This window comes from Meleagris gallopavo, chromosome 7 (genome assembly GCF_000146605.3).
Source record: "Meleagris gallopavo isolate NT-WF06-2002-E0010 breed Aviagen turkey brand Nicholas breeding stock chromosome 7, Turkey_5.1, whole genome shotgun sequence".
NCBI lineage: Eukaryota > Metazoa > Chordata > Aves > Galliformes > Phasianidae > Meleagris > Meleagris gallopavo.
Genome location: NC_015017.2, coordinates 513,950 through 582,799, shown reverse-complemented (window position 1 = coordinate 582,799; position 68,850 = coordinate 513,950). Strand labels below are relative to the sequence as shown.

Below are 68,850 nucleotides of genomic sequence, written 5' to 3'. Positions count from 1 at the left end.
GTGCGAGGACCCGTCCCCAGGCTGTTAATCCAGGTCTTACTCCTCACTCCTCGAAAGTTGCCAGAGCAGCATAGCTCTGGCTGGTGGCAATAAGGGCCATAGTAACAACTGTCGCAGCCGAAGGGTGAGGGATGCAAGCTGCCCTCCACGCATAGCCCTGGTCATGCTCTTAAATTGTGCTCAGGTATTGAGGGAAGAGAGCAATATTCACAGTTCAGTCAACGAGCAATAAGAATGTCTCATGTCTCAGAACACTCTGCAGCAATACCGAAGACCTAAGCCATTGCAGGATATCTCTGTCCCCAGAATTTTCAAGCACATATTCTGTGCTCTCTGGTGCTTATAACTTTGCATGACAACTTGTGTGAAGAGGCTATTTTGATAAGTATTTGTCCCCAGCGCAACTCTGTGGGAAGCTGTGCTACAGGAAAAAGCAATTTTCCTGCATGAGTTGGTAATGTTACTCTTTTTAATTTTCTTAACAGAGAAGAAATGTCCAGACTATACCTGCCCAAGTGAGTACCTGCTCCTCTTGTCATGATACACACAAAGGGGTTGTGGATGCTGTGGTTAGGGAAGTGATAGTTGCTGTGCATAGGGATATAGGGATGGAGATATCCCACAGCAGGGAGGCTCCTGAGCTCTGCTGACAGACTAGAGAAAGAGGAAACCTGGAATCTCTCATGTACACCCCAGCGCAAAGCACTTGGGGGACAGGAGCGAGAAAAGGCTGGACAGTTGCTTCTCTAATTCCTTAGGAGACTGTGCCAGATTTAGTCCACCTAGGCTTTAGATGAGACAAATGAGATTGGTTGTGCTGTGGGGGGAGGTCCAAGCACATACAAAAGGTCAGCACTGTGGCAGGATATCAGAGAAAAGTGGTTGGAAAGCGAGGAATTTAAAGAGATCCATTTTGATGTCAGAAGAGTATACAATCTTTAGACTCATGGAAACAGGCCAACCTGGGAAGATGTAGTGATTCCCCAGACAAAATGGGACAGTGTAAGTCAAGGAAAACACCTACTGCAATAAGTAACAGGAGTCATAAACTAAATAAAAGAAAGAATGAAAGGGTAAAAAGACACATGTAGGATAGCACTGGAGTAGGGGAAACGAAAGCAGCAAACCACACAAACAGTGGGGATTTCCTAAGTCTAACAAAGCAGGAAGCATGCGAGATAGCTGGGTAAATTCACCAGCTTCCTATGGAAAGCAGGAGAAAAAAGCAGCATAACGAGCCCCGGGTCTGTCCTCTTGCAGTCACTTTTACCAATCCGGCAGACATCATGCTGTTGGTGGACAGTTCCACCAGCGTGGGGAGCAAGAACTTTGACACCACCAAGAGTTTTGTGAAGCGGCTCGCAGAGCGGTTCCTTGAGGCCAGCAAGCCTGCCGAGGACTCTGTGCGAGTCTCGGTGGTGCAGTACAGCGGCAGAAACCAGCAGAAGGTGGAAGTCCCATTTCAGCGCAACTACACGGTCATCGCCAAAGCTGTTGACAACATGGAGTTCATGAACGAAGCCACAGATGTCAGTGCCGCTCTGCAGTACGTCACGGGGCTGTACCAGCGATCCTCTCGTGCTGGGGCTAAGAAGAAGGTGCTGGTGTTTTCTGATGGCAACTCGCAGGGGATCACTGCGAGGGCCATCGAGAGGACTGTGCAGGAAGTTCAGCAGGCTGGTATTGAGGTCTACGTGCTGGCAGTGGGCAGCCAAGTTAATGAGCCCAACATCCGTGTCCTGGTAACGGGGAAGACCGCAAATTATGACGTTGTCTACGGGGAGCGTCACCTGTTCCGTGTGCCTGACTATACCTCCCTGCTGCGTGGCGTCTTCTACCAAACTGTCTCCAGGAAGATAGCTGTTGACTGAGCACCCACGGGGGTTTCTACCAGGGCCGCTCCGGCTTCTCTCTCACCTAAAAATGAAAAATGACAAGACAAAAAAAAAAATTAACAGTATTCTTGACCAACCTGAGGAACTTGCATCTATACAGAAAGCCATAGTGCGACAGCCTGTCTGTGCACAGTCTCCTTCCTTCTCCACCTTCTTCTCCATCTGCATCTCTGCCCTCCTAGCCTTGAGCCTCCTACCCCTGCCCTGTGACTGCCTCTCACTAACTCCCTGCAGCAGGCAAGCATAAGTGCACCTAGCAGTAATCCTCCTGGACACCAAAAGCAACTTCATCTCTCTGGTTTTTGCCAAGAAAGAACCAGGATGAGGAATGTTGTACCACTAAGGACTTGCTCAGTCCCACAATGTCGATTATATCCTTTTTAGATACAGGGTTTTTTTTCTTCATTTGCCTCTTTCATTCATACGTCAGCTGTGCACTTTCCCAGCTAACAATGGTCCCAACCCAGTGCTGAGCTTCAGCATTTCAGTAAGTTTTGAGAGGGGATCACTGTCATGGCTGGCAAGTTTGGTTCATGTCTCCCATGCTGGTGGGAAGAGATGGACTTATTATCTGAACCACCCGTGCACTAGGCAGAACTGAAAGCATCTGTTGCCTCCTGTGCAGTGCAATGGGCCACTGACTTCCCAGGGCTGGGTTGGAGGTGGGTGCTGGAGCATACCTCAGTGCTGACATTCCCATCCAGAGATGGGGCTGGGCTGGGGGCAAGGAAAGGTGGCCAACAGCCATCGGGGAGGGGGTAATGTGAGAAGAAGCTGCACTCCTTCACTAACCGATTTTGTGGTCCTACAGTGAAACCAGGAACCTCATAAGTAACCTGATGACTTGCCTTATGGTCCACATGCCATGCTGGAAAATCTCTCTGAGCCCAGTTAGAGGATTTTTGTTGGTGGTGGTGGTGGTTTGTTTTTTTTGTTTTTTTGGTTTTTTTTCCAAGTGTCAAGCTGTTTCCCAGTGAGGGAAGACTATCAGACTATCTACGAGTTAGACACCTAGGCCTACAAACTCTACTATATATTGAATTATGACCTATTCCACAGCCCAGCCACGTCAAGAGAAAGGCTGCCATTATCTGCCGGGGCTTTGAATCACACCCTGCAGATATCAAAGGTGCTATCACTACGTGGGTGATGTGGGCCCTTGGTGTTTACACATTTGTTTCCAGGACCACACTGAAGATGTGGTTTGGCTGGGTGAGGTTTTGTTCAGCGCTTCCATTGGTGCTCTTGCTATGAATTCATGCGCTTCTGAGAAAGCAACAGTGATTTCCAAGTATCACCATCATCCCAAACTATTTTGTATCCAGAAGTTACTTTTATTTTATGCCTGTTTTACTAAAAGTTGTTCACTTCAGAAATTCGTCAAATAAATTGTTTTCCACAACCTCGTTGGAAGCTTGTCTCTCTTGAGTGGCTGAAAAGTGAAATATGGAATATTAGGATCTTGGGAGGACTGTGACAGGACTTCTTGCATTAAACTACACAGTGCAAAACAAGATAGATGTCCTGCATTTACTTAATATACGCCTATTACTGAATGCTAGGGATTTGAGAAATCCAGTGATTATTTGAATGTATGAATGAGTGTGTTTTAAATTGGTACAAACAGGCTTCTGCCCGCAATATTTTCCACTGTCTCATAGCACAGCTAGATGCTGTTGTTTCCAGAAGACCAGCCCTCACTGGTGCAGAGAGATGGAGAACATCAGGTGAAGAAGTGAGTCGTGTTTCCTTTCTCCTTCTGTCCAGTGTCTGTCCTCCGTGTGTCACTTCCTGGGCAGATGGGGACTCTGTTCTAGTGGCAGAGCTTGTGGTGGAAGTAGCAAAAAACTCAGACAGCTTTACCAGGCAGTCTGCTCCCTACGCATTTATTTTATAGCCTAAGGCAGCTCTAAAAGATGCCTGTCTTTGGGGTTGGCTGTATATCCTGGGGGCTTGCTGTGACCTTTCACCTTGCATGCATCTAATATCAGTTGATCCCCAGGTGCTGTTCCCCATCTATATCGTGTTTCTGTGAATGTGCTTTTGAGAAGCACCTCCCTGCTCCTTCCATCATCTCATGTTCTCCTCGTAGCTGTAGTCTCTTTTGGCCAAGCAAAAAAGCTATCTCAGCTGAGATGAGAGGGCAGGCTGGCAGTGCTGGGGATACCTCACTCACAGCTGGAAACTGAGGAGCACCTCTGAAGAGGCTCCAGAAGTGGTTTCATTTTGCATGGCGTCCTCCTTCCGAGGGGCGCTTCTAAAAGATGCCCTTCTGTCCTCTCCACAGAACCCTAGGAAAAAACCTTCATGTCTGTGCCTAATAAAGGCCACTATTGTTACAGCCAAGAAGAATTTCTTAAGGACCAGCGTGATTCATTGATGAAAGAGGGGAGCAGGGCACAAACCACAGGATTACCCAACCACCACCAGCACTGAGCTTGCCATGGTGGGGTGGGCAGAGCAGAGGGGTGGGCAGGAACCAGTTCCACTATTCCTGCTGGGCGACAAGGAGCAGGAGTGGAGCTGGAAGCTGGAAAAGATCTTACCCCCCGAGGCTCCCTCTCTGCACTAATGGAAACCACATGCCCTCTGCCTCCAGCCACCCAGACAGGCTGCAGACAATGGAGAAGGGGACAGGGGGGATAAGGGAGACTTTGTGCCGCCTCTGCCCCTTGGAACATGTGAAAGACAGGAATGCAAAAGACACCAAGGAAAACTTGGGGGGAACACACTTTCCTTGGGCTGGTTGACAACAATTTGATCGCTTTCAGCTGAAAAATAAAGGGTGGCAGGAGGGATTTTTCCTGCCTCCATGAGCTTGTTTTCCCTCCTCAACCATGCCCTGGCTTCTCCCCATTTATTTAAAGAGGATAAACATCCCAAACCAGCAAACGCTGGCAGTTTTCATTTCCAAGCCTCAGTTTTGAAGCATTTGTCAACTTTCCCATGGGAAAAAATTGAACATTTGCTGTAAGCTGCCATTTGCCCAGAAGAAGCACCATTTTAAAAAGACTGGATGGAATGGGATGGCTTTCCCAGAAAGCAGGGACCAGCAGCAGCTTCCCAGCAGTACCAACACACAATGTTGATGTGCATTGCCTTGTTTCTCCCCAAGCTTGTGTGCTGTCCAGATGGGATTGCAGGAATCCTTGTCAAGCATTTGAGCCTAAGTTGGCCCCTGTTTGCTAGACCTGTTTTGTCTTCCGTTTCTGTTTCTATTTACTCCCATTCTTTCAGTCTCAATTTTTATGCTTCCATTACAGGGAAGGTCAAAAATGCCTCTGCCTGCAAGCCTGCTCTGCTAAACTTTGATGTTCTCCAGATGTTCAGCAAGGGATTTATGTAACTATGACAGAATTTGGGCCATATTTCTGTGTTTTCCTCGGAGTAAACTCTCCTCATTTGAGACAATGCTGATTCACAGCCCTTCACAGGATGATGATATCTTGAGGAGGGGGACATCACTGAGGCTGTTTTATCAGTCTGTTGAGACTCCTGATACATACCCTAGAAGCAACAAACAAAAATAACAGCAGCTCATCAGACTGGGGCAGCTCCTCTCCTCAGAGGCACTGTCCTGGATGGCACAGGAATGCTGGAGACCACAGGACAATGGTGGTGATGTACCACCAACAGTTTCCCTGGTCCATAGGAAACCTTGACTCACATGGAGCCCCTGTGGACGGAGTGGGCTCAAGTGCTGGGGCTACGACACTGAGGTGAGAGAACAGAGGAGGGATGGAGACTTGGTGGGATCAGAGCCCAAACCATGATGAGAGGAAGGAGTAAGCAGGGAGAGGTTGGAAATGTGTTGCTTCTGGTAATGACTAAAGGACCCTCTTGCTTTACTAAGAGGACTTGAAGTCTGTGCAATTATCTGCACAAGAGCTATACTGCTGTTGCTGACAGTGCTTGTGAAAGATCCTTCTTCTACACGGGCTCAGTTCTTTCCTTGCTTTTGGTGGTTTCCTATCATTTCACAGGCCTGTCAGGGTAACTCGTCCCACAGCTTCAGACCCTGAAGCTCAGACAAATTGCTGTTGATGATGTTGGTACAAGACACCAAGCCGTATCACAAAAAATATTTGGTCTAGGATAATTCTGAATAGTGTATTCAATATTACTTTTTCCTGTGCCTGTGAAGTGTATAGGGAGCAGAGGAGCTGGCCTTTAGCAAAATAAGTGAATGCTCAAATGACTTTTTCTTATCCTGTGGTTTGGGGTTTGTTTTAACTATATTATTCCTAAATGTGTTTTAGCTTAAGTTTTACTTTGTTTTTGTCCAATTGCACGGTTATCTGCCTTTTAAGCTTGTGGGCAAACAGCAGTGGAAAGACTATAACCCATTATGAAATATGGAGTTACATACAAAAGAATTTCTGAGTAAACTCAAGACTGTGCAGGAATATAACCCCGCCACACACACGCTGTCAACACGGCACATCTTCAGGTAAAGGAAATCAGAAGCTGGTGGCTCCCCATAACAATGCATAGGACCCAGGCACAGCTCATGGTACAGCTCTGAGAGACGTGCATATCACAGTTTTATTTATTGCCATCAAGAACTAAGTCATCTGGATTCTAAGTATCTGTAACTGGATGGAATTAGTTGCTTGTTTGCGTTCTGGTTAGGCTGAAAGGCATTAATTAGACAAACAATACATTTTTGAACACACACTTCATAGTGTCTTACACGGTAGCATGCTCTGCCATGGTGTTTCCTCTCAAAATATGACCTCAATGTCTGCCAGGAGAGCTGGGTCCACACTGTATGCTTTCCCTACTTTCTTGCAGAAGGAATACGTTGCCTAATTCCTGCATCCCTGCCAGGAGGTGGGGGGCAAATCTCTCGGGACCTGTGGCAATGAAAAGCTCTGGAAGGCATGTGGAAAAAGGGAAGCTGCAGCCAAGTGGCTCAGCAGTTGCCTCTCCAAGAAGCTAAGAGCGGACTCCAAGGACTGTTGATACACCTCCAAAGAGAGTAATTGTTACTGTTCATTTTCTATTTCATTGTCTTTCCTCTTCATTTAAACACCTTCTTACCCATGTGACTCTTTAGGTGTGAGGAAAATCAGTTCACAAGCTGAAGGCTGGCAAAAGGAGTCATTAAGACAATCAAAACAATTCTGGAGAAACTTGAGCCGCTGTTAGTAGACTTTTCAGTCTGCCTAGTGACAGCTGTTCTTGCTTGCAATTTGGTGTGCAACTGCACGTCTTCATCTACCTGCTAACCCTGATCTGGCAGGGGAAACCAGCCCACATTAGGGGCATTGGTCCTTTAAGGTTCCTTCCAACCCAAGACGTTCTGTGATTCTGTGATTCCATGATTTTACAGAGGTCCTCAGTTCTGCTAAGAGATGCCATGAACCTGAGGTGTCACAGGAACAAGTTTTTAAAATTTTGACTCCAAGCCAGTTCAGCCCCTGGAAATGGAGCATAACACAACCAACCAGTGGCCCATTCTCATTGCAGGGCAGCCAGGACCATATGGAAACTAGAGAGGTGCTCACAGGGGAGGTCTGTGCATGCTGACCTTCATGTCAAGGGGACAGCCAGCGCCATCAGTCTGCCCCTCACATGGGAGCTGCTGAGAGAGACTCCTGGAGACCTAAGAGCCTTCAAACCTTCTGTAAAGCACACTGAGACCACTCACGGTCTTTTCAGTGAAGGCTGAAATACATGGCTTAACTCATCCACATGAAATGTTCACTGGCCTATCATCTCAGCAGAGCATTGCTCCTCATCCCATCCATCACAGGAAACACTGTTCGTCTTTGTCCTTCGTCCCTCTGGAAATGTTGGAGTTTAACATGCAAGCCACTGAATCAAATGCAAAACACAGCTGGGGAATCTCTTCTTGATAGTAATGTATTAAAAGCGAAAAAGAAGGAAATAGCAGAAGCTGGAGGCAATGCAGACACATTCTACCCCTGTTATGTGTCTGGAGAGATTTTTTATGCTCTTCTGGACAAAGACAATTTTTTGTTACAGCTCTTTTCCTGAGTGAGTCCAGAAGTCTTGGAAGACAAACTATTTCTTGAAGTAAGATGAATTAATGCATATTTAGGGTAGAGGAGTCCTTCAAGTTACAGTTCTTCATCTGTAATACAGGCACAGACTGTTCTGCCCTCCAGCCATGTTCTGGAGCCAAGAAACCTGCTTTGGACACTCCTTTGGGTTAGCATCAAAATTGAAATGCAGCTGAGTCTCTTTTTTTGATACAGCAGAAGTCCTGTGCAGACATCTAGCTGCTTTACTTTTTATGGCCCCTCTCTCTGATAGAGCAGGACTTCTGGGTCAATTCTGCATACTCTACTCTGGAATTCACCTGAAATCACGACTCCTGCAAGCCTACAGCTTCTCCATTCTCTGAAACATGACACAAGCACTCACATGAAGGTGCCTCCTTCTGCCAGACACCAGCCCTAGAGACTTCTTCCTGCTCAGCCAAACATGTTTTCTGTCTGTCCCGTTGCTGGGATGCTGTGATAGTCAGATTGGTGAGGTGATGCCAGGAAGAGATGAGAGAGAAAAGAAACAGAATTTTCAGCCCGCAGGAAATTCCAACATATTGACATACATTTTTTGTCTTGGGCTGGCACAAAGAGTCATAGTCCTGAATTAGTCCTATGCAATGAAGTTGTCCCAAAAAAAAATCAAAAACAAAGATTTTACATCAAGTCCTTTCCCTAGCAGCAGATTCTCTAAGAGTGTGAACAACACAAACTTTAACTAGTATAAGATGAAGTGGTGCAGGTGGTGATGACAGTTTGAATGTGAAATGAGCAGAAAATGAAGGTCCCTCATCTTTCCAAACACACCAGAAGCACACAATGAAGAAACCTCCCAATATCCGCAAGAAACCAAAGGAAGTTTTCTAGAAGGGAAAAATAGGAAATTTCTAGGACCATTTTTCCTACACCATCATACCACACAGAGCATCCATTGTAGCAGTCCTAGTAGAGACATGGGCTTACAGGTTTGTCTAAAAGCTTAATAATTTTCAGTTGAATGGCCAAATAACAGCCACAGTTAGATAGCTGGTAAGGAGACTGATGGTGGTAGGGTTTCCTTCCTCTTTGCTGCTGGGGCTGCTTTAGGGCAGTTTCCATGTGTTGCTGAGAGTCTGCATGGCCAAATTCTTTTTTGAGGTTGGCCCACGGGTTAATTACATGCCAGTCTCACCTCTGTGCTGGGAAAGAACAAGGAGCAGATACCTCTGGAAGCTGTGCAATAGCACATGGCAGACAGAGAGGTGATATGGCAGAACCTCACAACATCCTTCTCTCCAAATTGGAAAGATGTGGATTTGACATCTAGAGTGTCTGATGGGTTAGGAACTGGTTGCATGTTTGTAAGAGAATGCTGGTCATTGGCTCAGTGTCTGTTTGGAGATTAGTGATGAGTGGTGTCCCTCAGGGTCAGTGCTGTAACCGTTACTCTTTATTCATAAGTGACACTGACAGTGGGGTTGAATGCACCCTCAGCAAGTTTGCTGCTGACACCAAGCTGTGGGGTGCAGCTTAAAGAGGGTAGATTTAAGAAGAAGTCTTTTACAGTGTGAGTGGTGAGGCACTGGCATGAGTTGCCCAGAGATGTGGTGAATGCCCCATCCCTGGAGACTTTCAAAGCCAGGCTGGATCAAGCTCTGGGCAACCTGATCTAGCTGTGCACATCCCTGTTCATTGCAGGGGAGTTGAACTAGATTGACCTTTAAATGTTCCTACCAACTCTAACCATTCTAGGATTCTATGATTCTATTATTTATTTCTGTTACATCTATTACAAAAAAAAATGAGTCCAGGGTTGCCTGGTTCCATCACGTCCTGGCTGCATCCACAGCCTTGTCAGGGGAAGGACAAAGCCTTTCCAAGCCCCTCTGTAGTGGCTCAGTAACCCAAACTAGACTTCTGTTAAGGAAAGATGAGAGCCTTGAGACATTTGTTTTGCATCGTTGTCTTAGAGACTAGAGTGGGACTGAGGCACAAGTCTTTATACAGGCAGCTTTAAAATAATTAACTGGCCCAAACAAGCCAGAGGAGGCAGTTCCTGGTTTACACATGGATCAGTAGACTGTGCTCAGTTATCCATCGTCAATAGCAAGTTTTTGATAGCATCAAACCATCATCAGCATTTCTATGCTGAAAGTTGAAAATTCAGCTGGCATCTTGGAGAATACAAGGAGTGTTTGCACTCACAGGGGATAAGGCCAGCAGGTCCTTGACAAGAGCAAATAAATAGTGTCTTTCCACAGAACTGAGTTGAAGAGGAAGGATGTTCTGCCAGACCACACAGTTGTGTGCACAGGAATGCGCCTGCATCACACAGATGTGCACAGTGACACAGATGTGCTCCCTATCTTGGGGGTTATCTCAGGGTCATCCCTTCTGCTGCTACTGTTCTTCCTTTGCCTAGGGTTGTTACCTGTTGTTTGCTGGGTTGACAGTCACTGGAAGCTGTCAGTCTTGTTAATTCCTCCTGCCCTATACATGTGGGTAATGGCTCTTTGGTGTTTTTTCAGCTTTCCAGAAAAAAAAGCTTTGCCTGTGATATGGCTCGAGAGTTAAATCCTACTGGGACCTCAAACCCCAGGTGCTGATGTAAACGAGAAAGGGCTTTCTGTGATGGCACATACACATCTGTTGCTGTCAGACTGAACCAAACCTCTCATAGATCAGACCTCGGATGCTCTGTTCTGCACTGTGTGTGGAGGTCAGCCAGCAATTTCAAGATCCATCTTGCAACAGATGTTGCAGGCAAGAGAGGAGCCTTCACCACCCTTTGCCTGTGCTGCTGCTACCCCAGCACTGGGACAACAGAGGGGCAAACAGGGTGGGTATGGAGCACCCCATTTCTTCAAGGATGGCCTTCTGCATGGCACAGAGCTGTTGTAACAGACCCAAAGTTTGCTCCTAAGGTTTCCTCTTGTCTCCCTCTACTTCTGCTACAACAATCAGATCCAGTACCATCCAACTGGCATTTTTCATGGCTTAGGAGAAAGCAAAGGGTGCAATAATAAATATGCCATGTGAGCACCTAGAACACAGTTCCTCACTCCTCCAAAAGCCTGCAGAAACAGCATCTCTGTTAGGTCCTGGCAGCTGTTTGTCTCCTGGCTCAGTTCTAGTCAGCAGTTCAGATCTTCATAAACACGGATATTAACTCAAAGTGCTTGTCTATAGCTTCTGAAATCCCCACAAATCCCTCTCTTTCTCTAAAGAATCCAAGCCCTCAGCAACCTCCAAACACTAACTGCTGCCTCTGTGTCACACATATTTCTGCATAAATAAGAGATTAAGCCCAGAGTGTTTCTGAGGATTTGGGCTTTGTGATAGTATCTCTGGTGATAAAATTATCCCTGCACATAAAATTATGCCTCGTTCAACATGTGTGAGAGCTTAAAACAATTGCATGTGATATTTTCCATGGGATCTGAAGCACTTGAGATTTTTCAAAGGCAACAGCAGCACGTTGCTCTGTTGATTCTCTGGGGCACGCAGGCCTGGATACAGATGAGGCCAACAGCATCAGGCTGCAGCTTTTCTGGGCATGCACTTACCCAGGCACAGCCCTGGTTGCCTCCCATCTGGCTCTCTGCAGCTCCTTTGAAAAGTGTGTCAGAAGGGGTCTGGCACAGGGAAATGAGAGCATGTGGTGGATCACAGCACTGAGACCCAGCACAGCCTGATAGGGCAGGTCCCCAGGTCCTGCCGACAGCATCACACTGCAGAGCCTGTGTGCTTCACCAAACGCTCTGTGCTCAATGTGCAGCTCAACGTGCATCCTACATGTACCTACTTCCCTCTGCTCTACCAATGCTACACAGCCCAAGAACACTAAATATGATTTCACAACAAAATGACCAGCTTCTCCCTTGAGCCATACTGCTGAGAATTAACAGCACTGAGCTGGCTTGTGCTGGTGCTGGTTTCACTGGCCTTGGCCACACAGCAGAAGCCACCACACAAAGCAAGGTGAGAGCATGAAGGGCTCACACAGCTTTTCTGTGCAGCACCCATGGGTCTCACGGGTCCCTTCCCATGGCTACTTGCAGTACAGGGCTGCGTGCAGCAATGGGAGCACTGCTTGGAAGACACAGTGAGCTTGTGAGAGCTGTGTTAGCCTATGGAGAGTCCCTGTGGTTTCCAGTTTCAGTCAGTGTCTCGCGATCCAACCCACGCTGTCCCCTTTGCTATGCAAGCCAGTGGTCTGGCCAGCTCATTTTCAGGCATTCAGGGAACTTGATGCTGTCCAATTCACATTGAGCCGCTCTTCTCTGCACTGTCACGGAGGGATTTGGGATTTCCTGACAATTCAGGTTCCCAAAACATTTCACATCTGCCGGGTCTGGCTCATGAATCATCAAATCATAGAATCATTAAGGTGGAAAAGATTTCTCAGATCACCAAGTCCAACCACCAACCCACCCCACCATTCCCACTGACCACATCCCTCAAGTGCCATATCTCCATGGTTCTTGAGCACACCCAGGGATAATGACTCTCCCACCTCCCTGGGCAGCCTGTGCCAGTGCATCACTCCTCTTTCTGAGAAGAAATTCTTCCTAATATAGAACCTGAGAGCACCTGGTGCAACTTAAGGCCATTACTTCTTGTCCTTGCATGTAGCAGGACATTGCCAAAAATGTACTCTGCTGGTAAATGCTGCACAAGGGAGCAATGAGTCAGTGTTGGCATCGCCACTTCTCTCAAGCTGTGTCACTCAGCTGATGATGGGCTGCTGCCCAGCTGCTCTGGTATCCTCCATTTGGCTGGTACCACTGAAGCAGTGAGGGCACAAATTGTGCTGACTTATCAGCTTTTCTATATCCTTTTTGGTGTAAGGAAAGGAATTCACAGGAGAAGACAATTAAGCATTAGAAACTACAATGCAGCCAAACTTGGCTTTCTTAATAAAGACAGAAATGATCATGTCAGGATCCTCAAAATTCCCAAGGTGCACGGGTTCAGGGAGGCACCGCATAATTCAAACACTTCTCTTTTGAAATCCAATCAGTTTCTGATCATCTTTTGTCTGATCTCCAGGTAATGTCAGGAGATATTACAGCAGCATAGTTAACAAAGATGTTCGTATAGTATTTGTTGTTTGTTACGTCTCTCAGGTTACTAGGTAAAGAAAAGAGATATAAAATTATTATGGGAGCTATTTTGCTGGTGAGGAGTGGCAAAGCAAAGACAAGTTTTCCCAAGACCATGGCTCAGGACGGTAAGAGAAGAAGGAACCAAACCTTTCTCCCTTGCTCCCCATGTGCAAGAGACTCAAGGGAAGACATTGAGAGTGTTTGGAGACCCAATTCAAAGCACTGAGGTGCAACAAAGTCAAGTTACTGTTCAGGAACATTTCTGGCTTACTATCATGTTTTTTTCTTTTACTGGACAGCAGCAAGGGAACACTCTGCTGGTCACCCATACTGCCTGAATGCATCACTGCCAGGCTGGATGCCTTCACTGTCAATGAAAACATGCCTTCATGCCTTCATAAGTCAATTTTCAGGGTATTTATTTATTTATTTCCCTTTAGCTTGAGCTATCCACGGTGAAGTAATCTTCATCTGCACTTATGTATTTGGACCTTTCCGTAACAGGGACAAGGAATAAACATGTATGGAGTAAAATGGTACATTTTCAGACTTTTCAGAGTGACAAAATGGCCGATACAGATCACAGCTCCACAAAAGGTGGATGTTTCAGAAGCTACTTATGATTATAAGCAGATGCTCCCATCCAGCTTTGCTGAAGTGTTATCATGTATTTCTCTGAACAGATTTTCCATGAGCTCAAATAGTTGAATCAAGGCTGCGTGCACCAGTTATTTACACTCAGTTGATTTTGAGGACCTAATTAGAAGCACATGTTCGCTGTGCAGTTGACCCACAAATACATTTTCCTTATTGCTCTTTGACTAGTGATGCTCATGTGTTGCATTAGTGAAAATAGATGTATTATTTCAGACCAAGAAAGGAACAGGAGCACCTCTCCTATAAGAACAGTCTGAGAGAGCTGGGACTGTTCTGCCTGGAGAAGGCTCAGAAGAATCCCATCCATGTGTACAAGTACCTGATGAGAGGGAAGGAATCAGTGCTCAGTGAAAGGACAAAAGGCAATGAGCACAGATTGAAGCACATGAAATTTTACCTGAATGCAAGAAATGGCACTTTTTACTCTGAGGATGATCAAACACTGGTGGAGTGATTGTGTGGTATCTGTATGTGGAGATGTTCAGAACTCAACTGGACATGCTCCTGGACAACATACTTTATGTGACTCTGCTTGAGCAGAAGTGAGAGACTCAACCATGCTGCTGCGATTCTGTTAGTTTTTGTCTATATGAAAGAGCGGCAGCTTACAGGCAGTACAGTACCTTGTGCTGATTCTGCTACTTAGTCATACTGCAGTAACTAACTTGGCAGTTGATCTTCCTTGCAAATGTTTCCATTTATGGCTGGGATTCTTATTTCCCTTTGCCTCCAATCACCACGCAGATGGAAAGCCTCCAAAGGGGAAGGCCATAAGATTTACATCAGAAGAAACCAGTTCTGTCTATTCACTCCATGTGTCTAAGATATCTCTTATGGAAGCACACTACCCAGGATGCTCAAGGACTGAGTAGGGATCACTCTTGCCAGAAGCAGGTGCTGTGCTGTCTAGTGATGGGAGCACAGATGTCATTTGGTTATCAGTATTTTCCTTGCCTGGAGTTCAGAGATGCTGCTGAAGGAGACAGCAGCAGCCATTTGACCTACTGGTCCCCTCCAGCCACCAACCATGGCCATGCCCAGTCTTTCAGCAGTGCTGGTAACCCTTGGGGCTGTGTGCAACAGCACCCAAGAAGGGATCAGGAGGAAGGTCTCAATGCTCCCTGCTGGCCTCTGGGACAAAAGGATCTGCTTACAGAGGGACACAGCATGTGGGATCCAGGTTCCTTCCATGTGCAGCTTTACAATGCATGTGGAAATAGCATTCCTGGCTTAGGAAGAGCTTTAGGGCAGATAAAATGGACTCATGATGTGAGCTGGAGACAGGATATGCCTGCTGCCAGTGTGTTGTTCTGGCTGGGTCTGGGGCCTTGGGGAAGAAGCAATAGCATGCAGCACCCCCATGTCCTCCCACACTTTGTCTTGTTTGCCAATTCCCCAATCCCTGCTCTGTCCCCTGCTCATGTGACAGAGGGCTAGGAACAACTAGCAAAAAAAAACCTGCCATCTTTTCCTCACCCAGAGAACTGATTTGGAAAAATCATGGATTTCCACTTAATGCCAGACTTCAGAGAGGCACTGAAAATCCTGTGCTTTTTGCTCCAGCCTCTGTGGTACTTTCAGAAATGAAGACTGTACCTAATTGAAACCTGGACCGAGCTGCCAGCTGTAGCTAGATGTGAAGGCAAGAAAGGTGCAGGGACCGGAGCATCGGGCTGGCAGCTGCCTCTTCCTGCTCTTCAGCAGATCATGGATAACCCCTCCATGTCTGGAATGTTTCCTAACAAATGTTTGGCTCAGTTCTAGGCATTCTGTACAAAAATGTGATTTCTGGAGAAACCTTTTGAAAACAGAGCATTGATTTTCCAGCCAAATAGCCTAATCTATGCCAGAGTGGATTCGTCTACAATCAGAGCATTTAATTCCTATAACCAGAAGAGCCCTGGTTGTGATCAGCACCTCTGCGGGAAGAACAAACATGTTACTATTGTCTGGACCCACTGATGAACTTCTGTCTGTAGCTCTTGGCTTTCTGGCCACGCTTGAAGAGAAGAAGACGGGAGCCATTTAAAATCATCATGTCAGGATGTAGTATTCTTCACCCCCATGTGCAGGAAGGCGGAGGCTGTGTGCATTATCCCATTCTCAGGAGCTCGTCTTTCTTCTATAGGTAGGGATAAGAACATGAGAGATGCACAGAGCTGGGGAGGTACTCTCCCAGGATGGAAAGGTGATTGGGCAGACTTGTGATGAATCTACTCCAAGCCCTGGAGCTGGGACCATCACCATGTCCAGGGGCACCAGTGCAGGATCTGCAGCAGACTGGAGAGCTGGAGAGACCAATAAACAGCCACAGGAAGAGTGAGCTGCTAACAGGAGTGCCCACAGGGGCTCCTTGTTGGGGGGCCAGCAGCTCATAGGATGAGACAGCGAAACCCTAGACCAGAGACAAGCTTGACATTTGTTGGTAGATAAGAAACATGGCAGAGGCTTTGCCAAAACCAACTGCTCTCTGCTGTCTCCTGCTGCCAGACAGTGGCAGGCCCCAGTCCTCCCCCAGGGAGACTTCTGTTCTCTGCCAGCCAAAGCAGCCACCTCTTGATGGGATCCATGTGTGGTTGATGAGAGGCCTGGAGAACTTAATCATCTCTGGTCTGGGGTTTCTGTAAAGCACTCTCACAGCCTCCAATTATCTGGATTCTCCAGAAGGAATGTGGGAGGCTGATTTCCCCACAGGGTTTCCTGTGATTTCCACAAATCCTTTCTTTCCCATTTCCCATTTCTAGTCCCTATCCACCCTTCATCCTTTCTCTCTGCTCTTGTCCTCGTGCCTCTGTACATGTGGACGAGCTTTATCTTGATCACAGAAGTGCCTTTTAGTTTTACTTATCTTAGAGACATGGTAAGCAGAGAGGGCTTTGATTCACGAGGCAGAGAGATGTGCATATATGAGCAGGCTGCTTGGAAGGATGCTTACATTTGCTTGATCTCACAGACAGTCCAAATGTTAAGCATAGATTATTTACATTGTGATAATGCAGCTAAACTAGACCTAGTTCTGTATAACCAATGTACTCGGGATCTTCATTTCTGGACCCTTCAGGCTACTAGAACAATGCAAAGGAAAACTTCATGAAAAGTGAAAGGCTGGTTTCTGGGTCCAAGAAGATTAGTTTCAAAGAAACAAATGATGAATGATTACTTGCTCATTAGGGTCCTCTCTGTTTTCTCTTTGTAGGTGGAGGCTGTCAGAGTCTGGATGGATGAGGGGCAGAAGGGAGAGGAAGGATTTGTAAGGGAGTGTAAGCCTGCACTTCTACCTCTCTGGTGTTAATTTTGTTTATCATACACTAAGGCTGGAAAATCTCAAGCCTATTTGGACTGAAGCTTAGCATCTGAGTTCCACTGGCAGCCTTAAGGAGAAGTAGTTTAAACGCAAGATAGTGTTTATTGCTAAAGCATGTGATCAAAATTACATTGTTTGATGTTGAAAGTCAAATTCAAATTAATGTTCCAATGAAGGACACAGACAGTTAAACAAGTAAAAGATACATCTCATCCCTGGCATAAATCTTTTAACTTGCAGCCCTGATTTCTTGAGCTGGTTTAAAGTAGTGCCATAAGGGAACTGTGGGATGGGCGCATGCCGCTCTGCTGTACGTGACCTGAGGGGCTGGGCCTGGAAGCCAGGAGCTCTGAGGGCTCCCTGGACTCACATCAAGTACATGGAGAACAGCAGCCGTCAAGAAATGGAATTTCTGCAGCCATGGAGCAGCTGCTGGGCGGCTTCCCCAGAGCTCCCTGTGCTTTGGTTGGAGGCACATCTCCTGACACACTGTGCTAGCAAGGCACAAATTAGCTGCAAAATGTCTTCATTAGTAGCTGTTCCTGCAGCAGCTTTGGCCTGGCATGATTAAGGTCTTGGTGGAAACCCAAGCTCCAGGACTTCGTGTGTTTTCCAGAGATGCACAGTCTTCCATTCTAAGTTCATTTATTCCCATCTGGTTCCAGCTGAGTTCCACTGACTGATGTGTACATCAATCAGCTCCTCTTCCCAACACTTCTCGGCCTTCTTGCTGCTTGTATGCAGAAGCTCCTCTGTTTCTGGAAGGGAAGAACTATGTTTTCCTGTAACCTCTTTAGGACAAAAAGTAGAAGCACACTGTACAGGTAGGGAGTGACTCAAGGGGAGGGTTTTCAGTGGCTGTGCCTCTCTCAGGAAGTACCACCGCAAGCACGATGCTGACCTGCCTTCAGCATCAGGCTGGGCTCATATCCAACTGCTGCAGCACTGCACAGCATGCTGAAGCATCCCAAACAAGGACAGCCACGTTCAGTTCTCTGGGTGATTGTTAGGATTGTTTTCAAGAATCTAAACTTAATCCTTTCTTTTGGTAAGTATCTTCAATTACAAGTTGCAACCTTGAAGGCCAGATTTTCTCTTAGGACCTGACTCAGAGGTCCCTAAAGCCAGTAAAAAAAACCCTCTTATTGGCTTCAAAGCTTTTGCATATTTGCTTTCTAATTCCTTTTTACTGGTCTGTCCCAAGTACTCAGCTCTGTAGAAGTGTTGATACTGGAAACACTCATTTAAGACCTGAGGGCAGCAGAACAGTGTGGTTACAGAGAAACAAAACTGGGATTAAAGACAAGATTAGCATTTCAAATCAATCAGCTCATTGCTGAGCCCTAATGAGTCCTTGCCAGCCCACCAGGCTCCAAAGGGAAGTCATTCAGACCAGGCCCAGCCTGTTGCCAGCCCACAGCTCACCCTGCTGTATCCCCACATCTACAGAAAAAAGCTTTTTTTTTCCCTATCTGAACCCTTCATCCCCCTCTTTTCCCAGGAAAAGGCTGTAATTAATTCCTTTCCTTTCTATTTATCCTATTACTCACTGCAAAACAGTGTCCCCCAGTAAATTTATGGCTCAATATAATGACTAGGCCTTGGGGGAATATTATTCATATGGTCAGCTGAATCTAACAGAGAAAGTCTATATTTTATTTGTAACCTTAGTCAGAGCAGTCATTTCACAGAGAGGCAGTGCCTCCAAGATCCAGAAGTGAAAAAAAGCAAATGTTTAGATAGAGGTTCATCATCAGAAAAAGGAAACCGAGATCTCTTGAGTCTGTACATGGAGCTGAGGACCTCGGGTGGGACGGGATGTGACTAAGTTCAAAAATGTACATTTTTTGAGCCATCACTGGTAAAAAGCTGGGGAGGGGAATGAGTTTTCCTCTATAAACTATGTGTTGGGGTTTTTTTTTTTGTTTGTTTTGTTTTGTTTTTTGTTTTTTTCTCTCTTAATTTCATGGAAACTCCACTGCAACTTTTTCCTTCTTGTTTCTCTGGTTACAAGAAAATAAAACAAATGCAGCTGGGTCATTCTGCTCTTGCAGTATTTCACCACAAAGTTCTAAAGACACAAACTGTGTTTTAACTCTTTTGTTTCCACAGTCCATTAAACTAAAGCTCATGTGAATTCTACAGAAAGATAGCTCAGGGTTACCCAGCAAATACTGCAGATCACAGAGCATTCCTTCTTCCCCGGGGCCCTGCCCTGCCAGGAAGCTGGAATGCAGTTGCCTTACTGTGCAAAGGCTCTTCCAGCAATTCAGCAAGGCTTGGGATTCAACAATCCTAACTGGCTTCATGGAAAAATGTTCTGCAAGAGAGGAAAATAACAGAAAGCGTAGATTGTGAAAGTGGTAAAAGGGAAAGTATTCTGGGAGAAAGGGCTTCAGCTCTGCAAGCTCTACTCACCATCCACCCACTCCTGGTAATTTACGGAATCAAACTCTATAACCCAGAGTTAGGTTATAAAACAGGTATGTTTTTATTCAACATTTGGCGCCAAGCTGGGTGCAAGGGGGATAGCTCTTCCGAACTTGCACACCGTAGGACAAAAGCTTGGTACAGATGTAGGCCGAACTAATACATATTTAGTGTTTTTCCCGGAATTTGTATACATATTCATTACATTTCCGACAACCCATCAGCATATGGTCCCTCCCTCTTGCACGTGCGCCGTGGGCAGTGGGGGTCTTCTTCTGGTGGTCATGAGATGAAGGCTCATTGTCTTCAACCGAAGAAATCCGATCCCGACCTGTTCCTTGTGTGATGCTCTCTTCAAGTTTACAATAGAGTTTCAAGATGTTCTTTTCTTATCTGGCTTCACATCCTGCTTACCTGCATTCCTATATAATAGTTAACCCTTATCTTGTCCTCTCTTTACTCACATTCCTATACAATGGTTCTCATCCTGCTTGCTACATTCTTTTGTCTTGTTACAGCCGGCCCATGTTTACCCTTCATCCCCTAATTCACTGGACTCTTTTGTTCCTGCCACAAGATGTTTCTGTGAGAACAGCAGTCACTGTTCTCACACAACCCCTAAGCTGGTACTGACATGGTTGAGCTCAGTGAGTCTCAACAGAAGGGAAAGTTGAATGGGAATATATCCACAATCCCTTGGTGCCTTCACACAGGGCTAGTCCAAAGTTTCCTGCCTCTTCCATCTGTTGCAGAGCTGCCAGGAGAACCAATAATTCAGAAATGTACAGCTGGAAGCCATGGCTGCTGACTGGAGTCTTCAGGAAGACTGAACTTCGAGGTTTTGTTTGAGTTAGTCCTTTCTTGTGTTAGCGACCCATCACCACATAACTGATTGCCTGATCCACAGTGACAGATGTTTCTGGCCTGCAGGAAGAAGTGATGAGCCATTGGGACGCTCTAGAAAGGCTGACTGTAGAGAGCACGCCTGACATTTGGTTCTGAGGATAAAGTATTAACGAGTTTGTAAGCATGGTCTCCATTTCAAAATGGCCAAGAATACGAAGAAGTCATGCAGCAAGAGCAACTTTGAACAGGAGCTCTGGAGAAACTGCAAATTCTTTGAGCCAGATTTCTTAAACTGATCACAGTAAATTAGATCATCAAATACAAAATAAAAGTTGGAGCAAGGGTCTCTGCACTAGTGAAGTATTAGCAAATAATTCAGGAAGTTAATTAGACAGAGTCAGGAATCCAATGCTACCCAAGGATGACTAGATAGGGGCTTGCAGCCCTGCTAGCAGTCTGGGTCAGTGTTGCCCTGCTACATGAGAGGTACAACAAAAGTTGGACTATATCAATGCCTTCCTGATGGTGTTAAGGGTGTGTCTAATAAGTTTATCTGGAGTTTATGCAGTAGGGGGTGACCTGAAAGATGGGGAATGACCACCTCTCATTCCAGCTGCTCCTCTTCCAACTATCCTGTTGAGACAGTGTAGGGTCTCTGAATCTTATATAAGCTCTGTAATCATAGAATCATCTGGGTTAGAAGGGACCATTAAAGGCTATCTGGTCCAACTCCCCTGCAATTAACAGGGACACCTACAGCTCCACCAGGTGCTCAGAGCCCCGTCCAGCCTGACCTTGGGTGTCTCCAGGGACAGAGGAAAAACACATGGTCATAGATCTGGGTCTGCTCTTGGCAAGACTTCAGTAATGCTGTAGGTTGGGAAAATCCTTGGGACTGTTTAAAATAAAATTCTAAAAACTGCAAACAGTACATCTTTATGTGTTAGCAAGTGAAACTTCATGGGTGCACAAATGCTGTGTATAAAAACAGAGTGTTAAATAAATATAAAACTGCAATAGCATAGATGACTTAAAAGTTAACATCAGAATGTTAAAATAGGAAAAAGTACGCAAAGCCTCAAATTGCACTTATGTGTTCATGAGGACTTTCTAAACATCCTGCAGAAGTTGGCTTAAAGGCTTAAATCCCAGGAAATGCTGATAGAGCATGGTATCAAATGAGCATTTGCTTTTCCTTTGGAATGATCTTCTTCTGTATCTAATTTCACCATAATTCAAGAATATGGGTCACAGTTGGGGGCTGCTGCTCAGGTCTGCACCTTATTTTATGGCTATAGGACTGTGTTGTGCAGGTCACTGCTGCCTTGGCAATGAAGCAGGCACATCAGGGCCCATAAATGCAAAGATGATGTTGTGAAAGGTGTCTGCTACAGACTACCTGATAAAAAAGAAGAGATGGATGAAGTTTTCTTTAGGCACTTGGAAGAATCCTTACTGTCACAGGCCCAGGTATTCAAGACTGAATTTGACCACTTCACTATTTTTACTGAGAGGGCAATAGGCTGTGCATAACAACTGCAAGAGGCTTCTTCTATGGATCAAAGGCAATTTTTGGATGGAGGCTGTTATTGAACCGACATAAGGAAGTGCTCTTTTAGACCTGCTGCTCAAACACGGGGAAGAACTGGTGAAGGCTGGAGACAAACTGGTTGGCAGGAGTTAGACGACTATGGAACTTAAGATTCTTATGGAAGTGGGCAAGGTAAACATCAAAATTACAACCCCCTCAAACCCCAGAAGTGTAGGGCTTGCCTGTTTGGAGTATGGAATGCAAATACATTCAATTAGGAAGCAAGAATTTTCAGAAAAGGACAGCTACAAAAGGGCCTAAATTCCATTGTTTGGTTTGTAGTCAATGCAAACGTTGAGATTAGCAACCACATACTTACAAAGATTTGAAAACCAGCACTCATTTTGCCTTTGTCTTTGGTCTTCTTAACATATTTAGAAAGCAACTCTTGGAGACCAACGTATAATGTCACAAACACATGAGGGGCTGATGGAGCTGCAGATAAAGAAATTATAGCAGATATTTTTTCCAGAGAACCATACCAGTGTTTCATTTGTTAGTGACTTAAAACTAAAAGGTTGTGTTGTATGTGAACAGAACACTGATGCAAAACAATGAGCAGATACACAGTATACACAGTATAGAAAGTTACAACTACACTACAATTCCATTAATTACAATTATATCTACCAAAGGATGCAAATCAAATGATAGCCATGGGTGTCAAATTCTGTGCAGTCACAAAGGAGAGCGGAAAATCAACAATTTTCTTCTTTCTTTCTGCTCTTCATCTTCCCAAATTTCCTGTTTCTCCATTCTAAATGTATTTGAAACTAAATGTGGTTTCAGTACACACAAGTAGTACTTGCAGACACAACAGAGCTTGGAAACAGCAGCAAAGTAAACAGAATAAGTGGCCTAAAAATCCAGCATGTGCTGGTTTACCAGGAGGTGAGTGCTTTGTTTAAACATCTGGTGTGCTGTCTGGTAATTCTGTTCCCAGAAGGTGGACCTCTGCTCTTCACAAAAGATGCTTAAGGGGAAAAGGTATTCTTGAACATCTCCGGGGACCATGACCGCACCAGTCCCTGGTCAGCCTGTGCCACTGTATCACAGTGGGAAGAAACATATTCTAAAATGCAACTAGAACCTCTGCTGGCACAACTTAAGGCATTTACCTCTTCTCCTGTCATTAGTTGCCTTGGCTCTCCCCTTGCTTTCAATATATTTGTAAAAATATTTTTAATTATCTTTAGCAATGGTGGCCAGAGAGAGTTAACTTTGGTTTCTCCATTGCAGGTTACCTAGTCTGCTGGCCACAGCCTGCCTCTGGTCTCTGCTCAGAGTCTGGAGACAGAAGAGCATGGCTCAGCAGATAATGTGCTATGTTCCCCAAAGTCCTTCTTTTGTTGGGATTCTTACCTTATTTTTCATGGGAAGGGAAGGGAAGGGAAGGGAAGGGAAGGGAAGGGAAGGGAACAATTAGTAGAAACAGGCAGTACTCAGAGTTGGATGTCTCTGAGCAAATCTTGGCTATCTGCAAAGGCTATGGCGTGAGTTGCTCTTTTCTGAAATGTTCTTGTTTTATTTGTTCCACTCAGGACATGTTCCTAGGATTGGAAGAGGAGGAGGAAGGGGGAAAGAAAAGAAAGAAAGAACAGTATTTGATGGCATAAATACGTGGGGCAGCAATGCCAGCCACGAAAAGGGGACTCTCATCATGGAAACATGAGCCTTCTTCCAGCTTTTAAAAAATTCCTTCGCCTCCAAGCAAAGCGACCTCGCCCACGCCAGTACCCACCCGCGGAGGGGCGGAGGAGCCGCGGCGGTGTCGGTGGACCCACAGTGACTCTCTGCGGTCCGCTGCGGCTATTACAGGCGAGGCGCTGCCTGAGACGTTCCGAAGGAGGAGGAACATAGCGGGGTGGTTTCCTGACTGCGAGGGAAAAGAGGAGCTGGGCTGCAGGAGACTCGGCTGCTCCCGGTTGCTCCTCCGGGGATGCAGAAGCCTTCGTGATACGGCCGGTCCCGCGGAGCCTCTATCCTGCCTCATCCGAGGCTTTTTGGAGGAGTTTGGATGAACCCTCTTTCCAGGTAGGCAGGATTTTCCTCTCCTTTTACAGCATTCGTATGGCTGTTGATGGTTCTAAAGCCCCAGCCCATGCCTTTGTGGGTTGCGCAGCTATTGCTGCTGCCAGGGACAAGCTGTTAACTTCAGGCACACTGTGTTTAAACTGAAACAATACGTATTTCCATGCTGCGTTAAGCTTTCGGGAGGGTTTGGGCACTTTTCAGTACTCCATTCTAGGTACACATGGCCAGAGGTCCAGAAAATCCCTCAGTGCAGACTGGAGAACCCAATTTTTCCCTTAATTGAGTTCACCAGCTACTGCAAACCGATCGCAGCGACAGCAGCACAGTATTTTGCTACAGCTGTATGATTTGGCTCACCTTTGATTTTCAGAAATTTAGAAATAAGATTCAGATTGCAGACCAGACAAAGCAGTGAGCTGTGCCCCCTAGTTCTGTTGATTTTCATCAGCACCAGTTTGGGAAGTTTGGGAAGATAATGACAGTCCTGAATGAGTTGGATCTTGCAAGCTTGTTGTGCGGTGCTGTGGAGGAGCCTTTGCTGAGCCCCGGGGCTGCTCTACAGCCCAGCTGCCTCTCCATTCTTCCCCAGCATTCTCTTTCATCCCACTGTAAGTGCAGTGGGGGAGCTGACAAATGGCTTGGACCACCTGCAGCAGCATGGAAACCTTCCCATGCAGGTGGTGGGCCAGGCACTAAAATTATGAGACATGTTTGACTAGGCAATATAACAGGGGCTTTTGCTCCAGTTTTTTGTTTGTTTGTTTGTTTGTTTGTTTTTCTTCCAGTTTTATTTTACTTAACAAAGATCTGAATGGAGTAAAATGCTGTGTGCACATGTGGATAATAATGCAGGCACTGCCCGTTGGTCGCAGCCATAACAGAAGATGGGACTATGTCAGTATTAGAGCAGATGCTACTTGTACAGCTCTCCTGTTTCCATGACCATAAAACAGCTCCTTGCAGACTGTTAGCTTAATGGTGGAGCACCTTAGTTTTCATAGATCTGGGAACAATTTGCTCAGCTGCAGTAGGTGTGATTTTGAATGTGAATTAGGAAGAAATATCACAAATGGGATAAGATAGACCTTGGGTCTGCCTGGACAGGCACATGAGATGACCTCTACAGTGCACTAAAGGGTAATCTGATAGTCATTTGTGAGCATGCAGCTAAGCCACAAGTAAGCCAAAAGGCCTTACTCCCATAGCATTATGTTTCTGCTCTCACAGAGAGAGAGCAGAAGTCAAGGAAGAAAAGCATGGCAGAACCAAGTATTCAGGCAGAAGGATTCAGCTCCCAATTTGCACTTTCCATCACTTTTCTAGGCCAGCACCTAGTCTCCATCAAATGCCTTAGGCTGCAGTACACCCTTTCCTTAGTGAAACCTGGTATTTCCCACTGAGCATTTCTCAGCAGGAGGTGAGGCTTTTCGGAAGGCGTCAAATCTTACAAGATTGGCAATAGAACCACAAGAGCTGTTGGCATGCTGAGCAGCATCGCTCACCCAAGTTTTGGAGACCCCTAAGATGGGGGAGAGAGGCTGTGGCAGCTTCATCCCACATCTGTCCACTCCCTGTTAATGGGATCAATGGGTGGGGAAGCACCGTGCATGCCTTCCAATGGCACACTGTGCTCACAGCCTGGCAGTGATAAGAAGGAGCTTGCATGCACTGGAGTGGGATAAAGGAGACTGCGTGCAGTGGGATGACAAAGCAGTGAAGTGTGCCTGGTGCTTGGAGCTGCCTGTATAGAGGCAAGGGCCCTGCTCTGCACAGAGTCCTTCTCACTCACACACATCTGGCAGGAGGGAGGGAGGTGATTAAACCCAAGATGCTGCAATTCATGAGTCAGACACTTGGCCAAAACCTCCATATGCTCAGCATCTCCAAAAAATGGTGTCTCCAGCTTCCTGAGCTCTGAAATGGTGCTGCCTGAGGGCTCCAAGCTGCCATGAGATCAAGTTCTCCTGCAACTCAGCTTGGTGGAGGATGAACAGGGCGGGAAGCTTGTTGTAAGGCCAGAGATAGGAAGTCTTGGTCTTAACTATAAAACTCCCTCAGCACTGCAGTAAGTGTGAGGGTTACTCTGCAAGTAATGCCCCCCTTTATTATATTGGCCCACTGTGTCAGAGGCAGATGGTAGTGTGGCAGTACAGACTGAACCTTGCCACCAATATTCCATTCCATTTTGTTGCCGTGTGACAGATGGCAGCAGAGGACAGCATCTGACATGGAAGTATGTCCCTATGTGAAAGCCAGCCTGAGCGTTTGTTCTTGCAGGCTTGTTAGTATGTGCATAAGCCTTAGCAAGGAGGAAGGCAGTCTGTGTTGTAAGGACTTTTGCAGCACCGATAGTAACTGGTCTTCCCAGCATAAGTGAGTCTTCAGAATCCTGTAGTGTGGTGCATCTTTCAGTGTAAACTAGGTTGGGATGTGTCCAAACAGGAAATAACTGCTGAGCAGCCATGAGGAGAGAGCTAGGGAGGTGCTGGGGGAGCTGAGCTGTCTGAATTCTTCAGATAATGCCATTTTCACACAACTAAGGCAGAAGTGTAGCTGCACTGCTAGCTTGCCCTTCCCCTGCACTAATGTGACCTCGCTAAGGAAGGATGAAAGCACTCTCAGGTGCCATTCAACCTTTGACTTTTCCAAAAAAAACCCAAACATTTAAAGAAGAGCTCAGAAGGGCTGAGGCCTTCTCTTCTTAATAGAGATCATTCATAACCCTTTTTGTCTTGAGTTGACTCTCAAGCAGAAAAGTAGCTATGGCAGTACATGGTTCTGTGCTGTGAAGCTGACATGATAGCTAGTGTGAATATCCTCTAGACATAAAAGTAAGCATTGGCTCTTCACTCTTGAAAATTGTTGCTAGGATTTTGTCTGTGAATATAATTTCCAGTCCTCAGTTCCTCTGAACACTTATATATATTACCAAGAAATCTCAGACTAGATCTCATAGGCAGAACCAACGTGAAGTACTGTCTGGCTTTGTATCGTCCTGTCAGAGCTAACAGTTCAAACGTATATATGTGTATAACATGTAACTTCTGTTTTCCCACAGACATCTCAATGTCCAGAAGAACTGCTGAGATGTTCCAACAAGCCTTTCTGTCCACCCTTCTTTGCGTGGCACTAGTTCCACTCCACGCTCAGTTTGACGATGAGCCTGTTACCTCCTGTACAGGTATTTGGATGTCTGTCTCCTTTGTAGGCAACAGTCTTAAAGCAGTGGATTTGCTCAGCCCTAGAATGTGCTTAGGAACTGACTTTGGCACATGATACCTCTCCTGCTTCTTTGCAGCACCCTGCCATAGTCATCTGTCTTTCTGTAGGAAACAACATTCTCCACTTAAACTCTCATTTCTGAGTTTGCAGTGCAGTGCAGAAAAGTGGAAGGTCTGAGCTCTGCCAGTGATGGCATCTCCTGGTTGGTGCACTGCTAAATACCAACAGGTCTCCAGAACTCAGCTGCACGTCTGATGTCAGAAAACAGCTCATTGTGAATTTAAAATTTCAGCACTTCTCAGTGGCAATGTGGAAGAGGTGATGTAGGTGTTCAGATTGACTTTTATAAAAAAAATAAGGCAATGCTTTCAAGATTAGTTCAGAAATGATTAGATTTTAGGGTTTTAAATTGAAGGAGAGAAGATTTAGGTTGGATATCAGGGGAAGGTTTTTTACTATGAGTGGTGAGGTGCTGGGACAGGCTGCCAGAAGAGGCTGTGGGTGCCCCGTCCATCCCTGGAGGTGTTCAAGGCCAGGTTGGATGGGGCCCTGGGCAGCCTGGTCCAGTATTAAATATGGAGGTTGGTGGCCCTGCCTGTGGCGTGGGGATTGGAGCTTCATGATCATTGAGGTCTCTTCCAACCCAAGACATTCTGTGATTCTGTGATTTTGAAGTCTTTGACAATGCGGAATCTTCTGATCCGGACAGAGATAGAGTTTGGGATAGAAGGCAATTGTGCTTTTTCTGACATTGTAATTGAGTATAACCCTTTTCAAAATGTTTTTAAATCAGAGAGAGCAACTAGAGCCTGGCAGGCAGGGCATGTATGTGCAGGAGAGCAAAAGTCATCTCCCTGCTCAAAACTGGCACTCAGTCATCCCTGCCCTCATTTCCTCCAATCTTGGTGGAAATAGCTCCTGATTAATTAGAGATGCAACAACCTTGCAGGACACCAAACTTCATGTCCTGTGCTGTGGTTTGCTCTCTCCATGATTCTGTGTGCTCTCATCTACTTGATCCTGGTTTCTAGGGAATAGTGATGGGGGTGCAGCATTGCAGAAAGTGCTGTGACACATTCTGAAAATTGTCTCCGTACAGAAAAGACGGATTGCCCCATCAGTGTGTACTTTGTCATTGACACCTCGGAGAGTATTGCTCTGCAGACTGTGCCTATCCAGAGTCTCGTGGATCAAATAAAGCAGTTTATCCCTCGGTTCATTGAAAAATTGGAGAATGAGGTGTACCAGAACCAAGTCTCCATCACTTGGATGTTTGGAGGACTTCATTACTCGGATGTGGTGGAAATTTACAGCCCTTTAACGAGAAGCAAGGACACATACCTCACCAAGCTCCGTGCTATTAACTACCTTGGCCGAGGCACCTTCACGGACTGTGCTATCTCCAACATGACACAGCAATTCCAGAGCCAGACGGCCCGGGATGTCAAGTTTGCGGTGGTCATCACTGACGGCCATGTCACTGGCAGCCCCTGTGGGGGGATGAAGATGCAAGCTGAGAGGGCACGCGACATGGGGATCAAGCTCTTTGCTGTGGCCCCCAGTGAGGATGTCTACGAGCAGGGCCTGCGGGAGATTGCCAGCCCACCACATGACCTGTACCGCAGCAACTATACCATCACGCCGAAAGACGCCCTGCACATTGATGAGAACACTATCGAAAGGATAATCAAAGCAATGGTGAGGGTACTGAGCTGTGCTGCCCAGGGTGCAGAACAGAATGAGGGGAGGCACTAGGGAGTGGTGACAGGAGAAGGAGTGGGTGGAAGGGTGGGATGGCACCATGGTCTGGCTTGAGAGAGCTCCTCTACCTTTTTCAAGTCCTTTCTGCACTTACGGGCTAAATGTGGTCTTCAGTGTATCTGATTTCTTTGGCTAGGTGTCCCTTGGGTTACGCCCCTGCTCCTCTGGGCAGGGTTCATCCAAGTCCTGGCTGCTGCTCAGGCCAGACCTGTGCCCCACCTGGAGGCACGTGGAGGAGATGGCAGCACCAGGATCTGTGAGACTCCCTGAACTTCCTCCCTACTCAGTAGAGCGATTTCTAAGGCCCCATTTGTGAGGGACCACCATTAACTGAGGATTCTGCTGAGGATATGAGGGTTGGACATGATGGTCCTTGAGGTTCCTTTCCAACCCAAGCCATTCTGTGATGTGATTAGAGCCATGGGACCTTAGCCGCCTCTTTTCCCTTGCTGTCACACATACTGCTAAGTGTGGGTGCTATTCTTCTCTCAGAGCTGACTGTCTTAACTGATTTTGTTCATTCTGTTTCCTCCCTTACAGAAACATGAAGCCTATGCTGAGGTGAGTGAGCAGCACCTGCATCTCATTTCCAAGTTGAAGTTGCATTGCATATTGAAGAAGACCAGATTATACCCCAAAGGAGCAGACAGAGTTTTGCTCTAAGCTGCATGGAATGGATTTCTGCGCACCTGGGGATCAGTGTGCAGCATGGAACCCACTCCTTTATCCAGCAGTTGAAATGGCATATGGGATGGTTCCCTTTCTGCCTCCCTCTCATTTGTGATTCTCCTCATGGCAATGAGTTCAAATCTATTAAGATGCTCATTATACCACGCTGGATTTGGTGGCATGTTTTACCAGCGTTCTGCAAGCTAGAATTCCTGCCCAGCCATGTAACAGGGCTTGGCCTACGTAGAGAGGAGTATGCAGAGTGGTGGTCCCAATGGCACACCCTTCTCTGATGGCCCCAGAAGAGCAGATCCATAACACTGTGGCTGACACTTAGCAGTCCTGTTCTTTGAGCTTGGGCCCAGAGCCAAAACCACTTGCGGCAACTTCAGATTTGTATGCAGGAGCTTTTCAACATGCTCTTTGCTGCCTCAGCTTTGAGCCAGATGGAACCAGAATCGCTTTTACTGCTGCAGTTATGGGGAGAAGTGTAGAGAGAGCCATGGTGCGTGGCTGAGCTCTGGGTGCTGGCTGGCTCAGAACACAAGGCAGCCCAGCAACTACATCTTGTGTTGAATTTGGTGTGTTTCAGTGCTACAAGATGAGCTGCCTGGAGATTGCAGGTCCAGCTGGTCCCAAGGGATACCGAGGGCAAAAGGTAAGTTACTCTGATGTGTGGGAAGAGAATAATACCAAGAGAATAACATGGTCTCATTTTGGGGTGTTCCTGTGTGGAGCCAGGAGTTGGACTTGATGATCCTTCCAGGTCCCTCCCTGTCTCCTGATGACCATACAAAAGCTGATGGACGCAGTGGGTGCAAAGAGATATCCAAACATCAACTATGCTGATCACAGTCAAGGGCCTTCAGTAACTGAGAAGCTGTACAAGGCCAACAAGAGTGCAGCAAAAATTATTTCCACCTCTCCCAGTCTCAACAGCCCTCACGTGTGCAGCCCTTACTCTGCCCACAACCCAACAGAATCCCAAACTCTGTGCTGCCAGGCTGTGTACTGCCATCCCCTCAACAGCTGTCCCAAGCTTTGTAGAAGCCTGATGCTACCAGAAATTGTCGATGCCTTCCAGTCATCACCAATGATGTGTTTTTTCTTTAGGGTGCAAAGGGAAACATGGGTGAACCAGGCTCCCCTGGACTGAAGGGACGGCAGGTCAGTTGTAAAACCATCCCCATGACACAGTAAGCAGTGCTGCCCTGATGCCAGCTGGGGCTTCATCTGTGCCCTGCTTAAGGTAACACTCTGTGTCTTCTTTCCTTAAGGGCGACCCAGGTATTGAAGGTCCAATTGGATACCCTGGTCCTAAGGTAAGAATCATGTAGTCAGTGGCTGCGCTCTTTACTTCCATGGATTTTTGTGTCTTGCTGTGTGAAGCCAGAAGTTGGACTCAATTGTCCTTATGGGTCCCTTCCAACTTGGGATATTCTATGGTTCTATGATTTTTGGTAAAACACAGGGTGGTTCAGGGTAATTTTCCACTGTTCAGTGTTACTTCTTGGCATTCTCCCACCCTGTGGGAGCCCACAAATCCATCCCCAAGTTGTGCATTTGAACGCCACCGTGCTCGGCACATCTTCCTACTCCAAAGGCAGCTGGCCAGCATGGAAGAGTTGTGTAAATCTGCTGCTTTGATGCAGGAATTCGATGTGACTTTAAGAAATATTACTGGCCTTCCTCCTTAAAGGGCCTCAGCAACATTGGGATCCTTATAGTGCTCCTTCCTCCCCACTTGCCCATTTCCCATCTGGGATGCCCATCCTGCCAGTCAGCTGCTGCCTTCCCACTGCTCATCCCAGGCACTAACACAGCATCGTCTTTCTTTCTTTTTGTCTTCCTCCAGGGTGTTCCAGGGCTGAAAGGAGAAAAGGTGAGAAAGAAAAGTCTGCATGGTATGCCTGGGGAAGCACAGCTCTTTGCACCAGCACAGGGTCTGGAGCATAAGAGGAGGAGTTCTCTGGGGAAAGCAGTCCTGGCTCATCTTCCTTGGAGCAGGGAGAGACAAGGAGGTTACAGAACCATCTGCAGGAAATGCTGAATTGAAGGAGGGAGGGGAGGAAAGTCTCTGGCATGGTGAGTGAGCGTGGCACAGGGGTACTGGCTGACTCCTGTCCTCATTTTTCCCTAGGGCGAGATTGGATCTGATGGACGGAGGGTAAGAGAAAATCTTTTCTAACTGGCATGTTGTTACAAACCCTTGAGTGTTACATCAGATCACTGATGGCTCTTTTCCCCCCTTGATCTCAGGGTGCAGCTGGTTTGGCAGGCAGGAATGGCACCGATGGACAGAAGGTAATGGCATGGGGAACTGCACCATCACTGGGCTGGTTTATTTCTCCGTGCCCCTACAGGTTGTTTTATTTCTCTCATATCCCTCGTGTGTTTCTTTGTTCCTTTCATCTCAATCTGGCTGAAGTTTTAAGAGCTTATTTGCACATTATTCTCCATAGCCTGTAGAAATACTTGAGCTAGCACTCTGCAGGAGCTTGATGCATAACCCGGGCTGCTCTCCTGCTGCAGAATGAGCAATGTTCACCTGGTGTGGATATTTCATCTTGAGTGCTAGGGCCCCCTACAGGACATGTACACAGAAACATCTGCTGAAATGTAGTTTTCAAGGCACGTCCTTGCAGAGCCTGCAATTTCATCTCTAAGCTGATGCTTTCTCTTAATATTAAAGCTCTAAAGCCACATTCAGGTATCTCCCAACAAAGTCCCTGAAATCCTGTGTCCCCTCTCAGGTGAGTGCAGACAAACACGACCTTCCCATTTTGCATACCATACAAATGTACCAGAGCAGAATAGCCTACATTTATACAATTTTGGCTGGCTTTGCTCACTGGCCAGCACACACTGGTTTTGTTCTACACTTTCCTTCATACCCCACCAAGTGCTTCCTCATTCTCTGTTTGTGTCTGCTCACCACAGACAGCAACACTTCTGCTTAAGGAATATTCTTGCTGCTTGTTCTCTGACTGATCACATGTATGACCAGTTGATGATGTTAAAAAACAGGAACTGCTGGCAGGAAAAAGATGTATATTTCCTTCAGACACCTGGAGTGTTGCTGTCTTTTTCATTTGAATGATCTTTCTCCAGGGCAAGCTGGGGAGAATTGGACCGCCAGGCTGCAAGGGGGATCGTGGTGACAAGGTAGGAATGCTGTATTCTTTCATTCAACACATTAGGTGTGTGACCCCAGCTTTAGTTGCACATGCCAAAAGATATGGTAACAGAGGTCACTGCCTCCTTTTCCTACCTTCTTCATAATCTGACTCCAGATCTGTAATCCCCAGGTCTGTGTTTTTTGTGCCTCTTTTCTCCAAGCTGGAAATATGGGATCCTTCCCCACATAGAGAGGAGCACCTGCTCCCTTCATCAGCACTAGTAGCTGGCAAAAACAGATTTTCAGTCTCAAGAGAGTGATTTGATTTATTCTGGTGGTAAAATCACATTGTTGATATTGCTCTTTGTCTCCTTCCTCTCTAGGGCCCTGATGGCTACCCAGGAGATGCAGGAGACCAAGGTGAAAGAGGAGATGAAGGCATGAAGGTAAGAGTATTCCAAATGAGAGTGGGCAGAGGCCAGCAGTAGGGACAGCTGCACACTGTTGTCTGTATTGCCTCTTAAATCCTTCACTACTCATGGAGTCGATGGGTTCTGTCTGCCCGGCTGTTGGATCCTAACAGAAATGCTGGAGCTAAGGGAAGGCCATTGTTGGCCCGGCTCCTTGAGCTCCACATGGTGCACATCAGTGGTGTGCAGCAATGTTCTAATAACATAACCAATGGCCATTGCTCTTTGTTTCAGGGAGATCCTGGCCGGCCTGGTCGCAGTGGACCCCCAGGACCTCCAGGAGAAAAAGGGAGCCCGGTATGTTTGTGCCAGGCAAAGCTGAGTTAGAAAGATTTACCCTTCTAGCTCTGCATCTTTGTTCCTCTTCCTATCTGTTTTGGGTAGAAGGACTATGGTTTCCCTGACATAGCTTTGCAACATCCTCAGAGTTTGTGGCCCTGCTGGTGTTAGCCTGGTTTTATTCCTGTAAGCGAACTCCAGCTTAATAGCTCTTAGGCAAACCTTATCAGTTTCATTCAGCAGAAGGCTGCTCTTTACCTAAAGAGGTTAGCAACAGGTTTTCCCAATAGCCAGTCACTTCAGATAGAGTGTTAAAGGTTGCAGCAGCCCTTAGATTTTGACAGGAATAGGAGGAAGCTGGAAGGAAGAGCTGAGATGCCTTTTTCTCAGTTGGTCTCTATGAAGCTGGCACCTGTGCTCATAGATTTAACTTGTAGGTATGGTGAATGTGTGGAAACGTAAGGTGCATGTTCATGTTGGCATTTGCACAACGATAGACTGCTTGGCACAGGACAAGGGATACGCACCTTGACCTCTCTGCTGACAAGTCCGATTTCATTTTCTTTCCCAGGGAATTCCTGGCAACCCTGGAGCTCAAGGACCTGGTGGAAGCAAAGGAAGAAAAGGTGAAATAGGACCTCCTGGACCAAAAGGAGAGCCTGTAAGTGTGTGTCTATTCTGGGCAGTAAACATGCCACAGGAACCTTTTCCAGGTTCATGGATGAGTGATGGACAGGTCATTGGGAAAGGAAAAAAGAAACCTACTTCCTTGATCTGTGAGCAAGGTTGAGAAACTCCCTCAGTTAGCCTGCCTGTCCTGCCTTTTGCATTCCCTAAGATGTGCAGAGCTGCTCTCCTTGTCTGCCATTCATGATAAGCCCCAGTAGGAGTGCTGAGTGCCTGTCTGGAGTTCACCTTAGCCTGAGTCCCTCTGAGTTTGTCCTGGAAACTGGCACCAAGGTTGAGGCAACAAATGGTCTCTATCTGGCAAGGAGCTTAAATAGCACAACAGTTCAGCTCAGCTAGCACTGTGAGGGCAGAACCCAGATGCTGTAGACCAGTTTGAATCCCTGTGCAACACCCAGAGCAGGAATAAGAGCCAGATGTGCCAGAAGTAAAGCAAAGCATTTAACCCTGAAGAAATGAACCATGTGTGTTGGTGGTCACTGTAGTGAGCACCTCCTGAATGAGCAGCCTGGCTCTGGCTTCCCAAAATACAAAGGCAGGACCTGCCACAAGCAGGGCCATCATGGACACAGGCTCTTTAAGGGGGTGTGGAGAGGGAAGGAAGGGCAGCCAGGTGTCACTGTTTGAGTGACATCACTGTTGGCATCCTGTTGATGTGACCACTTTCTGTGTCTGCCAAGGGTCGACGTGGAGATCCAGGGACGAAGGGCAGCAAAGGCAGTCCAGGGACCAAGGGAGAAAGAGTGAGTAAAGCATCTGCCCGAAACAAGCCCAAGATGCACAGGATTGACATTTGTGATGCTCTACTTCCCAACCAAGGCCACGGCTGGGAACTGCAGGTGCCAGTGGGCTCTGCTACCACTGTGCCTGCTGCCTGCCTGGCTTTAAGAAGCTGTGACAATCATCTCCAAAAACAGCACCTACAACCTCCAGGAGTTGATCCAAAGCTGAGTGAGGATGAAGGGCAGCGAAGCTTGAGGCAAAATAACGTGTTCAGAGGGCATTCTGCCCTGACACTACTTCTCAAACCAAGAAGTACCAGATTTGAGAACAGTGCCTTGCCTCCTCACTGCCATGCACATAGGGCTGGAGACGTGCCTGAAAAGGAATATCTTTATCTTCCCCACAGGGAGATCCTGGTCCAGAGGGTCCCCGTGGCCTGCCGGGTGAGGTTGGAAACAAAGGAGCAAGGGTAAGCCCAGAAAAGGGTTTTGTGATAGCTGGGAGGGAGGGAAATGTCAGTTTACTAGGCCTTAATCCTCATGCACATGTCTGGCAAGAGAATCTTCGTGCAGGATGAGCAAAGGTCTCATCCTGCTTCATCTTATCTGTGCAAAGAGGTGCAGATGGGACACCAGGACACCCCTGTCTCCAGAGGTGCCAAAACCTGGTGGAGCACTGAGGGCATGCGGCACAGAGGGTCTGTATGTATCTGCTCCTGTATATTCTTGCCTCTTGCTTTGCTTTGCAGGGAGACCAAGGATTGCCAGGACCACGAGGCCCTACAGGTGCTGTGGGAGAGCCAGGCAATATAGTAAGTCATCATGGGACATCTGTGTGACCATTCCCACTTCCCTCTGCAGTGACAGCTAGTCCTACTGACACCAGCTGCCTGCATTATCCTACTAAAAGCAGCCGGCATGACCTGTTCTCAAAGAGGCTCAAAAAGCTGCCCCATGGGCATCCAGCTTGGCTAGAGTCTGTGGTTGACCCCACACCTACTGTGGTAGCAGTGCCAGCTCATCCTTCTGGCCCTGCAAGAACACAGGTGCTGCATCAGTCACTGCCACAGCAATTTCTGGGGGAGGGAGGTGATCTCACAGCATCATCTTAGCAGCCCGTTTCCCCAGCGTGGACCCCAGTATGGCCAGGAAGCTGCTGGAAATGCCCTGACCCACTCCCCCCAACTTTGTCTTGCAGGGATCACGTGGGGACCCTGGAGACTTGGGCCCAAGAGGTGATGCCGGACCACCAGGTCCAAAGGTAAAATTCCTGAGTGCAATTCAGCATTTGAAAGACGGTGTTGTGTAGATACTTTCGAAGTCCATATCTCCTGCAAAAACTCACTTACTATGCATGTGCCTTGGAAGCAGGATGGCTTGAACCTGAGCCTCGCCATGGACAGTTCTTAAGACACTTAGTTCTTGTTCTGATCATGGCAGCTCTGATTGTATCTCTCATCCTGCATAGATTCAGGGTTGCTCCAGGCATGTGCTGTCCCCAGGACCCCATGTCCTTGCTGTGAACAACCGCTGCCAGTGCTTGAGGATCCAGTGCAGAAGTGATGGCTCACTGGAGTGTTTCTCCTCAGAGAGGGAGTGAAAATAGCTTTGATCTCACTGGCATCGCTAAGTCACAAAAGTTCGAGTTTGAGTTCTGACAATTATTTATTTATTATTTACAATTGTTTGTTTGTTTGTTTGTTTCACCAAAGGGTGACAGAGGCAGGCCTGGCTTCAGCTACCCTGGACCCAGAGGACCGCAGGTATATATATGCTCCTGTGAAGATGTGCATAGTTCAACAACAGCAGAGGAAATCTGTTTCAGTGGAGGTTAATAGCCTGGGAGAAGGAGGAGGGAGAAAGAAAAATAATGAGGTCCACAAGAAAGTGAAGCAGAAGGGAATGAAGAAGTGGCATTTCAGCAGTAGTGCCAGCATACTGTCCTCATCTCCAGTCCTGGCCCCAGGGGTTGTGAAGTCCTTCCTTTGCTCCACAGCATTTGAATGTGTCCCTAGAGTCCTCATCTGTATGTTAGAGGTGCTGGGGACCCCAGCCTCTCTACAATGACTGGGATGTGGCTGTGCCCACTACCCCAGCCATTACTCCTGCTGTTTAGCTTTGTGCCCCTCATCACAGACCTCAAACAGAAGTGTGAAGCCCATCCACTGCTGTCTCACCCATTCCTCTTCCCTTACAGGGTGACAAGGGTGAGAAGGGGCAGCCAGGGCCCAAGGTGAGTGCACTTATTTCTTTCATCTGTTTTTGGCCTGGCAGAAATGCCAATCAGTTGCCACCTGGCCCTCTGGGCAAGTGGCTGAGGAGCCATCCTCTTGCAGGACCTTCCCTGCAGTTGCAGAGCCTGGGTGTGTCGTGCAGGCTTGTCTCCTTTTGGAACCACTTGAAATATGTTTTGCAAAACTTCCTTGTTCTTCAGTCAGTGCCTGTGTAAACACCACTTACTTGCTTTGCATGAGCCGCTGGCTTTAAGGGTGATCCTCTGGGCCAGGCAGGCCTGTGTTCCTGATGTGTTCACAGCCTTTGTTCTTTCATCTGAGTGCACCCACATGTGCTCTTTGATGAATCTGTTTTTCTCTTCCTTAAACAGGGAGGAAGGGGTGAGCTTGGACCAAAAGGAACACAAGGAACAAAAGGAGAGAAGGGGGAACCGGTAAGCAGATTTTTGTGTTACCAGCACATGCCTGCTCGTGCATACCATGGATGTGCCATGTTGAGACACAGGATGAGGAGCCGTGTGCTGTTGTCAGTACTGTGTGCTGCTGGCATACACATTTAGATCTCCCTCACCTGACCAGTGCAGCCACACCCCAGAAATGGCCCCAGAAATGGCTGGTATCTCCCAGCACAGCAGCAGCAGGCTGGTGAGCACGCTTGGCAGGGCTGTGTCTGATGAGTGGGTCAGGAGGAACCCTTAGCAGCAGCAGCTGCACCATCAACTTCGACAGGAAAACGCTCAGTCCTTCTCTGTTTCCCTTCCAGGGTGATCCTGGCCCAAGAGGTGAACCTGGATCCCGAGGCCCAACTGGTGAAGCAGGCCCAGAGGTAGAGTACCGTCCTCTTGTGTCTGAGCATATGCTGCAGCTCCCTCCTCTTTTACCCAACCTCCTTAGAGCAGCTCCTGTGCTGCTCTGAAGCCCAGAGTGCCAGCAGGTCTGCCGTCTCCCCACAGCTGGAAGGGATGCCAGCCCTCAGACATGTCCACTGTCTCCAAGAGAGGCTTTCCTTCCCTTCCTTCCCTGACAGACAGTACAAATCTAAATTTTTGATGGTGCTGATGTCTAGCTCACAAAACCTGTGCTCTTCTTACAGGGGACCCCTGGCCCACCAGGAGATCCAGGCCTGACTGTAAGTAGGACTTCTCTGTGCTCTTCCAAGTGGAGGCAACCTTGATTTTGCCATGTGCAGCCTGAGAATGAGGCAGGGTGCATCATTCCTGCCATTGCTTGGCACGGGAGACACAGGGCAGGCCTGAAGACATCCTGCCATGAGCAGGGCAGGAATGGCCTGTGACTTCCCAAGGGAGACAAAGAAAGAGGGAACTGGGTGGCTGGGGAGGAAGGTAAAGGAGAACCTTTCCCTTAGAGGGGGGCAGGGGCTCACCCTGCACATTTTTGCTGGCAGGACTGTGACGTGATGACCTACGTGCGAGAGACATGTGGATGCTGTGGTGAGTGAACTGTTGTCTTTCTTCATAGCTAAGGGCCAGCATTGGGCAGGGGGATGTCAGCTCAGGAACCTTCTGCCTTTGTGTCACCAACGTCATGGTAGGGACAGCCACACTTATGTTACAAAATTCATCTCTGCCACTGACAGTATACAGTTTCATGGTCCAGATGATAGGATAGCAAGATTAAAAATGCTGACAGAAAGATACATGTAGCATTCCAGTGCTGTTCAGCTGTAGACAGCACCACAAACCCTGTGGATGCTTGATGTTATATTGAATGTCTCCATCTTCCCGTAGATGGTCTCTTCTTACCCCATGGCTCTTGTTTATTTACACCATTGTAAATCACCTTTGTGACTTCCTCTTTCTGCCCCTCTCTCCAGACTGTGAGAAGCGCTGCGGTGCCCTGGATATCATGTTTGTCATAGACAGCTCAGAAAGTATTGGTTACACCAACTTCACTCTGGAGAAAAATTTTGTTGTGAATGTGGTCAGCCGGCTGGGCTCCATCGCCAAGGACCCCAAATCAGAGACAGGTCTGGAATGTGTATGGGGTGGAGCTGGTGGCAGAAGTGGGGATGGGTAAAAAAAAGGGATCTTGGATCCCTCCAGCTTTCATATTTGTACGTAGCTGCCCTGTTTTGCATCGGTCTGTTCAGCGTTTTCACGACTGTTCCTGCTCTTCCCTTCCCAGCTTTGTAGGCCAGTTGGGCAATTCTTTTCTAATATGAAAGTATGCTGACTTTCTGCACTTTTCATTCAAAGCCAAGTGACGCTGATGCTCCATTGGCAGGTGCCCGTGTTGGAGTTGTTCAGTACAGTCACGAGGGGACCTTTGAAGCCATCAAGCTTGATGATGAACGCATCAATTCACTGTCGAGCTTCAAGGAAGCAGTGAAGCGCCTGGAGTGGATTGCTGGAGGTACCTGGACACCTTCTGCTCTTCAGTTTGCTTACAATAAGCTCATCAAAGAAAGCCGTCGAGAGAAAGCCCAGGTGTTTGCTGTAGTGATCACAGATGGACGCTACGACCCTCGGGACGATGACAAGAACCTAGGGGCTCTTTGTGGCAGAGATGTGCTCGTCAACACCATTGGCATTGGAGACATATTTGATCAGCCAGAACAGAGCGAGACCCTGGTCTCCATTGCCTGCAATGAACCCCAGCGAGTCCAGAAAATGAGGCTCTTCTCAGACCTCGTGGCAGAGGAATTCATTGACAAGATGGAGGACATGCTCTGCCCAGGTCTGTATCTGTCTTTGCACTTATGGGAACTGGAATTTTCTAGCAGTGGGCTTTGTGGATGGAGGGCATATACAGTGTGTTGCAAAGATTGCAGAGACACTGTGTCCCTGCAGGTTGGCCAATAGCTCTCAAGGTGGATCATTCATGATGGGTGGGCTGAACTTAATGTAGCCCTGGATAAACTTCCTCAGATAAGGGCCAGACTTCAGGGCCGCTGTTATTCCCCTTTGTGAGAAACCTGGATCTACATCTCTGAATACAAGAACTGAAGGGAGGTGGTAGCATGTCATTCAGTTTTCCTTTTTTTCCTTTCCTTTCAGATCCACAGATTGTCTGCCCTGAGCTGCCCTGTCAGACAGGTAAACATTACAAGTAGCTTTGTGCCATGTGCACACAGTTGTAGGTCCAGGAGCTCATGAGTGGGAGGGGATGTGCAAGCCTGTTGCTTCCTTTGCATGACTAGGCGTTTGGGAAATAGTGTTATTGTACATCAGGAAAGTTCCATGTTTTCATCCCCTACTCTTTCCTGTCCCTCTGAGTTCTCTTCACAGGTAGGTACTAGCGCACCATATTTGCACATGAGCATTGCTCAGTTCTGATTCCTGCCCAAATTCCTGGGTGCTACCAGGTTTTGATCTCCAAATTTAACAATGAATTTCTCACTTGCTCTGTATCTCTGTTGCATACCGTGCCAAAACCCCCTTGCTACAACTCTTGCCATCCAGAATATAACTAGTAGCACTGGGCAAGATGCTCCTTGTGAGTGATGAAGGCAGAGCAGTGGGTAGAGAGTTTGGAAAACAACACTGTAGTGGTCTGAAAGCTTTGGCTTCTTTAACACTGGCTGTGTTTTAATTAACAATTAACTCAGGGTATTGAATCAAAAGAAAAGGTCTGGAAGGGCACTCTGGTATAAGAGATGGCTGCTGCTTGCTGAAGGTGATTCTACTTGATCAAATTTTGTTTGTTAAAGGATAGATCTGCAACTCCTAGAGAAACTGTCCGTCTGTCTCTGCATCTGTTTAAATACAATAGATGCACTATTTGCTGATATACACAGAGCTTACCAGGGACAAAGTTTTGCCAGTTCGTGCAATTTTTATCTCTACTCTTGCCATGAAAGAGTCTTAAACAGTCTCATACAGTCTGTACAATCTGAACATTAATTTTCAAAGAAGTGCCTTTGTTTCCATACAACACAAAGGGGAGGCGGTCCCAGAATGATCAGCAATCTGAAGACAGAAAAGCTGGAATTGTTCCTGACTAAAAGCTCTGACTGCTACACTAACATTCTCAGTATTTGCACCTGGTAATGCAGGGAAAGCAATGCCAAACTGATGCTGAGCCATCAACACAAACTCTGCAGTGATTTCTGAGGAGCTATGTCCTGTGGATCCATGCACAAGGAAGAAACTTCTCCATGCCATTCTAGAGACTGCTCAGGTGTCTTCAAAGGTTTTGGTCTTTGTAGCCTCCCCGTTTCTAAGGAATACCACAGGAGAGAAACTGACCCAAGAGGTTGAGCATTCACATTTTCCAGGGCTCTGACCATCAGAGCTCTCCAGAGCAAGGGAAATTTGGCTGTCTTTTCCCTGTAGTGCACTTGGGAGTCTCTGTTCCTGATGCAAGGTGAGAACAGTTTGCTGGTACATAATACACATGGGGACCAGATCAGAAATGGCTGTTTGTGGAGCTCAAGAGGGCATCTGAGGGTCAAGAAGGCATTTCCTCTTGGGTAATGCTTCACACCATGCCATAGGTGGGCCAGACCAAGTGCAGGACCTACACCTGTACCCCAGAGGATAGGGGAGTTGGAATGTTGTCCCTGGGTAGGTGTGGACCTCCTGTGAAAGTGCCAATGCATCCTCCTCAGCACGGGGAAAAGTTACCATGGTGTGCGAGGACTTGTGATAAGCCTGGTAGGCCAAGTTTTAAGTCATACTTAGGGACTTGGGGGCCTTTGGGCAAAGCACCATCTGACTGCTGCACTGGATAGGCCATAGTGCATAGTGCATAGTGCTGCCATCATCTAGAAGGATTTGCAATGACTTCATTTGCACAGTGGTACGGAAAGGTGCTGGGTGAGGAGTGATGAAAGGAGTACGACAAAGCCTGGTGATTCTCTGCTTGTTGTTCAGCTTCCTGTTTTTTTCCTGAGAGCTTCAAAAGTTGGTGCCAATTCATATGCAACTTTTGGGATGGAGATGGTACCCTTTGAAGGATATGTGAGTGAGTTTCATGCATACCCAATGCATGTGTCCAGCTGCAGACACATTAGATAGATTCAGATCAGGGACAGAACTATGCTCAGCCCTGGTCATGGCCCTTAGCTGTCAGAATTGCAGTCCTAGCACTTACGAGAGCAAATCAATCACTCATGCCATGTACCCTAGGTCCAGCCTGTGTTTTGTCAGTAGGATATGGAGATGGACAGCTATGACCTGCACCCAGCTTCCTCCTTGCTGCCTTGTGGAGCCAAGCATGTCACCACTTTGAGTTCTCATCTGCAGAGGAAGGCATGCTGCCTCCTTGACTGAAATCCAAATTTTCCTCTTTTCAAGGCGTATTCTTGTCTCCCTTTAATCTTCCCTCAATTACTTTGGTGTTTACAGGATGCTGCGGTGTTCCTTGATTTGGGCTCAGGTAGGGTCAGATGCTGAGCAAATCTGAACTGACCACTTGCTTTAATAGAAGTGCATGATGCTCTGTGAGGCTCTTTCTAACCTGTGCAAAAGGCTTTGCTTTGAGCTTTGGGATTTTACTCAAATATCATGGCAGCACAATCAGGTGGAGACAGGTTCTCAGGGTCCTGAAGAGTGTGGACACCATGTAGGAGCACTGAACGCTACAGGATGGTATATCCACCCAAAGCATGGTGGACTAAGCACCAAGCAAGTGCACTGTCCCTTTGATGTCTTTCTGTCTCTTGGCATCATGTGTGCAGTTTGCATTTAACAGAGTTCAGAGCTACTTGGTGACTGATCTCAGTGAATCCCATATGCAGCAAGAAGTTGGATTTTATGGCCCTCTTTGTAATGAACACTTTCTCCATTGTGGATACGCTGAACTAGTAAGGAAGGAGGGAGCCTATAAACAGGAGGGGAGTCAACTCTTTGAAAGGGTAGATAACAGCAGGACAAGGGGAAATGGTTTGAAGTTGAGGGAGGGAAGATTTAGGTTGGATGTCAGGGGAAATTCTTTGCTATGAAAGTGGTGAGGTGCTGGAACAGCTGCAGAGAGGCTGTGGATGCCCCATCAATCCCTGGAGGTGTTCAAGGCCAGGTTGGATGGGGCCCTGGACAGCCTGGTCTGGAATTAAGTGTGGGGGCTGGTGGCCCTGCCTGTGGCAGGGGGGTTGGAGCTTCATGATCCTTGAGGTCCCTTCCAACCTGGGCCATTCTGTGATTCTATCTGATTCTGTGAAGGAACTGGGCAGTTAAGTTTTCACGTTATTTTCCTTGGTCTCTTAGTCAATGTGTTACATTATGTCAGTATGATTCTCATGGTTCCTTGATCATGCTTCGACAGAAAGTCAGTTGCCTTGCCACTAAACTGTCAAATACAGTTCAGACATTGTAAGATGCAGTAACTGGATTGTAAGCATACTGAATTCATTTCTCAGTAATATGCACTTGATTGTCTTTGCTTACGTATTCCTCTGCTCTTCAGGATTTAGTAACTCCACACTCCCCAGGTCAGATGCCTCAGGCAGAATATCTATGTATACAAATCATAGAATCATAGAATGGCTTGGGTTGAAAAGGACCATAATGATCATCTAATTCTAATCCCCCTGCTATATGCAGGGTCACCAGTCACCAGACCAGGCTGCCCAGAGCCACATCCAGCCTGGCCTTGAATGCCTCCAGGGATGGGGCATCCACAGCCTCCTTGGGCAACCTGTTCCAGTGCCTCACCACCCTCTGTGTGAAAAACTTTCTCCTAATATCTAACCTAAGCTTCCCGTCTCAGTTTTAAACCATTCCCCCTTGTCCTATCACTATCCACCCTCCTAAACAGCTGTTTCCCCTCCTGTTTATATGCTCCCTTCAATTACCAGGAGGCCACAATGAGGTCTCCGCAGAGCTCTCTCTTCTCCAAGCTAAACAATTCCAGTTCCCTCAACCTTTCATAAGAGAAGTGCTTCAGCCCTCTGATCAAATGCTTAATTCCTCTCCAGCCCATGAAATCGTAGTTGCACAAGGGTCTGTACTCCCTCCATCCCCTCTCTGGAGTCCTTTCCTCATCACCAAAGCAATGCTCTATGCCAGCTCCCCGTAAGGGCTGTTCTGCAGTGTGCTGACAGCCTTCCCTTCCTTGTGGTCGATCTTTGGCTTCAGCCTTCCTGTGAGAGGCACAGCAGCAGTTCAGTTTCAGTGGGGGATCCACGTCCCACCCTGGGACTCTTATTCCAGTATGACTGTTGAGACATAGATACTGAGATTTAAAATCTGACTTTGGTCTTTACTTATCTGTCCCTCGTTAGTTCTGTTCTCCTGGGCAGCATGCATAGGAAAGCCAGGTAGCATTCAGAGACACAGCCATTGCTAGAAAGCTCTGAAAATATTCTTTTGACGCTCACTTGCAGATGACAGGAACCCTGGAAATGTAAACCCACTTATTTTCCGCCCCATGGAAGAGGGAGTCAACATAAATATTCCCAGCACCATACATTCGATCGCCCAGTTCCTAAACTCCACGCGGGAAACCCAGGACCCCAGAATGTACACCCAGCTGGTGGCCACTTTGGCCTTTACTGCCGAAAAAGCCAAGTTTGCCACTGGAAATGAACGGCAAGAATGGATGGACCTGTTCATTGACACCTTCAAAATGGTGCACAGCGAGATTGTGGGGGACCCAGAAACCGTGCTAGGGCTTTGCTGATGTCCCCATTCTAGGCAACATGAAGTGCATGGAGGCAGGGATTGAATAGAGGTGGAGAATTGTTCAGAGCTGTAATTGTCTTTCATCAAGTGCCTGTTTGGCAAAGAGGGCAGGTACATTGGCAGAATTTTATTTAGGAGAAACAAAGGCAGTGACGTGGCTTGGCAAGTCTCAGCCAGGGATCACAGAATCCCTGTGATGTGACACAAGAGGCAGGCCTCTCCAGCTTGGCTGGCTGGTGAGCATGGCAGCTTTCTCCAGAAGTGCTCTTGCTTTGCCTGCTGCTTTTCTGCAGGGGCAGTGCCAAGTGCTGGCAGGATGGTGGCACTGCCTTGGTTTCTGAGCCAGCTATGCTGCTGCTCTTTCTCTTTGTGCTCCTGCCCTGCTCTGGCAGCGTAGTGCATCTCCTCAGCCGCACGTGAGCGAGGGCTCCTGCACAGAGTGCAGCATGTGTGGCTTCAGGCAAGAGCAAGTCCCTTGTTTGCTGACAGCCCAGCAATGCTCTTTTCCCACATTTGTCTTTACTTCTGAAGCATCTTCTGTGCTGTTTTGTTGTGTGTTACTGTGAGGGCTCTCTTTGGGTCCCATAAAGCATTTTTTTGGCAAGACTGGCCAAGCAAGGTGCATGTCCTCTCACTATGGTGTTTCTGTACGAGTGTTTGCTAGGCATCATAGGATATGAAGGGAAGAGCAAGGAATATGAGAGGGCAACCCCTGGCTTCCCATCATGAGCAGGAAAACTTAAGTTCTTCTATCAGCAGGTGTATATACTGTGTGCACCTTTGCTTGTGCACTTGCATTTCTTTCGTCTGACTTCACAACGTGTGCTTATTGATATCCAGGAGACAGAGGTTATATAGGACCAGAAAGTCCAAAGCAAAAATCCACAATTGCACAAACCTCTGTAATATGTTAAATAAGCTATTTAAAAGCAAGTATTTAAATTTGAAGTAGTACAGTCAATGGAATCCATACAGTTTGGTTCAGAGAGACTATAGAGCCACTATTTGTGCTGTGGATAGGTTTGTTTAGATGAGGAGGGATATTTCCATGCATTCTACTACCACTGATTTCTAGAAAAAGTCAGACAGGTGACTGCCTTTTGTGCCTCTAGAGTAACTATTGCTCCCTACGCAAAAGTATTTACTGCCAGCAAGTGGTTTTTGCAGCCTATCTGACATGGTGTTATTGCAATAAACTATATGAGCAAATGTGATATTTCATGAGCAGAATTGAGATTTACAGTCTTCAAAAATGTGGTTGGGCTACAGCGAACTCTGTTGTAAGGTGTGTGAAGGAAAGCCAGTTGCCGTACCGTAGCCAAGCTCAGAAACAAGTGGAACAAAGAGCTTGCCCACTTTGAACATTTTACAGTTTTATTTCAAAATCTTGGGCTTGTCAGTCTAAGTTAGAATTTATCCAGTGACAAACAATGTGGTATTTGTGGGGATTAAGTATTTTTACCCTATGATCAGCATGTGACTTAGCCTGCTGGATGCAACTGACATGACTGAATTCAGAGGAATACTGTGAATGGGTGGGGCTACTCTGCACACACGTCATTACTGATGGCAGGAAAATGGATGTTATTTCTGCAGTTCTACTTTTTGTGCTGCTTTTGTTAGCCTCAGCTGTTGTCTGGCAGTCAGAATGCAGTACAGTGAGTTGCAAGCTTTGCTCTAAGCAGCACCAGCAGGATTAGTGCTCCAGTGTGTGTGCATGGTGTGAAGATTTTAGTTGGCTTAATTTGTGGTGGTGCTTAACCACTTCAGCCACCTGCAGTTAAGGACAAGAATTTTGCTTCTTGCTGCAGGAAAGGGAACTCGGGTCCATGCCCCTCAGAAGTGAGAGCAAAGTATAACTGAAGCATGATTCTGAACAGGACAAACCCAAGGTTGTGCAGCCACTACACTGGCCAGTATGAGGAGTTTCTCTAGGGAGCACTCCTGCAGTAGACATAGGTAGAGAACTGCCTGGAGAGCCAGCCATGCATAATGCATCTTCTAGCAACCTGATCTTGTGGTGGGGGGAGGATGGGGTGAGGAGTGGAGTGAGAATGGGAGAGGGTTGGAGGTCCTTAAGGTCCTTTCTCAATTCAAGCCATTCTGTGATTCTATTATTCCATGCTATTGCTGAAGCTTCGTGGAGTGATGCTGATGTCTACTTAACTAGCAGCTCCTAGCATTTCTGTAGGTAAATTTAGGACGGGAGAAGGTAGCACATGCTTGTAGTCAAAACATAGACAAGCAATGGGGAAGATGGGCTGGTAACACTTCTCTGACACAATATACAGGCCTCTCTTCCACCCACTCGCTTCCATGCTTTTGTAGACACTACCCAGACTTCAGGTGGTCGAAGGGGGTATGCCTATCCACCTTTCCCTTTCATGATTGCACAGAGCAGGGGAGCACACAGGCACTGCCAAGGCAAAATGTCCTTGTAGCAGCAGCACTTGTAAACTGGGAACTGCAGCATCAGTGTACCTATAGACATTGTGTCCCAAACAGGTGAGTACATAACTTTATTGCTTTAAAGGAGAAAAGTATTGCAGTTGAATTTGGAGATATGAAATTCAGAAAACTCATGTGGAAAAATAGCGTCACTCAGAGACTGCTTTCTCCTTAAGACAGAATTGACACTGCAGAAGTCATCCTTCAAGATATGCCACTATATACATACATTTTACAGTGTGGAGGGGCTAAGAAGAAACACAGGTCTGCACGGTCAGGGAATACGAAACAAAAGCAACTGCAAACTTTTGCAATGCCCAGCAAGATTGGATAAACCACATGTGCTAGAAGTTCCTGCACCAGGTGTTCTATCATGGATAAAAGTGGTGTCAGTAGTCTGTGAACTCAACCTTATGCACTGTCAGGGTTTGTGCTGCACTGCGAGCACTGTCTCATGTTGCTGAATTTATGTTGTCTGTTCTGTAGTCTGATTCTCTTGTCATTCAGCTCGCACACAGAGCTACAAAATGCTTTATTTCAGCACTCCACCATGCTGAACGCAGCCCCAGGTATAACAGTGCTCAGCACTGAGGAAGCACTTTGTTAAGTTGGATTTGTTCACTATATGGAAATGGAATGTGATAGTACTATCATAAAAGCTGTCCCTCAATGACAGAAGTGGGTGCTCAGGTTGGAGCTGCTCCGGAATAACCTGGTCCTTGCCAGTCATGCAGCACTACATGGCATGTGCTCCAGTACTTCCCAGCCTTCTGGGATTCAAAGTGAACAACACGGAACTGCTCTACGGGGCATAATAGAGCTGTTGCTCCACCATGGAGGAATACCCTACGAGTGTATGTCATGTACGTGTCAGTGTTGACATTGTAATCATATTCCTGACTAGGTCTTTCATAGAGAAGGAAACTCAATCACTAGAATGGAAGAAGAACCACCTAAGAAGATATGGAACTATTTATTGGGGAATGCGGACAGACATCAAATGCATTACACATAAGTACTGCAGAGGAACAAAAGAATGTTCATAACTAACACCAGACGCCAAATACTGCTGTTTTCTTCTGCCTTTTTTTCTGAGTTTGCTCACAGCCTGCTTTGTGTTGTTCTGAGTGACTGAAGGATAATGTTCCAACGTGTTTCATTCAAATACTGGTCTTTGTTATTTATTTAAAAAGCTGCTTTATGACAGGTGAACCAACAGGAAGAGATTCTTGTTTTCTAAATGTACTCCTTGACCTTTATAATCTCCTCAGGAATTAGTGACAGCTGATTAAACAAATTTGGGTGCAGGTTATGGAATCAGCTTTCACCCTACAAAGATTTGTGCAAAGAGGAACCCTGAAAGTAAGCCACTCTATAAGAAATTACTAAGAGGTATTAAAGCACTGTGTGCTATTAATCTCCCTTTTAGCTAATAGCACTGCTCTTTGAAGGTGGGTGTGACTCTACAGCTGAAATACACAAATGCACAGAACTGTTTAATGCTTGGATGCTTGTCTTAGCCCTGAGAATTACAGTTCATTAAGACCTCGTGCCCAGGAGCTGAGGGAATAAGAAGCAAAGGTTATCAGCCACAGAGACAGGCTTTGGAAACATGATGGGGCTTGTTTTCCTGTGTAGAAAGGTGAGCAGAGGTGACTCCAGCCCAAGCTGCACAAGGCACGACCCAGCTTTCTCCAGTAGACTTTCTTATGCTCCCAACTTTTTTTTTTTGTTTCTCCTGCAGAGCTTGCAGTAGCCCAGTGCACACAGCGCCCCGTTGACATTGTCTTCTTGCTCGATGGCTCTGAAAGAATTGGGGAGCAGAATTTCCACAGGGCACACCACTTTGTGGAGCAGGTTGCCCAACAGCTTACACTGGCCAGGAGAAACGATGACAACATGAATGCACGGATTGCACTGCTGCAGTACGGCAGTGAGAGTGAGCAGAATGTGGTCTTTCCACTCACTTACAACCTGACCGAAATCTCCAACGCCCTGGCTCAGATCAAGTACCTGGACTCATCCTCCAACATTGGGTCAGCCATCATACATGCTATCAACAACATTGTGCTCAGCCCAGGAAATGGTCAGCGAGTCGCTCGGCGCAATGCTGAACTCTCCTTCGTCTTCATCACTGATGGCATCACAGGAAGCAAGAACCTTGAGGAAGCCATCAATTCCATGAAGAAGCAAGACGTCATGCCCACAGTAGTGGCTCTTGGGAGTGATGTAGACATGGATGTCCTGCTGAAGCTTGGCCTTGGAGATCGGGCCGCCATCTTCCGGGAGAAAGACTATGAAAGCCTCTCCCAGCCAAGCTTCTTTGACAGGTTCATTAGGTGGATATGTTAGTTGAGTGGACTGTACGCGTCCTCCTGTCACCAGGATACACCCCCCCCCCAAACTATTACCTGTTTTATTTTCTTCTCTCTGTATGGTTGCTAGCAACTCTAAGCTGGCCCAGAACAGTTTATACACAGCTACCTTCTGGGCCCTCCTCTCTAACCAAAATCCAGACCTCTTTTTCGAGTTTTGTGATGAAGTCGCATATCTTACATTTATGGTGCTAATTAAATCCAAGATCTAAACAGGATACGGAGCCATATGAAGTACGTCTGTAAAGCTTTACACACACCAAGTTATGCCTTGCGTATCTGCTGTTATCCTAGGAGGGCTTATCAGAGAAGCAAGAAACCTGTCCGGTTTAGCAGGACAGATAATCACTTCCTGCGTTCAAAAATTCTCAGCATCCTTTGAGGAGCTTTATTGTTTTGACATTGCCTGTTCTTTAGCAAGCCCTTTTCCTGATTATATCATTCTTTTTGTTCTCTTGGGACTTCTGCCCCTGAGAGGACTGAGAAAGTTTGTGACAAAGCATGTGCTGATCGAAATGGTCAGCACTTATTTCTTTTTGCATCGCCCTTCATCACTTGCTCCTTTTTGTGGGAGCAGCAGCATGGTTAGAATTTTTGCTGCCTTCAGCAGCTGTCTGCAGGTGTTCCTTTTGGTCCTCTATCGATCCTACATTTCACAAGCCAACTTAAAGACCTGCATTTTCCTGCGGGCTCTATCTCGTTTGCTTCTTTCTGTCCAACCTTCACCAGAACCTGTTCATTTATTACAGCACCTTAAATCGTGGCTGAGAGGGGCAGCATACCTCACAGCACCTCACAAAATACTGCGCAGCACATGGAGCTGCCCTGCTGTCACCCCGAAGTGCTCAAAGTAACCATGGTGCCTTCTTTTCACCAATCTGCTGAGCAGTACCCAGATTGAATTGTGCTGTCTGCAAAAATAAACAAATAAACTCTTTTCACCCTATTCAAAAAAAGCCTCTTTATTCCATAGTTTGTCTTCTCTCTTTTCCTTCTACCTTCTTTTTCGTCTTTCCCCTCTTTTTTTTTTTTAATTTTTATTTATAATGAGCAGGTAGTTCTCCTTGCATTAAGCTAATAAATGAAGGTAAGTTTGTTTTCTGCTTCTCCTCACAAATGTGGGAGCACAGGGCCAAGGGTCCCCACAGCAGAGGATCGCAGGGCACTGTCAAATTTCCCAGAGGACCACAGGAATCTCATGGGAGCCCACCACCTCACTGTCCTGTGCCTCCAGTTGTCTTACAGACCTGCTCATTGCCCCATCCCCATGTTCACAGTGCCCATCTGGACTAGTTTCTCAGTGTAACAAAGACGCAATTCCTCACCTGCTTCATGTTCCTTTGGCCCAGGGCTGCGGGTAAAGACTGTGAAGGACGGTAAAGAGCAATGAGCATGGCCACCTCCTCCAACTGCTCTGCCTCAGGACTGCTCCTGCTTGGCCAAAGTCCACACCAGACTCTGGATCCTGGGATCTCTGCCCAGGCTGAGGAAGTGACTGCTGCGTTCCCCTTTGCAGATTTAACCAGTAGCAAAGCATGTACCCCAGAGAGACGCAGCCATGCCAACAGGACACTGGCACAACCAGTCACACAGGCTGTGTCTGCCAAGGGCTGCCCTGGGGAGGATAGCTGAGACAGACACAGGTAGGTGAGACTCCTCTCCTGCTGTAGAGCTGGTTTGAACACCCACCAAACACCCACCACTCCTGCTGCAGGCCTACACCCCCAGCATGGCTCCAGGAGCTGGCACCACAGGCTGGGGTGCCCACTGCCCAGCCCGGCACCAGTAGCTGCACACTCCCACCTAGAACCACTCAGGGTGAGGGAGGTGGCACGGGGATGAAGGGATGTCCAGGGTATGGATTGTGCAAGGAGCAGAGGAGCTGGCAGGGCAGGTGCAGGGAAGGCCATGAGTCAGGGCCAGAAGGGGTAAAGTAGTGGGGTGCTGTGGTCTTGTCTGCTGCAGCATCGCTGCTGTGCTTTCCCTCCACTGGAAAGGAGAGCTGCAGGGGAGCTGCTTTAAGGACAAAATACGGCTGCATCCAGTCCTAGGTGAGACAGGAGCTGTCCTGGGAGGGATGTGCAGCCACAGTAGCAAATCCCAACTGCCTCTCCTCCTCCCCCCCCCCAGACACACAGCCTAGCAAGCAGGATGGCAACTCATGCAGCTCAGCATGAGGGCCGTTACTTTATTCTCCAGCCAGCCCTTCTGCAACAGCTGGGGAACGTCACACAGCATTAAAGAGTTCTGCAAGACGTGTAGCAGCTGGCATCACTGCAGACGGATAACCAACCACAGGGTGCAAACCAGCTCACAAAATTCTTTGTGCTGTTACAGTCACGGGAACGGGTCTCAGTGTGGAGGTGGGATGTGAGCCCATCTCAAAAAAGACAGAGGCCAGAGCTGTTACCCCTTTATTTACAACAATTCCAGGGCAAAGAATTTACAAACAAAAAGCGAGAAAATCATCAACGGGCAAAATGCAGGCTGCAGAGAAGGGAGAATGGGCCAGCACAACGAGTAGGTGGCTCTTGCGGTGCATTTGTCTTCGTATATTGTCTCCTCAGGGCTTCACCTCTACACAGGTAGGAGATATTCTCTTCAGTCAGAATCAGAGCTGCTCGAGCTGCTTGAGCTGCCTGAGTGCTGGAGGAGGGGGTAAAATCAGTTCAGGATAGCACAGAAACAACCCTCTTCCACACCACTTCTAATAGGAGCTCACAGCTGCAGGTGGGAGACTGAGGGACTTGTCCAGTCCCATCTGGGCTCCCACAACCCCCTTCACCCCCACACAGTGCGGCATGCCCACCACCTCCAGCTGCTGCCTGGAAGGAACTGGATGCCCATTCCCACAGTGCCCAGCTTGGTTCAGGTTGAGCTGGCAGCAGCTGCAATGCACATCCATGGCGGCTGTAGTCTCACCTCACCCCAGCTGAGTGTCTTTGCACACCACCCAAAGGTGTGCCCTCAGGTGTGCACACTGGATGAACTGCAAGCCGGTAATTACCAGTGTTGTTGCTGGGCCCAGGGCAACAAACCTGTGCTGGGCTGTCTTATCATTCCAATAAAATGGATTACTAATAACATGATCATAATGTTTATTGTAGTGCTGTTACGTGCTATATTTTAAAGCTAAAAATCATTATTTTTCTGTCATGATGCTTGGCAAATATAATTATGCAAATGCTGCTGGAGGGCTGGTTTGTAATCGTTATTTCTCAAGACTGTACAGCATTAAATTCTGGAAAGTTTCTGGTCTCTGCCAGCAAAGGCAAATGTCAAGGTAGATCACCTTCCAGCAATCAAACACTGAGAGGAGCTGAGGATTTATTTGCTTCGTTTGGGAAATGCTCCTGCCTCAGACGGTGGATTTGGGGTTTTGTTCTACAGTCCTTCATTCAGTCCTATCCAGATACATCCCTAGGAGAGCACTGTCTGCAGCATATCTGCCCAGCACAGACATGGAGCTACTTGCTGTCCAAAGAATTTGATTTAACACACTGCATGGTGCACCCTGAGCTGCATCAATCTGCTGTTCAGAATTGCTTCAAGGAATTCCAGGTATCAGGTTTCAAAAGTCTGATCTGAAATGGCTCATGCTTGCCTATTTATAAACCAAAAGGGAGTCTCCAAAGCAACAACAACAACAACAAAAGCCACTAACCACCCACTCTAGCTGGTCTGGGGTAGAGGGGGAGCACACATGACCACAACAGAGAGCTGAGGGATCTGCTGCAACCATACCTTGCCTCCATGGTGCTTGTGGGAACACTTGGAGTGCTTCTTCTTGTGCTTCTTCTTGTGCTTCTGATGGCAGTCATGGGGGCCTGGTGGGCACCCAGGTGGGCATCCTGGTGGCCCATGTGGGTGATGCCCATGGTGGTGGTGGCCATGGTGGTGGTGGCCCGGTGGGTGGTGCCCATGGTGGTGGTGACCTGGTGGGTGAGGGCCAGGTGGAGGGGGCCCTGGGGGACAGGTCCCAGGGATGCCAGGTGTCACTGCTGGGTAGCAAGGGTTGCTGGGCCCAGGGTACTGGCAATTTGGAGGTGCAGGTGGGCAGACTTGCATCTGCGGTGGTGGCGGTGTGCCTAGAATAAAGAGGGGGATTACAGGTCAGCAAAGCCAGGCATTCCTTGGAAAGGCAATGCATGGAGCTCATGTACCCATGAGCTCAAAGCATCCCTTCTGGTTTATGCCCACCTCAGGTGATGTTCCCGTCCCCTCTGGCACACAGGTAATCCCTAAGGCCTCTTCCCAAGCCCCACTGACTGTGTATCACTGACAGACCAGCCCTAGCCCTGTGGCTGCTCACCTTGGCTAGCGTTCCACATCTTCTACCAACTCCAAACTGCAAAGGAAGGACAGGCAATGTCAGTGCTTCACCACAACACACAGGCTACCGTTTGGCCACTACCTTTGCACAGCTGGCCATTGGCCACAAGCCCAGTTGCCGTCCACACGCCCCAGGCACAGAAACAACACTGCAGGTTCCCACAGCCACCCCATCTTTTCTGGGGATGCTGAGTGCCAGGCAGGCACTGCGCACCCCCTGCCACTTGTTTTCCATCATTAATGGAAATTATGCACCAAATCTGATGCAACGCGACCCAAGTTCACATGTGCAACCTTTGTCGATGCAGAGCAAGAGGGGCACTGAGGAAATCGCATCCTGTCCCTGCACCAGCCCTGCTATCCCCAGTGTCCCTGTCTCCAGCAGTCTCGGCCATGTCAGGGATCAGCTCTGCTCACTTACCCCACAGATCAGTTCCTTCCAAGAGCACCACAGTCCTGATGGCCGTCCTTGGCGCGGCTCTCCCAAAGCAGTGGGCCCAGCCCTTGGGCATCCGTTAAATACAGAGCCCAGCCTGGGCGAGGAAGGTGCAGTGGGCAGGGGTGACACTGCGGAGCACCTGTAGCACCACTCCCAGTGCTGTGGTGGTCACCATGGGCACGGGGTAAACATCAGCACTCCTCTCCCACACAGAACAAAGGTCCTGCAGGGCTGGTCAATCATGTGGTGTCAGGTGATGGGGTGAGTCAGGCGTCCCTGCCATGAACCCTGGTGCGCTGCACCCAGTGTGGGTGCTGTGTGTGGGGGAGGCACGGGGGTCACGTCCTCCTGGGCCTGCTGCAGGGCAGTGGACTCAGGGCACTGCTGATGACCCCCTGTGTCACTGCTGAGGAACAGAGCCGGAGATGGTAGGCTCTCCCCAGCATCCACCCCCTGAGCAGGTCGAGCTCAGTCTGCTCCGCAGAGGAGGTGATGTCTGCCTTCAGACCCAGCAACGGCCTTGACCACGGGACTGACAAAGACTAGGCCTCCCCATGCTTGGATCTTTCTCTCCGGGGGGCTCACCTCCCAGTAACACCCTCCTTCCTCCTGCTGACTGCCTGGTGCTGCCCTGTGCTTGGCAGCATGCCCTCCCTTAGCACTGAGTGATTCAGTGGGCCCATTTGCACGCTGCCAAGAAGACACTGCACAGAAAGGTATGTGGCCCCAGTGCCCAGCTTTGCTGCAGTCTCACAGAGTGTCTCAGGGTGTTTTCTGGTCAGAGAGACAAGCTGGATCATGAGGACTATTAGGTGCCCAGCCATCTTCACCCAGGCATGATGGGGTCCCAGCCACTGCCACCCACAGGATTCCCATGACACCGCCAGCCCAGCCTGCTCCCTCTGCCCCATGGATGGGAGGACAAATGCAAGGTCCAAGCACCAGGCAACGAAAATCATCCCTGGCCATGAAAAGGCTAGAACAGGAACATAACCCTGGGACCTCCCAAGAGAAGCAGCTTCCCCAAGATGAGTACCAAAAAACCCAGACAGGAACAAGCATGTTTCCTATCTGTATTTGTGTATCCCTGGTGTATTCCCTGGCCCAGCTCTGAGATCCTCTCAAGCTTCTCGTTTTTCCAGCAGTGCCAACACAAGTGCTGAGCCTTGCTTTGCCTCCTCCAGCAGCCTGGTGACCATCTGCAATGTCTGCGTGGGGAGGGAGAAGTGTATCATTTCCAGTCTGAAGGACAGGCAGTGAGTCACCTGCCCAGCCCATGAATCTCCTCCAGTCTTTGCGGTGTCTCTGTCTCAACCCTGGCACAAGTGTACCCTTATGCCCACAACCCCCAAAGCCCCTCTGAACAGAGTCCCACGGATCCTGGCCTCATCCACACTACCAGGACTGGGACACACATGCAGCTCCTGCTTACCTCAGTCTTGAATTTCTCATCTGTTATGTCTTTGAGATTGATCATGACATTAAAATAGGCTCCAAACACAGCGGCTTCTAGCATTTTGGCTCCCACCTGTGAAAAGAGGCTTCTGGAAAACTGACTGAAACAGAGTAGCACCTCACAGTCTGGCAGCAGGGCAGACCCTCAGGCTGCAGTTTGTCTGCCATGGAAAGCAATGTCCCCTCACTTCTCATTTTCCAGATACAGCTTCTATGGTGGGAAACATTTTATGACCTTCCCACCTTGCCAGGTGGGAAAATTCAGGCAAGGGATAATGCAGAACATCTTTCCCAAAAGGCTAGCAAGCTGTCAAAAAGTTAGTAAATGGAAAGCAGTGGCCAGTTTGGCAAGAAAAGCTGGATAGATTTCAAACAGCAATGGAGAACCCTGTGTGGACAAGCAATGAGCTAGGCAGCCTTAAAGCCCCAGCCAGAACAGCATGTGAGCCCGCTGGCCATGGAAGCTCCTGAGTGTGGGGCTGTACCTGAAGGTCGGATTTGCAGGCCAGGTTGCCATGGTGCGCCAACATCTTCAGTGAGGACCAGAGGTTGTTCACCTTCACTGCCAGGGTGCAGGGCACTTCCACTGCTGTTTTCAGCCCCTGCTGCATGGCAGCCGCTCGCCTGGATAGGAGACAGGCATTGGTGAATGCTGAGACAAGCCCTGGGTTGCTTAGCTTTTGTGTGGAAGCTCATGTGCAAGCTCCTGCTACCATTCCAAGCCCTCGCCAATCTGACTCACCTTTCCCTCTCCTCAGAGGTGCTTTTTGGCAGCTTCATAGCTTCCTGCAGTCAAGGAAAAGCAAGTTTGGTGGGTAAGGGGAGCTCTGAGACCCCGTGTGCATCAGGAGCCACAGCAGAACCATTAGCTCCCATACTCTTCTGAACCCCTTCATAGAATTACATACTTATAGAATCATAGAATGGATTGAGTTGGAAGGGATCTTTAAAGATCATTTAGTCCAACTCCCTTGCAATGAACAGGAATACCTGCAGCTCCATCAGGTGCTCAGATACACATCCAGCCTGACCTTGAATTTCTCCATGGAAAGGGCATCCACCACCTCTCTGGGCAACCTGTGCCAGTGCCTCACTACCCGCACTGTAAGAAACTTTTTCTTATATCCAGTCTAAATCTCCCCTCTTTGAATTTGAAACCATTTCCCCTTGTTCTGTCATAACAGATCCAGCTAGAGAATCTGTCCCCTTCTCTCTCACAGCCCGCTGTAGATAATGAAAGCTGCTACCAGGTCACCTCAGGGTCTTCTCCAGGCTGAAGAGCCATCAGTTTTCCCAGCATGTACTCATGGAAGTGTTGCATCTCTTGGAGCGTTTTGCTGGCCCTCTTCTGGACACATTCTAACAGCGCATTAGTCACTCCACCCCAAGTAATGTCCCCACCCCAGCCCTGCGGGGATGAGCCTGCTCCTAAGGGCATCAGGATGCAGTGCTGCCTCCTGGAACGCCTTGCCTACAAGCAGGACCGTGGCTGGTGAGGCCTCACCATATAGCTGCTGAAGGCACGGGAGTCGGCATCCACCATGGCAACCAGCTCATCCATGGCCTGGTGGAGGGGAGGGATCACCTTCCTCATGATGGGATCCAGCTGCTCAAACTGCCGCTTCCCATAGCTCATCAACCCCACCATGCAGCCCAGTGCTGCTCCCTGTGAAAGCATTGGGGTAAGTCCTCCTCTGTGACACCACACCTGCCACTACCATTGTGCCAGGTTCCCTCACCAAGGAGCCCCCAGGTGCCTGGAGAAACACCCAAGCAAGCAGAGACTCCGTGGCACAGGGCACATACCAGAGAGGCCGCAGTTGCAGCCACTGATCCTCCTCCTGGCGCTGCTGACCTCCCGCTGACTGCTCGCACGAAGGCACCCAGTGGCTTTGCAACCAGCCCCTTGTCCTCCTGTCCTGCCTGCACCAGGTACCTGCAGTACACCATGGGTCAGACCACCTCATGCTCGTGGCCACCACCAGCCAGTCCCTTTTCATTCCACACTGCCCTCTCCACTGGCTTTTCATCCACCCCTTAGTCAGTTGGGAAAGGGGCTAGCACTGTGCTGGGAGACCTCCCAGATGTAGGAGGGTGGGAAAGAGAAGGAGACAGGGAGCCTCATGGGGACAGATGGGGACTCAGGGACACATGCACTGATGATGTCAGGGATTGTGCTGCGTGGGAGGGATGTCTCTCTGCAAACAGCATTTTATGGAATGGGAATATGCCCAACTGCTAGTTGGAACTCTGTAACCACATCCAAGGGTAAAGGGGCAAGGTCTTGGTAGTGCATGTCCTTATTTGCATGTGAACTTCTCTTTCTCAAAGCAATCTTAGTGCAAGAAGCAGGCAGCAAGATCCCCCAGCCTGGCCAGAGACAGGAATGATGAGGAGCTCCTACTCAATGATGCGCTCCTGGGGGTTGAATGGAGACAGGGAGTCCAGACCGAGCCGGCTGACAACCTGCAAGGAGCAGCACCAACACATCAGCCCCAACCTGACACTGAGCACCCAGCCAACACATCCCACTATGTCCTTGTGTCCCACTTTTAATTAACCATGGAAGAGAGCCACTACACAAGACAAGGCAGACTGGTTTCAGCAGTGCCTCCCATCCCAAAGGTGGGAGTGGCATTTGGTATCCATGGGTGATTGAAAACCACATGGATAAATAATTAGCTTGCTCTTATCTAGCACATTCCTCATAGGATGGCAAAGTCCCTCCCTGCTCCCTTCGCCCCTGGAACAGAAAAGCAGAGCAGAGCCTGCCTCTTTCTTTCCAGCTTACACTGGTGCTGGAACACTGTCCTGTTAATACTAAGCACTGTCATTTAGCTGTGTGTCCTTCTCCTCACAGCCTTCACACAGGCAGGCTGGGCAGCTGCGTCCAGTGCTCAGTCCTAAAGGGATGGGCTCTCTGCTCCCCTGAACATCTCAGCATCCTCAGGGTTATAAATCAGTTTGTCTCAGCTGCTGTGCTCTCACAGCTTTCCAGGCACCATTCCCCTGAACCAAGGGTAATGGGGTATCCAATATCCAACATGCCTGGGGGCTGCCCAAGTCCAAGTTTCCTGCACAGTGGCATTTTGAGATGCTGGAGGTCTTATTTGTAATCCCACTCTTGTCTCAATATTAGGAGGACTCACATTACCAGTTTGATCTTGTGTCCCTCTTCCAGTATGAAGAGCTTTTCCTTCTTGATGTAAAACTCAGCTGCATCCAGCATGGCTTTCTTGGGAATGAGCCCCACCAGCTGGGATCCCACCACAGGGAGCTTCAGTGCCTGTGAAGAACATCATAAACATGAGTGTCCCCAGAGCTGCCACCTCAGCCAGGTGATCCCCATCGTGGTTCATGGAAAGGCCTTCAAAGTTGCACCCACCTTGTGGAGATAAGGCAAGAGCTGAGGTTAGTAAAAAATTGCTTAGCTTTTGGGGTTTACGTATGGTTCAGCTCTTTGCCCAACTTGACTGAGCTTAAGAGGAAAAAATTTCAGAAAGAGCGGCAATGCATAGGAACAGATTGCCTAGGGAAGGGTGGAGTCACCATCCCTTCAGGTTTTGAAGAAAAGGCACTGAGGGCCATGGTTAGTGGGGGTGGGTGGGCTGTTGGACTAGATGATCTTAGAGTTCTCATCCAACCTTAGTGGTCCTATGATTCTAAGAGAAAGCAGAGCCCAGCTATGGTTTGGGGCCAAAAACCTGGAAGGAGACAAGCTTTGCAAAGCTCCCCATTGAAATGAGCATTGTGCACTACCTACCTCTGCATTACAGCAGACCTCCTCATAGACAGCATGGAGCGGTGTGGTCTCAAAGTCCAGGAGATTTGTTGAAACCTGGGCTATGTTCTCCTCCTCCAAATACCAACCAATGCCTTGCACCTTCTTCAAGCTTCCAGGCTGGGGAAGACCACTGTGGTCAAAGCACAGTGATGGCAACCCAGGGCAGGACAAGCAGGGTAGTGGGCAGCACAAGGGTACCTGATCGGCACCACGACCCTGCTCACGGATGTTAAGGGCGATGCGGTGTGCCAGCTCCTTGGTGCATAGCAGGTTGATATTGTATGCAATCAGGAAGGTCCGGGCACCCGTCACTGTGGCCCCCCACTGGGGAACAAAGGTTGGGGGCCCAAAATCAGGAGCCCACTCAGGTTTTTCGAGCTGGAGAGGAAGAAAGAGTGTATGAGAGCATGCTTGTAGGCAGCACAAACTGACCTTCCAGAGGTGGCCTCTCTTTCTACGACCAGCATTTGCCATTAACACCACCACACTCTCCAGCACCCAAAACATTTCATCATCTCCTGCATCTGATCAAAATGCTTGTGCCAAAGAGATGAAACCCCAAATATAAAAATGCAACACTTTTCTTTCACTTTCCAACTGTATCACTTCAAAACTTTCTCCTATTTCATTTCTTAGTAAAGCTTCCAAAAGCTTAATGCAGAAATGCTTAATTTGGAGCCAGAGGAGATATTTCATTCAGGTTCTCTGGGGTATTTTGATTCCTTGTGTCACACAGAGGTCTAAATGAATTCCCCAAGCTCAGTTTCCACATCTTCCCTGCTTCAGCCCCTACCATCTCACTCTAGTCCATGGACATCCATTGCAGTGAGGTGCACCTCGTACCTGGATGTGTGAATACAGTGCCCACATCTGCTGCCTGCACTCTCACCTCACATCTCTCAGCTGATGCATGCAATTGTTGGAGAAATTGTTGAGAAAGGAGGTTCCTTCCCAAAGCTAGGCTCACCTTCTTGGGGAGCGCCTCGTATTCCCCAGCACGGATGGCAGGCAGGGTTCTCCTGCTCTCCTGCCTGGCTGCCTCTCCATACAGGTACACTGCAAGGCAGAGAGGGGATGAGCATGTTGTCTAGTTTCACCTATTTGCCCCATTGTGCCCTTGGTGAAGCTTTTGTAAAAGAAGTGCTGTATGTTTATGGTTGGGAGTATGCAGGGGTGTGGGGTCTGAGCCTCCCTGCCCACTCCCCACTCACCAGGCACTCCCAGCTCCTCTGATAAGCGCTGCCCAAAGACGTGGGCACAAACAACACACTCTTCCATGCTGATGTTCATCACTGGCACAAAGGGGCAGACATCCAGGGCCCCCATGCGAGGATGTTCACCTGGGGGCGGAGCAGAGATCAGGAGCTGGGAAAAGCAAGCAGACAAGAAGGGTCAAGGACCCTTTCCCTGCTTTTTCTGCAGACTGAACATTGCCACTGCAAGGAAAGAGGAGTTTACAGCAGTAATGCCTACAGTAGCCCAAGGACAGGATGGATGCAGCCTCTCTGCAATGGGAAGATGAGCAACTGTTCTGCACCTTCTCATCAGCATCCATCCTGCAGTGCTGAAAACACATTGTGCTTGTCTGCTGGCAGCGCTTTGGTCCCTATTTCTCCAGCTTGCTTTGGAAATGCTTACCCTTGTGCTGACTCATGTCAATGAGTTCCCAAGCCACGCGGGCTGCGCTCAGTGCACCTTCAACAACAGCTTCAGGGGTTCCCACAAAGGTGTAAACAGTACGGTTGGTGGAGGCACCAGCATCCACATCCAACAGTGTGCAGCCTGGTGTCTGGGAGATGGCCTGCCCCAGCGCCTCGATCACCTGCCAAACATCCAAAATAGGCAAGTTGGCTGGGTTGGAGAGATGCCTACTACACTCCAGCAGCTTTGCAAGGTGGGTAATGCTTTTGCTCAGGTGCCTCCACCTTGCTCCAAGCAGTGCAGGGGATGCACCCACCCTCAGATTTGTCAGGAAGAAAGTGAAGATGCAGAACCTACAAGTACGTGCATCCACTCCCAGTTGGCAGAGCTGGGACTCAGACATTTCCAGCCCCCATGTATCTTCAAGCCCTTGTAGACTGCATGCGAAAGGGCACCATCACAAAATCCTGTTCATAAGGACACTGTCCCCTGCAAACTCCAAAACAGATTTGGCTCCACAAAGCCCATTCCCAAGTGGAAGCAGCGGAACTGTTTTGCAACAGTTTTGGGTTTGCTGACCTGCACTCCTGGGGCAAAGTGCAGCCTAACACAGGTGACCACCACAGGCAACATTAATTTGGATGGCATGTTTGGAAAAACAGCTAAAAGCGAGGTTTCTCTATGAGGGTACCAGACTGCCCAGACCCTATGGCAATCTGCAGGCAGCAGGGAGGGGGTTGCCGAAGTCCTGCTTTTTACTGAGTTGCAAAACAGGATCAGACACTGAGTTTGGGCAGTTTCAGGATTAGTGAACAGCTTTCCCCCAGGGTAGAAGATGAAAGTTCTCACTGAATTGAATTCAGTCTGATTTCAGCTGGCCCAGAAGGGCTCAAAGTGCTAGAAAACTGCAAGCTAGGCCACAAGTAACAGTGCAAAACCTGCTGCAATACAGGCCCAGCCACCTTCCCTCCCCACAGCCCATCACCAGCCCTCACCTCCTTGTTGCATCCCTCCGAGAAGTTGGGGACGCACTCCACCAGCTTGGCCATGCTCCTCGTGTCTGCCCAAACCCTGTGGCCCTGGACTTGGCTCCTCACACGTCTTTCTGGCTCTTGCCGTCCTGCTGAGAGCAGCAACGTTCCCAGCACCAGGGTTTCTCATTAACTGCACTGATCTACAGCCAGGAGACAGAAAAGGTATTGGATCAACAGAACAGTTACTGTTTGGACTGCAGTGCTCTTGTGGGGTTTGAGCAGCACATCCAGAGAAATCTCCGGCAGTCATTACCCATTAGTGCCCATAACAAGCTGACACCATGTGAAGAAAAACAAAAATCTTCTTCTGAGCCCAATCCCAGTAACCTGCTCTTGACTGAGTGCAGCCCTATCAGCAACAGGGACACAGAAGATGGGGGCACAGAAAGGAAGAGTCCAGCTGCCCAAAGGAACAAACTGGACAAACACAACCATGAGAACCCAGTGCTGGTGGGGAGTTCTGATGTTCCAAGAACACTAGTGTGACTCTCCCACTCCCCAGGTCCTAGGCCAATGCTAAAATCCATCACTGTGAGCAGGATTTCAAACTGCACAGAGGTACTTTATTGGATTTTGAGTCCACTTCCTTCCTTCAACCCTTGGCCATCACAGCTCCAGCCTAGAAAACCTGGAGTGGACCCCTGTTCCACATTCCAGCCATCCCTCCCTGTGGGACAGCCTCAGGTAGCCCAGCCCTACCTCTGTCCCCCATTACCCAGGTAGGCAGAGTCAGCAGCTGCAGAAGAGAAGAGCTGAGGAAGAATTCCTTAGTAGAGACTCCTTGAACACCATCTTGATGCAGATGTGGCTCAGCGGCACAGCACATGCACACATGGTCTATTCTTACCTGTGATGGTGGCTTGGGGTTGGACAGTACAGGATTGTGGTAGAGAGTTGGGCTTGTTTGGGAGTTGAAGACTGGCCCTCAAACACCTGAAGTGAGAGTCATACTCCTAGAGCAACAAGCCAGGCTCCCCCAGCAGCACACTGTGCCAGCAGCCCTTGCCCTGAGCACTGCACTGCACTGGGGGGGCCCATGGCAAGGTGATTGCAGCACAGGTAAAGAATTGATCCCTAAGAGCTATCTGTGCAAAATAGCCATGAACAGGTTGAGAGTTTAGAGGGAGACCCAGATGGAAAAAGGAAACCCTGTGTCTGTGTTGTAGCCCATCAGTGCATGGGGTGCTATAGGGGGAGCTGCTGGTAGGAAGCATCGACTCAGAAAGAGGACTGAGGAAAATTTCCCAAAAAACAGACCCTCCACCACCATCACCACCCAGGGGATGTAGCTCAGCGGTAGAGCGCCTGCTTTGCATGCAGGAGGCCCTGGGTTCAACTCCCAGCATCTCCACACTTTTGCTGTCTCTGAGGAAATCCCCTCCCTCATCTTTCTTGAGTCATCTCCAGAGATCCTCTCCCTTTGGTGCTCTCTTTCTCTCCTATCATCCAGTAGATTACCTGGTGCTTTCCTGCAATGTCACGTCCATTTCTATGAAATGGAGAATGGACAACCCACGGGACTACTGACCTGTCAGCCTCACTGCTCTGTTGGGAAGGTGATGGAACAAATCCCCCTGAAAACTGTGCCAAGGCACATGGAAGTCAAAGAAGATATGGGATGTCCTAACCAACATGATTTCACCAAGGGCATGTCTGCCTTCTGTGGTGTTGTAATTCATTGGTGATGAGCGGTGTCTCTTAGGGGTCAGTGCTGGGACTGATACTTTTTAGTATCTTCATCAATTACATCAGCAGAGAATGACACCAAGCTATGTGTCATGCCTGAGGGATGGGGTGCCATCTTGAGGGACCTAGACAGGCTAAGCAGTGGGCCCAGGAGAATATTATGAGATTCAACAAAGCCAAGTGCAAGGTCTTGGGGAGACCTGATAGGAGAAACATTCAAGGTCTGGCTGCACTGGGTTTTGATCAATCTGATTGATCTCCAGAAGTCCCTATTCATTGCAGGGGAATTCGACTAGATGACCTTTAAAAGTCCTTTCTAACTCAGTTGATTCTATGGTTCTGATGTTCTCAGCTAGGAGGGACTTTGACCTGGCCATGACTTTGTTCAGAATTTTGCCAACCTAGCACAGGTCAGTACATGGCTGCTGGCCGTGGTGGGAAGCAAAGTAGCAGGGAAGTTATGCCCAAGATGTCAGGGTGCTGTGGGCTTTGAGTCTGATCAGTGCCCTGTCCTCACAGCGGTTGTCCCCAGGCCTGAAGGGCAATGGTGTCCAAAAGGGGAGGGCTCATCCAGGAGCTGAAGTCGGGACCTCTTGCTCCCTAAGTGAGAATCATACCCCTAGACAAACAAGCCAAGATGTTTAGCTGTTGGGGTCCCCTCACAAGGGAACAACAAGGAGGCTCCCAACACTCACTGGGGTGTTGGGGGCAGTGCAATCCCTGGTACTGCTGGGCTCAGGCCCTACTACCAGGCTCCAGGCACAAATTGGATCCAGGGCTTGACTTTGAGGGAGGGAAGAGAAGCCTTGCAAAATCCAGGTGAGAGCTGAAAATAGGCCCTGGGGTGCCCATGGAGGAAGAAGGGGTCTGCTGGTAAGCCTGAGCAGCTGTGGTGAGCACAGTGATGTACGGGAAAATGCTTTTGAGGAAGAAACCCCCAAGAGATGGGTTGAGACCCTGGTGTGCATTCAACACCTCCAGACCAGTGGTAAAATCCATCGCTGTGAGCAGGATTCGAACCTGCGCAGGGAAACCCTATTGGATTTCGAGTCCAACGCCTTCACCTCTCGGCCATCACAGCATCCCTGCCCTATGCTCACAGCACAGCCATTCCTGTGGGGCAGCCGCAACACCCCACAGCCCATTTTGCACAGAGGGAAGGTCTGTGCAGAGCCCGTTGTGCCCCCATAGCCCTGGGCCCTCTCCATTCCTGGGGTCTGCCAGCAATATCTGTGCCCAGCAGTGCCTGTGCCAATGCTGCCGCCAAACCCCAACAGCCAGCACAGGGCAGGGGGGTAGGAGGACTCAGGCAGCCTGACACTCCATTTCTTTGCACTGGGCTATGATTCTCACTTTTGGCTACTAGAGCTCCCAGTTCCCATTGCCCAGTCAACCCCAGAATTGAGGCAGAACTGCTCTGCACTATACTGAGTGGAGACCCTGCAGGAATTGGGCAGGGGCTGGGCCTAGCACACTGACCACCTGCTGCCTCTCAGCACCACTGAGCTGCTGGGGTCCAAAGGCAGCACCTGACACCTCCATAAGCACTCCATCATGTGTGTACTCCACAGAGTTTCACCACGCTGAAGTCATGCTCAGTGAACATCATAAGCTTCTGTGAAGAAATGACCAAAGGGCTCAGTATTGGGGAAGGTTGTGGAACAGATTATCTTGAGTGCAATCACACAGCATGTATGGAACAACCAGGGGATCGGGCCCAGCCAGCATGGGTTCATGAAAGGCAGGTCCTGCTTGACCAACCTCATCTCCTTCTATAATTGAGTGACCAGCCTGGTGGATGAGGGAAAGGCTGTTGATGTAGTCTACCAAATTTTCAGCAAAGCCCTTAGCACTGTCTCCCACAGCATTCTGCTGGAGGAGCTGGCAGCCCATGGCTTGGACAGGTGCAGTGGGTGAAGAACTGACTGGAGGGCCATGCACAGAGAACTGTGGTGAATGGAGATAAATCCAGCTCATGACCAGTCACAAGAGGTGTTCCACAAGGGACATTGGTATTGGGACTATCCCTGTATGGTATCTTTATTGATGACCTGAATGAAGAGATTGTGTGCACCTTCAGTAAGATGACACCAAGTAGGAAGGAAGTGTTGATCTGCCTAAGGATAGGAAGGCCCTACAGAGGGATTTGAAGAGGCTGGATTGCTGGGCTGAGGCCAGTGGGATGAAGTCCAACAAGACCAAGAGATGAGTCCTACACACTGGTCACAACAACCTCAGGCAATACTACAGGTTTGGGGCAAAGTGTATGAAGTTGTATGAGGGAAAAGGATCTGATCGTGTTGGTTGACGCTTGGCTGAACATGAGCCAGCAGTGTGCCCAGGTGTCCAAGAATGCCCGCGGCATCCTGGCTTGTGTCAGAAATAGTGCAGCCAGGAAGAGCAGAAGATGACCATCCCTCTGTACTCAGCTCGCACCTCGAGCGCTGTATTCAGTCTTGGGCCCCTCACAACAGGATATTGAAAGGCCCTCTCTTTAGATATTGAAAGGCCACTCTCAGGTCTCAACGGAGCCTTCTGTTCTCCAGGCTGAGCAGCCCCAGCTCTCTCAGCCTGTCTCTCAGACTGGTGCTCCGTCTGCTGGAGCATTTCTGTGGTCCTAAACTGAACATGCTCTAGCAGGTCCACATGTCTCCTATACTGAGGACTCCCCATCTGGATGCAGTCCTCCAGGCGAGATCTGACAGCACAGAGGGACAGATCCCTTCCCCCTCCCTGCTGGCTGCGCTGCTTTTGATGCAGTCCAGGATGTGGTTGCATTTGGGCTGAGAGGGCACAGTGCTAGTTCATGACCAGCTGCCAACCACCAGCACCCCCAGGTCCATTTTGGCAGGGCTGTGCTCCATCCTTATACCCCCCAGCTTGCACTGACAGTGTGGGTTGCCATGACCCAGGTGCAGATGATATCAAGAGAGGTGAACCTCTTGAGAGCAGGAAGGCTTTGCAGAGAGAGCTGGGTATGCTCAATCAAAGGGCTGAGTTCAACAAGGTAAGTGCTGGGCACTGCACTTGGGTGATAACAGCCTCATGCAGCAGCACAGGCTTGGAGAAGAGCGCCTGGAAAGCTGTCCTGCAGAAAAGGGGTGCTGGGCTACAGCTGGCTGAGCTGAGTCAGCAGAGCACCCCGGAGGACAAGGATGCCAGTGGCAGCCAGCCCTGCTGCCACAGATGGCAACAACTACGCTGTACTGGTGAGAGAGAGGAGAGATGTATTTATTGATATAATATAGATACAATGTAGTGATTTCACAGCAACTTAACCATCATATAAGACAGGGCTGGATGCACAGAGGGTAGGGTTAAACACTCACAGACAGGAGACCCTCCTGCTGAGCTATTAGGTTCAGAGTGAACTCCCTGAACCTCAGAAGTAAGGAGCCCAGCTGTACCTGGATCTGCTCCTCGCCCCACGCTTGGTCAGCAATGTATGTTTTAGGGATCATTTGTTCACAATCAATCTAAGATACAATCTTAGCAGAGCTAACAAGACTTAAACAAACTACTGGCCACCTAGCGAGGATCAGTATTGGTAAGGCATCTTGGCATTGCAGTGCAAGGGATCTCTGCACAGGACAAACCTCAAGAGATGTCCTTACTTGAGGGCAGCCCTGCCATGCAACTTGCTGCCCTTATGGAGAGCTCCAGGACCTGATGGAACAAGGGACAAGGTTTTAAACTGAGACAGGGGAGGTTTAGGTTAGATATTAGGAGGAAGTTTTTCACCCAGGGGGTGGTGAGGCACTGGAACAGATTGCCCAAGGAGGCTGTGGATGCCCCATCCCCTGGAGGCATTCAAGGCCAGGCTGGATGTGGCTCTGGGGCAGCCTGGTCTGGTGGTTGGTGACCCTGTACACAGCAGGGGTTGGAACTGGGTGATTTTTGTGGTCCTTTTCAACCCAGGCCATTCTGTGGGCTGCTCACTATTTATGGGGTGTGAGGATTGATTGACAGTCATACTTTTGAGGTGCCTGCTCGATTGGCTTTCAGCTGTTGAACCAGGTGTCTGCTGTCTGTTTTACCAGGTCCCCAGTGTGAGGCAGATTTTTGGCCGTTAATCTGTTTTAGCAAAAGTACTCTTGCTCATTGTCTTCCTTGTACAAGGCCTTATTTACAAGGCCACTCTGAAGTAGGAAGCAGGGGGAGTGAGGAGGAGGAGGAAAGGAGAGCACACTTGCACACTTTCACACTTGCATCAGAAGTAGAGCAACCAACAACATTAAGGAAGGGATTGTTCCCTTGTACACATTACCAATGAGACCACACCTTGAATACTGTGTTCTGTTTTGGCTTCTTGGTACAAGGAGGATGCTGAGTAGCGGGAATGGATTCGGAAAAGAGCAACAAAACTGGTGAAGAGACCAGAAAACATGATATGAGGAGGAGCTGAGGAAAGTGAGGTTGTTTAAAGTGGAGAAAAAGAGGCTGAGGGGAGAACTCTTCACTGTCTACAGCTACCTGAAGGCAGGTTGCAATGAGAAGGGTGTCAGCCTCTTTCCTCTAATGCCAAGTGATAGATGGCAAGAAAGCAGACTCACGTTGTTGCAGGGGAGGTTCAGATCGGACATTAGGAAGGATTTTTACAATTGTGGAGGACAGAAAACGGATAGATTGCACAGGGAAAGGCTGACATGCCCATCCTTGGATGTATCCTGAATGCGTGGGACAGTGGAGAGGCTATCCAGGAGAGTGCAGCTTTGTGAGAATGGCTGACCAGTCCTGGGAGTGGTGAGGATCAACTGTGGCCAACGGCCACTTCTGTAACAAGCAACACACAGGGAGCAGTGCAAGGACTGCATGTCCTGGGAGCAGTGCTAAAAGGATCAGGAGCACTGAGCGTGTTGCTATCTTCTGTATTCAAGGTCAGAAAGGGGATTCAGGAAGAAGCAACAGGTGAACGCCTGTCTGCATGGTGCCATTCTCAAGGTTTCAGCTTCTGCAATCCTGGACACACCTTTGAGGAAACAGGCCTGCACACTGCTGATGGGGCCAAGTGAGGCAAGTGTGTCCTAGCCTCCAAGCTGTCCAGAATTACAAT

General features: G+C 48.4%; 3 protein-coding genes and 2 non-coding genes across 9 annotated transcripts in view; 3 read left to right on the top strand and 2 right to left on the bottom strand.

Moving 5' to 3' along the window:
• Window positions 1-3,301, top strand: part of COL6A1 (collagen type VI alpha 1 chain) — a 20,992-nt gene extending 17,691 nt beyond the window's left edge. Inside the window, exons 33-34 of the mRNA XM_010713158.3 lie at window positions 486-515; window positions 1,261-3,301. Coding sequence (XP_010711460.1) covers window positions 486-515; window positions 1,261-1,871 — 641 coding nt within the window. The 3' untranslated portion in view covers window positions 1,872-3,301. The remainder of the gene's footprint in view (window positions 1-485; window positions 516-1,260) is intronic.
• A 20,331-nt stretch (window positions 3,302-23,632) lies between these two features.
• COL6A2 (collagen type VI alpha 2 chain) lies at window positions 23,633-50,367 on the top strand. 2 transcript variants are annotated; one of them, XM_010713157.3, is made up of 28 exons: window positions 23,633-23,858; window positions 26,917-27,039; window positions 28,180-28,778; window positions 29,382-29,402; window positions 30,103-30,168; window positions 30,624-30,677; window positions 30,788-30,832; window positions 31,366-31,392; window positions 31,651-31,677; window positions 31,770-31,814; window positions 32,622-32,675; window positions 33,012-33,074; window positions 33,333-33,395; window positions 33,949-34,038; window positions 34,745-34,807; window positions 35,194-35,256; window positions 35,536-35,598; window positions 35,985-36,047; window positions 36,499-36,549; window positions 36,984-37,019; window positions 37,392-37,454; window positions 37,784-37,846; window positions 38,114-38,149; window positions 38,426-38,471; window positions 38,855-39,007; window positions 39,265-39,717; window positions 40,038-40,076; window positions 44,306-45,817. In XM_010713157.3, exons 2-28 carry the CDS (start codon window positions 26,925-26,927, stop codon window positions 44,599-44,601), a joined length of 2,757 nt encoding a protein of 918 aa, XP_010711459.1. In that variant the 5' UTR covers window positions 23,633-23,858; window positions 26,917-26,924; the 3' UTR covers window positions 44,602-45,817. The 2 variants fall into 2 exon arrangements, with proteins under 2 accessions (XP_010711459.1, XP_003207399.1); XM_003207351.4 differs by lacking the exon at window positions 44,306-45,817 and adding an exon at window positions 48,796-50,367 and having other exon boundaries at window positions 23,645-23,858.
• A 1,457-nt stretch (window positions 50,368-51,824) lies between these two features.
• FTCD (formimidoyltransferase cyclodeaminase) lies at window positions 51,825-62,229 on the bottom strand. Of its 4 annotated transcripts, none has more exons than XM_010713154.3 (17): window positions 62,073-62,229; window positions 61,075-61,258; window positions 60,648-60,776; window positions 60,404-60,492; window positions 59,635-59,814; window positions 59,416-59,553; window positions 58,807-58,938; window positions 58,057-58,118; window positions 57,459-57,588; window positions 57,157-57,318; window positions 56,395-56,438; window positions 56,138-56,276; window positions 55,630-55,725; window positions 54,180-55,405; window positions 53,739-53,774; window positions 53,171-53,514; window positions 51,825-52,072 (listed from the first exon to the last, which is right to left on the bottom strand). In XM_010713154.3, exons 1-14 carry the CDS (start codon window positions 62,124-62,126, stop codon window positions 55,319-55,321), a joined length of 1,626 nt encoding a protein of 541 aa, XP_010711456.1. In that variant the 5' UTR covers window positions 62,127-62,229; the 3' UTR covers window positions 51,825-52,072; window positions 53,171-53,514; window positions 53,739-53,774; window positions 54,180-55,318. The 4 variants fall into 4 exon arrangements, with proteins under 4 accessions (XP_010711456.1, XP_010711454.1, XP_010711457.1 ...); XM_010713152.3 differs by lacking the exon at window positions 62,073-62,229 and adding an exon at window positions 61,394-61,581; XM_010713155.3 differs by lacking the exon at window positions 62,073-62,229 and adding an exon at window positions 61,435-61,544.
• Window positions 62,230-63,390: 1,161 nt separating this feature from the next.
• On the top strand, window positions 63,391-63,462 carry TRNAA-UGC. The gene has a single exon. It is a non-coding gene; the product is annotated as a tRNA-Ala (tRNA).
• Window positions 63,463-64,796: 1,334 nt separating this feature from the next.
• Window positions 64,797-64,878, bottom strand: TRNAS-CGA. Its single transcript has one exon. It is a non-coding gene; the product is annotated as a tRNA-Ser (tRNA).
• Window positions 64,879-68,850: the final 3,972 nt, after the last annotated feature.

What these genes read in the sequence shown, in the direction of transcription:
- COL6A2 (XM_003207351.4), top strand. Translation starts at nt 26,925, where the DNA reads ATGTCCAGAAGAACTGCTGAGATGTTCCAACAAGCCTTTCTGTCCACC. An exon ending in AACATGAAGCCTATGCTGAG is followed by an intron (nt 29,403 to 30,102) that starts GTGAGTGAGCAG and finishes GGTGTGTTTCAG; the next exon opens with TGCTACAAGATGAGCTGCCT. An exon ending in CAGGAGAAAAAGGGAGCCCG is followed by an intron (nt 33,396 to 33,948) that starts GTATGTTTGTGC and finishes TTTCTTTCCCAG; the next exon opens with GGAATTCCTGGCAACCCTGG.
- FTCD (XM_010713152.3), bottom strand. Translation starts at nt 61,480, where the DNA reads ATGTCTGAGTCCCAGCTCTGCCAACTGGGAGTGGATGCACGTACTTGT. An exon ending in GTGCCTTCAGCAGCTATATG is followed by an intron (nt 56,439 to 57,156) that starts GTGAGGCCTCAC and finishes CCTTGACTGCAG; the next exon opens with GAAGCTATGAAGCTGCCAAA. An exon ending in ATGAGAAATTCAAGACTGAG is followed by an intron (nt 55,406 to 55,629) that starts GTAAGCAGGAGC and finishes CTCCCCACGCAG; the next exon opens with ACATTGCAGATGGTCACCAG.